The sequence below is a fragment of the Asterias rubens genome, chromosome 4, assembly GCF_902459465.1.
Source record: "Asterias rubens chromosome 4, eAstRub1.3, whole genome shotgun sequence".
Classification (NCBI taxonomy): domain Eukaryota; kingdom Metazoa; phylum Echinodermata; class Asteroidea; order Forcipulatida; family Asteriidae; genus Asterias; species Asterias rubens.
In genome coordinates, this window is record NC_047065.1 from 18,343,032 (window position 1) to 18,402,175 (window position 59,144).

Here is a 59,144-nt window from a genome sequence, read left to right on the forward strand (position 1 = left end):
ACACAATAGCTTTTCAAGGTTTTTATCTGACTCAATGCTCAAACTAATTAAATGCGAAGGCGTTAGTTTTCGACAATATCAATATTAATGATGAATAAATACAGTTTCCTTTGTGTTTACTAATTGGTATGAGCTAAATTATTTCATCGTCATTAGCTTCGATGAAATAATTTAGCTCATACCAATTAGTAAACACAACGGAAACTGTATTTATTCATCATTAATGATGATATTGTCGAAAACTAACGCCTTCGCATTTAATTAGTATGAGCATTGAGCTTGAAAAGCTATTGTGTCCAAATATTCGAGAGCCGATTATTGTTCCCAATGGGGCTTGTACTTTTATACAAACATTACCGAAATGGTAAAAAATTGTGCATAAATATTAAGCTATCTTTTAAAAATTTAACTACGATTCCAGTTGTTTACTGCAAGAATCTTGAAAAATTGGTTTTCAGAAACTCGGGCGGTGCAGGGACTAGAGGGTTAAGTCTAGTGGGAAGGTTACGCCCGGTTTCCCCGACATAAACCTTACCACATTCGCATGGAATGCGATAGACTCCGGCACGGGTGGGGGGGGGGGGGGTCCTTCTTGTCCTTGTGCGATTGGAGAGAGCCATGGAGTTTCTTCGGGGCGGAGTGATATACCTTGATTCCTGCTTGCTTGAAGATGCGTTGGAGGCGATGAGAGGGGGGACGTAGGTATGGTAAACCAATTCTACCTCCATGGGTAAACTAACTGTGGGTGTGTGTGTTTGACCTTGAGTATAGGAGACCCTTTGGTCGGGGGGGGGACGGGCTTGCTTGTCTTGACTTGCTTGCCAACTCATTTAGAGATTGTTATTACATGGTGTTACCGCAAACTCTTCTGTATCTTATTCATAATTATTTTCCATACAAATGTGTTCAATCATACTTGTTTACAGTACAGTTTTACATTTACTCGGTAACGATGCTGTGTATATACAAACAAATAATTCCGTTAGGCCGTCAGCACAAACCAAACATTAGTCTTGGTTCCAAGACCATTGGTGTTGCGCGGTCACACACAACCAACGTTCCGATCTATGCACGGCAAAATCTCAGATCATGGTGAGAGATCCGGAAATCAGAGAAACAGAGCGCCCGCTAGCGTTCGTTAATTACAAGCGTGTACAGTTTTTGCCGTGCATAGATCGGAATGTTGGTTGTGTGTGACTGCGCAACACCAATGGTCTTGGAACCAAGACTAACCAAACATTGCCTTGGGATCCTCAAACAGCGCCCTCTTTTGATTAATTCAAAGCTTTTTTGTGTTGTTATCCTGACCCGAACATCTGAGGTCACATGGCCTTGAGTCGACGTCAATGAGTTGACGGTCACGTGGTATGGATGTACCGTTGACATTGCATTCATTTTGCAGCATGTACAAATATCACTGTATGGATGTACATGTAGATAAACTGTATGTATATCCATTGATATCGCTGGTTCTGTAATACCAATTCCTGCAAGGACAGGGGACCAGTCTATTTGTCGTGTACAGACATACATCAAGACGAACAAAACACGAGAGTAATCAACCCATTGTAATTATCACCACACCATGATTAATCAATGGGTAGTCGCTATAATATATGGCTGCTTACTGCTGTCGCCATGACATTACAAATGATTGTTATTCCCTTTGAGTCCGATCTTCTGCGGCCCATAGAGGGGGCTATACTTTTCACGTCGTAAAAGGCTTTGCTCCTCCCTTAGAAATGATGACAATTCAAACGAGTATTTTGTAGAAAGCTGAAAGACCATTGTTGCTGTCGAAGGTTGTTTGCGTTCAATAAAAAACCATGATAAATACACCACATGTCGTGCATATAGAATTTTCAACCTTCCAGTACTTTTTGTTTATAAATCAATTTATAGACAGATTGCCCGAGGATCGTGTTGTCTGAATTACTCGGTCCTCGTGGATAAATTAAGTCTGCCTCAAGTTGACAAAGACACGTTCAAAACCATCATTAGCTGCAATAATGGTAATTTGTACACCCCCCCCCCCCCCCGTTATGCACCAATCGTAGATTGTTGAAATTTACTCATCGGAAATTAATATGAAGTCAGTGACACAGCATAATATTTCTTACACAAAATATACGATATTAAACCTTGCATTTCCAATCGATTTCCGTTACCATAACAACCAATGAGTTAATGAATTTTCCAATCACTAGAAAACGATTATGCAGAATACTATTAAGAAATCAATTTCTACGAGCCAATTGGTATACCTGCAAAAGTCTTCTATACTATAATCTATACTATAGACCTTTCTTTTGTTGATAAACAAACCGCCTTGGTTGGCATGGTCGGCCGAATGTTAGTAAAACACTAAATCTTAAAAACAGATGTTTTAACCAAATTCAGCATTTTCTGCAAACTTTCAATTAAATAAAATACCTCTCATAATTATTTGTTTTGTTTTTAACAAAATCAACAAATTTGGTTACATTGTTACAAAAAATAGCGATCTTTTCTTAATTTGCACTTACGGCTTTTTTTGGCAAAAACTCGGGCTGTGACGTTGCAAAAGAAAGGTCTATAATAGCGCTTAAATCGCATGGGCGCCGCCATTGTTTTCACGTCAAGTGGTACCCGCACCCTGCCGAATTGATGCGTCCCGGGGTCAATTTCGGGGTACCCGTGGGTTGGGGGGTTTGTGTTGTTTGTGACGTCACAGTCGAAGAGCGAGCGTGTCGTGACGTTGGGGTTGAGAACACCCTCGGGTTGTCAGGGGGTCTCCGTTGTTTCAAACCAGTCAGGCGCCCTTTGTGATGTCACAGTCATCATAGCGCGAGCGTCCAGTAACTTTGCGCATACAGGGGAAGCAAATAACATTGTTATACCTCTGTGCAAATTGTGAAGTTTGATTGGTCGAGAACCAATCATGTGACGCGCAACAAAAACGCATGTTTACATGGCTCGACATGGCTTAACATGAAAAGTGATGTACACCGGGTGTACATCACCTTGATCGTTCCCAGCGTTGGTCGATTTCGCGCTGTGTACGAAACAACCGCGGGTTCGAGGAAGTTGTTTCTCGTTCGTCTGCTTATTAAACAATGAATAGTCCGTCGTAATAATGTTTGAAGATGACAACAGAACTTCGAGAAGAGGAATAACAATTATACAAAGGTATAACAAAACAATTGTTGCACGTTGTGACTGGGGTCCATGGGTTTTGTACACCCTCGAGGGAAAATGGCACCCTCGGCTTCGCCTCGGGTTCCATTTTCCCCCTCGGGTGTACAAAACGCCATGGACCCCGTCACAACGTGCAACAATTGTATAATGCACGGGATCACAACGAGATCACAACGGATGCACGACGGGTGTGTGGGAAGAGCACGGGGGACGTACAGGGAGGGAGAGGGTGGCACACAGTGGAACGTCTTTGGAACGGGGGACGGGGAACGGAAAAATTGACTGATAAAATGAACAAGGCTGGGGTAGGGAAATTAACAAAATGAAAAGGGACTATGAAGATATGGAATTTGACCCGCGCAAAACTGGAAAACACGATGGAAAATGATGGAATTTAACAAGCTATTTACAGTAAATTACCACAAGTTAATTATAACAATGCCCCACGTCAAAACCAGACTCTTTCATACTCAAAACTGGGTTTGTGTGCTTAAGAATAAACGAAACTGTGAGCTTCCAACTAATACCACCTCTCACAACAAAACAAATTCTTCGTACCTGATGTTTCAGTTTTCTTCATTTTGTGAAAATTGTTTTGTGGCAACACCGGCATGGTGTTAGTTATCAACATCACATTATCAACGGTGAAACAAACAGTATTGCAGCGTTGTCACATGTAGATACCAATACAATCTATTCAACACTATTTCCCTTACAGGTTGTAACCATCCCCCCCCCCCCCAAAAAAAAAAAAAAAAAAAAAAAAAAAAACACCACTAAATTTTCTAAAGAACTTACGGGATTCTAAATACGCAAAGAGGACATGTAAAAGGGGTTGGGTACCACCGCGACTATGAGCACCAACATGTACATGATTATGGTATGGTGCATTACAAATACTGCATACAGCATGACCTTTCGTTAGCGATATTCACTTCTTCAGTGGGAATGATTTTTTTTGTTCAAACATTAAGTCTAATTACAATCTGACAATGAGTAAAGTGCATATTTCCATTCATCTTTATCAGGCTCTTGTATCCCACCAGATGAATAGGTACAAAGAACTCAATACAAGTCAAGTATGATACTGTAGGCATAAGTGATGAATTAGCTATGACGCAGTCCAAATCGTTATTTCCTTCTTCTCGGCGATGGTCACAGGGAATGTAACGTTTTGTAATCACTCCTAAAATGAATCACAATAATCTCTCTTGTCGAGACGTACGATAGCTTTGGATGATAACCAACATGTTGAGAATGATTTCACTTTAATGTATGGCGGTTATGGAAAAATAAGACAGTTGTTACCCCAACATTTGAATTTAAGACACGTTACGTTTAAACAAGGTTTCTTAGTTGTGTATTCCAATCACGTAACAATCTTCCTAAAGGTGTAACACTAAAGGTATAACATTTCTGTGATATTTTGTTGACAGGACTCGGGAAAGTACTGAGTATACAGTGCTAACACACATCGGTGTATGGGTAAAAATCAAAAATGAATAAAATCTGTATCCCGATGCAAATTTAACACCTCTTATACTAAAGGTATACTTCAACAGTGAAGGAAGTGTCAACAGTGAATGAATGTTGTGCTTCCCTTCACTCGCTGTGTATCGCTGCTGCTTTTATCGAACATTGTCATGATGGACATTATTTTATTTAAGGATACCCTCCAGTATACAAACATTTCCCCTTTCCCTTTGAATAGAATGCATGCATGTTTTATACACATAAACAGTTGCTAGCTTCACACGCTCTACTTTTGAAAGCAATCCCCGTTGAGTAAAGTGATATAAAACAAATAAGTCGGTGTGACACAGCCCCTTAAATATAAACCTGTCATATTTGTAAAACAAATAAGTCGTTGCAGAATTGGTAAGAAACAAACATCGTGAAGATCACAGGTTTAAATCAAGACGGTCTATGAATGACGATAGTAGCAAATATCGCTTGAAATATATCTGTCTGAAATAATTCAGATTTGGTGAGGAATAAATAATCTAGTTCCGCGTTTGGAGTAATCTAATTTAATTTCACTCAATGAGCGTTTTATTAATTTTTGTTTTGGCATCGATGCAATGCAAATTTGTAATCGTATTTTTTTTTATTTTTTTTTTTTACTATTTTCTCGTGACCCAGATGGCCGATCAATCTCGAACAGTTTATGTACATGGTGGATAACATAAAGTGCTTACACTGCCAGCAACTTTATTTTGCTAGCAAAACCAATTCTGTTATGTTCCTTTAATGTGTAGTGAGTACCTTTCATGAAGAACAAATAAATTGGTGTCATACACCCCCTTTAATGTTTACCTTTCGGTTGAAACACACTCATACAGTGCGACACACCTTAATAAAGATTAATCCCATACCTTATACGTGTAGTCTGGTGCGAATATTAATACGAGTCTTGAATCATGAATTCGACAGGTAGTTTGTTGGTTCATTCCATTTTGCTTACGGCGATGTTCTTTTCTGTGAATTATTACAGGACATGACCCAGTTTTGAAAATGAATTTACTTTGAAGTATGTGGTTATGGTAAAAGACAATAATACCCCAACATTCAACATTTGAATTTAAGACACGTTACTGTCTGCATGGTTCATTTCATTTCATTTTGCTTACAGCGATGTTCTTCTATGTAAATGATGACAGGACACGGCTTTCCCCTCATTACCTTACGCTGTGAGTTAATATTTGTTTAACAAAGTGAACAGATTTATTGTTTATTACTTGACAAAGATCAAAATTAACAAATCAACTTTAACCATTAGATGCTTGTGACATATACATGCAAATAATCACTCCTGCGTATTTTTAACAAAGTCATTATCTAGGATTTGAGGCATTGCATGGTGAGGTATCAATGTATATTTGGTTTGCGGTAACACCATGTGTGTATCTACTTGCCAGGTAAGTTTTAAAATTGTATTTGCTTTATTTATTTTAGATCTGCTGTAACGTAATGTAAGCCACGACGATGTTTACATGAAGATGTTTGCTACACAGTGTATTTTTGTTTAAGATAAAAACCATTAAATATATACAAGTACACCACATTTGCCTTTGACAGTTCCACCAGCAAGTTAAACCAAAACACTTTAATTGAGACGTAAACACAAAGTGATGCCGGTTGGTAGCACATATAGCAGTAACTGCGCAATCTCCAGTAGGCGTATTAGGCTTGAATAATAAGGAAGTACCGATATTATACAACCTGTGCGTTGACACATTTCAAGTAGTTGGGCCACCATGTACCGACTGCAACCGATGTGGTTGCTGCACCTCATCGTGTATGGAACCACCTTGGTGCACCTCTCGTTCACACTGACCCTCACCCCGGGTAAAGAAGGGCGAGATTCGGTTACAGAAGCCTTAGAGTACGTCGAGGAAATCGCTGGGCAGGAGGGTAACTGCTCTTTTGGACCCACACTCGACTTGGAGTACAATAAGGAACGATGGACAACGGAGGCAACGGTAGCCGTCAGGGCAGCCAACTTGTTAACACTCCTCTCCCGCACTGGTGGTCATATTCAAGGTGATCATATAGGGGATGAAGAGCTTCTTTATCGAATCGTAGTCGCAAATGTTGACAGCAATCCGTCGGTCTTTGGCTCAGCTATAGCGTTTGAAAACTCACTATTTAGGAACTATACCATATTCTGCCCGTATGCATTCCGGACTCCGGACGGTCCTACTGATGTTAAAGATCTCTCCATAGGCTACAACTACCGGAGTAATGTTACTGATTGGTTTTATATTCCATTGTTAAACTTCCAGAATGAGTCTGTGGACTCGAACTTTTCGTTTATAAGACCTAGAGATGTGAATGAAATAGCTGAGTCGAGACTGCAGTTAAACGATGGTTATTGGACTAAACCTTATTTTGACTGTGGTGGTGGAGATGTTTGGATGGTCACGTTCTCAATGCCATTCTTTCTTCCGATTCGGCAACTCTCAACAGATTCGATTTCTGATAATCTAGCTTTTGCGTAAGTATACGATTTACTAGATACAAGTATCCATCGAATTAAAGAATATTCATTTTGATTTTCCTTAAACACCGCTGTGCTCATATCGGTTTGGGTCAAACCAAAATTGTTATACGATTTACTTTAAGTTCCTAGAAACAATAATATTCTGTTTTTAGCGTATAACAGTTTTTAGCGTGTTGAACAGTGAAGTGATTTTTATCCATACATCGAACGCAAGTAAAATCACGCAAACAAAAAAGAAACGTCGCAAAAAGAAAGGTTCTTGATTTTGTAATTACTTGTCCCGTTCCTCTGACAACACAGGTGGGTGTTAATAGACTTATTCAAGCGAATAAATGACCCACGTTTAAATCGAATACATCCAGGCGCGAAATCGAGTTATATGGCAGTTTGATTACACTTATCAATTAATGCGTTATAACGTCTTTGGATTGGAACTGAAACCTAAGTCCCAAAATTAATCCTAAGTTGGGAAGAGTTTGGTGAAATCGTCGACTGATCTATGGCGTAATACACCAACCACAAATTGTGACGTCAGATATTCAGGCTGACACACACGAACCATGCTATGAGGCAGAGCTATACGATGTGCTTTTGATAACGGCCGCTGCCTTGACGTAGTGCATTATATTTGACTCTTTAAAACATTGTCCATCACTAGAAGAGCCCTTGTTGCAACGATAGTAATCAATTCTAACACTTCTACCCCAGTTCAACCTTGGGCTGCAAACCGAATATTTTAATTAAAGGTCAGTTTTTACATTGTTGGTTTGACTCATGGATGACAGAAAAGATGACATTTTGTGTAGTTCGTAAAAGAACTCGGAGACCTTAAACGTGTAGTGTAGATTGAAAGATTAAGGATACAAATGAATCAATTACTTGCCGGTCTCGCTTGATCTCGAAGCCAGAAATAGAGCAAAAGACTAAAAACATCGACCTTGGATTCTAGTCACTCCGTTGTGGTCATCACTTTGAAGAGATTGCGTGAATACTGTTATAGTGAAGTCCAAAGAGCAAAGGTCTTCCCGGGTAAAAGTCAAATAGATGACAATGACTCTACCACCAACGTTCATTTACAAACTTACACTTACAAACAAATTACTTATCTCTCCTATAAAATATTACTTTCACTTGAAAATTAAACGATTACAATACTTTTATTTTTAAGACAATATTTATTCAACCAGTTTGGATATTACTTATTTAGACTATGTTGGCGTCAACACGTCGGGTCACGTTTTGCAAATTTGATCCTTTTGGTGGTTATCAGTTTCCAAAAGCTTATTATATTTTCTAAATTTGATAAGTGTTAGAAAAATGTTTAGAAGTATAAACTAAAATACAGGACAGAAGTACACTTAATCGACAGAATATCTGAGACAACGTGAAGGAATGAAAGTCCCTCACTATTAATGTTCATAGAAAGGGGTTTCTATGGAAGTGTCACACTCTATTTGGGAAGGTACGTTTGGAAATCACACTTGAATTAATGGCTATCAAAGTACAGCAGCTTTCGAAAGTGTAAAGCATTTTGAGAATCATTTCAGTCCAGAGTAAATGTGGATATGGAAAAATATATAAATGTTTATTGCCCCAAAGTTTGAACCGTTAAAGCGTTACTTACAGTAACGTCCCTCAGATTGTGCACTGTTACGTTTTTTTTTCTCCAATTTTTCCAGCGTTGACACAACCGTACTGCGATTAATCAGGTGAAAAAAATAACATAAAAAATGGTTTTGATGTGTACATCTACGTTTTAGGGCCTATAGGATTAAAACAATCGAATGGTTTCTCAAACTAAACGTTTACTTTCCTATCAAAGGAAGTGGACACTATTGGTAATTACTCAAGATAATTATTAGCATAAAACCTTACTTGGCAACGAGTAAATGGGGAGATGCTGATGGTATAAAGCATTGTGAGAAACGGCCCCCTGAATTAATATAGTTTTCGAGAAAGAAGCAATTTTTCCACGAATTTGATTTCGAGACCTCAGACTTAGATTTTGAGGTCTCGAAATCAAGCATCTCCGCACAAAATTTCGTGTGACAAGTGTGTTTTTTCTTTCATTGTTATCTCGCACTTTTGACGACACATTGAGCTCAAATTTTCACAGTACAGGTTTGTTATTTTATGCATAATATGTGAGATACACCAAGTGAGTAGACTGGTCTTTGACAATTACTAATAGTGTCCAGTGTCTTTAAAGGACAAAAATAACTATGAAGTTGGGACTTGACTAAAACTTTGAAGGTATTGCTGTGGGTTTCATTTACTCAAATTAACATAATCAACCCTGGCATATTATCCGTGGAGTACCAGTAGATATTCAAACCTGTAGATCCCCACTCTCAGACATTAATACTGCATACGACCTTAATCAATGCTGACAGAGATCACATAAACCCATCATTCTGAAGGGTTTAATCTTTAACATGGCGTCTGAACTTTCTGCCTCGACCATCTACCATCTTTATTGTCATTTCATTCCGCTCTAATTATTCATTGTTTCTGATAATTATGATGCGATGAGCTGCCATAGCAGATAGCTCAAGTCAACTATTCGGACACCGGTCACGTGCTTTAAAACGAGAGACACTCAATGTCAGCAGCCATATTGCTTATCTTAGGCCACTGCTCTAGAATTGCAAAGGTCTGATGGGTTCGAATGCCACCCGAGTGAATGCCTGTGATTTTTTTTCCACAGAACTCTGCATGGTATTACTGAGTATACTGTGCTAACACACATCGGTGTTTATTGGTAAAAACCAGAATGAATATTCTTTATTCCCGAAGTAAATTTATCATCTAATACTATATCTTCATGCCACGTGGGTGGCTGCGACTGCGGCTGTGGCTAGCGGATTAATCAATGTGTTGCTAGGGTCCTATACCCATCTTCCACATACGTTGACGTGATAAACCCGTAGCCGTAGTTGTAGCCGTTGAAACTTTACAGATACAGTCTTTAAATTTGGTTAATGAACGATTTTATTCAGGCCTTTTTTAATAACGTGTGTAACTGAAAGACGTTATTCAACTTTTACCAGCGTTATTCGTGACGTAGGTCTGGCTCGCCCAATACACACTGGCGTGACGAGTGACACGTGCACGTATCAGAACGTAAATATTGCTCACTATAATCGTATGGTAAATCCGATAACGGTTCCTTAAACACAAACTGCAACTTTGCGAGAAAGTTGTCTTTTGTTACAAACACGCTTTCGTTTCAAGACGTGCTCCTGACACACGCTTTCGTTTCAAGACGTGCTCCTGACACACGCCTTCGTTTTAAGACGTTCTCCTGACAACTATTGGGTTAAATAACAAATAACTCATTATTTCAGATCATGTTGACAATGAAGAGCGTGTTGTTTGGTCATAGAAGCATGTTTGCATTGAGACGTCACCAATTAAACGGCTCGACTATTGTTTCCACCTCACACCCAAACAGCCTATATAAACGTGTGTTTCTTTTGCTACAAAAGAGATGACAGCGCATTTAAAATATATAAAATAATAGTTAATGGCCTGACGTTTCGACCCTATCCAAGTCTTACTCGAAGGCTAAAATGACAACAAAACACACACAAACGTAGTGTATGGTCCTCAATATATAGATTCTTTCCATTTATTATTTAGCATAAGTTAATAATAGAATAAAAGATTCATCTACCCGTAAGGTCTGTCCAACCTGAAAGTAAAAGCTTTACTGCAGCTGAGAGAAAGAAAAGCACTCTGCTGTCTCAGATACTATTTTTGCACAGACTTCTTTCCAAATTATCGTCTATTATTTTTGTATACCTTCTCCTTTTCCCACCATTAGATTATCCTTTTTAATTTTCTTCTTCTGCCCATCTTGTTGTTTGTGTTTCAAATTTCCTCTTGTCAAACCCGGCTTCCCCCCCCCCCCCCATTTTCATTGTCTACCCCGTTGCTTTTGTCTGCTTTCCGCCTGGCTGTCTATCTTGCTCCCTCTTAAGCTATTTGCAGTTGACTGTTCATGTCATACTTATTATTATACATGCTTGTACATTGTGTTGCTAATTGCCTTCGAGAACGACTCTGCTAGGGTCGAAACGTCAGGTAATGTTTGTGTGCATAATACGCATATATCATAAGTCCTTTTTTGGTAAGCAGTTTGCATTAGCTGATACTTGATTCTTAGTTATTTTAGTATTTCCCAATTGCATTATAAGCTTGATACATTCTCGGGTTTTGTTATGAGTAAGAAGGAAAAAAAAATATAAAAAAAATGAACATGTGAGATAATAAGAACGTGAAATTATCACACACAGGAAAAAAAATACAGGCCTGAATGTGTTCCTCAAACATGTAAGCTAGTCCGGAGACTTGCACGGGCAAAAGAATAAAGTAAAATAGCTTGTGTTGGTACAAAGAAAAAAGTGGGGGAAAAAACATGCAAAAGTTTACCTTGTTAACACAATGTACCTAAATTTGGTTGCTACAACCGACAACCAGATGTTTCGGTTTTTTTAAAGGTTTTCAGATACAGTTTTCTCGAAACCTACTTCATTTCATAGGGAAATATGTCACGGAAATAAATTGTTCTAACATGAACTTGATATTCCGTTATCAACTAAAAACTAAATTATGTTTTTTCATCCTTTAAATGCTGTTTAGTAAAGGTTCATTAGTTAACAAAACAGTAATAGGAGTAACAAGCGCTAAATAAATGTTCTTCTTGAAAATAGTGTACCTAAATACTCCGCCAGATCCAGATTCGAACCCTTGCTCGGACCACGAGGGGTTGTTTGAATCCCATCTCGAACCGGACCCTCGCATGGGTGATTGTGATTTTGTTAATACCTTCAAGTAACTCCAGGCATATACAATGCAGCAACTCTATTGTTAAATTGGTTCTTTTTATTGATACGGACACACTGCTGCTCAGAACACAAGCCTGGATTGACCCTCAATTATTGTCAAGTTAAATTAACTACTAACAGTGTTAAATGTCACTGGCACACCCATCTTAGTTTACGAGTTGAAATAAATCAAAATAAAACTTGTTAATTAGCACGGTTCTGCTGTTCTCATGGTTAGGTAATTTAATATGGTTTATTATGATTTATGTATCGCAGTCGAATGCCGACTTGCACATAATTTGAAGTACAAACGCCATAGACCCATCCCACCCCCCCCCCCCCCAAATAAAACACGACGAAATGCAACAAAATATAGAAACCGAAAAAATAATTTACGACCAGAGCTAACGCAGAGTTTAGGCTACCCACAGTTGGCAGTAGATGCTTTGGGGGATCTTGTTTCACTGCAAGATGAATTCTAGTACAAATACTTGTTGAAGTTGAGTGCATGGTCGTTGCATATACCAACGAGGTTAATTCTAGGCTATGTAGATGCTTTGGGGGATCTTGTTTCACTGCAAGATGAATTCTAGTACAAATACTTGTTGAAGTTGAGTGCATGGTCGTTGCATATACCAACGAGGTTAATTCTATAGGCTATTTACCGACCGCGTGAAGAGGAAAACCTGGATTGCACCAAGGGATTCAATTCTGTGATAAAGCATGGATGAAATGCATCCAATATTTGTTTTATATAACTCACGCATAAGTCTTTACTTGAAACTGTTCTTCACAATAAGCACAACATACATAACAAAAACTCGTTAAATCGTACTCTGAAAAAATCAACCCCAAAACAAGCAAACAAACAAACACCTCCACAAACAAACACAAGCTCATAAGCAACGTGGACGATTCTATGTAAGCACCAGCCTTGTCTGTCGTAAACCAAGAGTTGCCCGTTTGGACAAACCGAAGGGGAACAATTTTTTTGTATAAACGGCACTTATCGAAAAACGGGCAATGACTGTGATGTTAAATCCTGGAGCTTCGCAGCAGTGTACATGGCAAACAAAAGGATGACACCTGACGCATGTTCAACCAATCAAATGACAACAATCTGTGCGTGTGTGTGTGGTATAACTTAATAGTATAATCCACGAAGGATACGAGTCATCAAGTTGCCACAATAGCTTTTAGAACACCTCTTTTTTTAATTACGAAGCAGGGTCATTTAAAAAGCATTAATAAAGATCGCGGTGGTTTTTATGTTCTGTTTTCATTCTAGATCAGTCGTCAAGTTTAATAAAAGCTCAAATGTCATTGTCCAGCTTTTTAATTTTTATTGTGTCGTAATGGCACCCTTTTGTTTTGAATAACAATGCGATTTTGTTTTATAAGACCGACAACTTATACACACGCCATAGAAGGTGCACAAGAAAGGACAAGGATGCAATTCTAAAAACACGAATCAAAAAAATTAAATTGGATATTTCAATCAGTGGAAATTGAATAGAAACAAATTCATGCTCCAAATATAGCCTGAAAATATAAAAAGATCTGACAGGAATTATTTAAGTGATTGCATGTGTTCTATTATAAATATCCGGAAATTTTGTAATAGCGAAAACCTAATTGAGTTTGTTTGCCCCAACCTTCAAATTCGAACCACAAAGGTGGTACAATTTAATGCTTTGTGCGAGAAACTTTGCGCTGGGGTCGACAAAATCAAGTAAGAATAGCTGAGAATGGCTAAATAAAACAGTGAAAACCGTTGAATTCTATTTTTGAAAAAACTAAGCAGTTATCTAATAAATTTTAAAACTATAATTTTTGTATTGGTATTCCGGGTAATTTTTGGCAGAAAGGTTTTCTGTGTATATAGAAATCTATTTTAAATTGAGGGTATTCTGTGATGAAGTCATGCGAGACCGGCCTTCAGTTTGGCACTCTAGTTTACAGGCACAGACAACTTTTGTAAACAAAATAATGTTTTTGTTCTAAAGCTACGGCTCTCTCATAAAAGCAAACATTTATCATAGCCAAGAACCCAATGTGGATTAGACAAGGAAGTTTGGTCTTAGATATGGGAAAATTGTTCAAGGCGAAACTAAAACGCAGTCCTGTGGGTAGGGACTGGAAACCCAATCCACATAGTGCTCCCGTTTGGATTAGAACCGGGGTCTTAGATGCGGTAGACGAGGCAAGATACCACTCACCAACCTGACAATATCATTGTTCTATGCACGGATCTGTTGTTCTATATTGAACTTTTTAAAAAGGTATATGTTGTCGTTGTGCCAGACAACTGGCCATGTAAGTTTGGTTGTGCTTTAATATACCACTTTGGTCTTCTTCATTGTTCAGTTTGTTAAAGTAAATTTATGTCGAGAAACATCAGGTAAGTTATTCTTATGCAATAAGTGAAGCATTGGCAGATATTTTAAAATGTAAAGGAGAGGACACAGCACGAACCTTTAGCTACAATTTAACTGCACAATAATTATTCCAACAAATGAATTTTGAATAAACAAATAATATACGCTGCACAAATCTGCTGCTAATTTAAATGCTGTATGTTATAGAATTGCATAAAACTAAAGTTTTGACACACACCGTTTCAGTATGTGATAGAAATGAACACATCTCAAACATTGTTCCTATGATTTTAACACTTCTTGATTTTGTGTCAACCGACGAAAACACCTCCCGAAATATCCAGGAGTATACCAACTTGCCTACCAGGAAATTAATGGATGAACAAGGTCACTTATATTGGCAACATCGTGACCAGATACGTTGGTTTAATAATACACTGACAGGACTTATTAGTTCCTCCAAGGAAACGATAGCCATGTTTGTTTTCTCAACAAACGCTGCTCTCTACCGCAGTTTCCTTAATCAAAACCTCTTTGTAGATTGAATTTGCTCTCGAGATACAATTGTGTAATTAAAACCAACAAGCAGAAGGACCACTAGGGTCCGACCAACCTCAAGAACCTCAAATTAAAAATATTTTAAGTTGGGTTTGGAGTCTAGGCATGAAGCTATACCGTTTGTAGTTTATTGTTTAATTTATTAAGTTTTATTGATGAAAATGGACAAAAATCTAGAGATTATAAAATATCCATAAATAGTATAGGTACAATGGTTTACAATAAGCATACTAAAACACGTTACGATTGAAATAGAAATGTTTTCAAGACGGTTTAGAATTGTTCCTTTGTCGGAGCTTCCTCTGTGATTGTATTCCAGAGTGTATGGGCGCTGCATATTCGAAAAGATTGACGATTCCCTGCTGTCGAATAACTGCAAGGAAGTAAGAGGCTTACTAGAATATGAACTGTAATAAGATGTAAGAAGATGTACGTAAATGAGGTTGCTAAGTGCGTTCTTTGCTTGTGATCTTTGTGATGTTTAAGGGCAGTGCCATTTATGCAGAGTCCCTCGCGGCGTGATTTCATTGGTGTTATACGTGCGCTTACTCCTTACAAATGACTGTTACTAAAATAAAGGACTAAGGACTTTCAGCAGAATGTGGGTTCGAATTCCGGTCGTGACACCTGTGTCCTTCAGCAAGACAACCAAGATACTTCGTCCTCTGGATGGGACGTAAAGCCGTCGGTCTCGTGTGTTGTGCAACGCACGTAAAATAACCCAGAGTATTTATCATCGTGGGGTTCGCCCCGATATTCCCGGTTTGATTGGCTGCATATTCAACTGTGTTAAAATGAGTAGGTCTTACACTTCAAACATAGTCATCCCTTGCAGGAAACACTGATTAAAACCGCCGTAATAAGTTGTGTGTTATTATTATTTGTTTTATTATTAATATTATTATTTCAAATTTGTTTATAATTTTGAAAGGTAACTCATTCCTTTACGAGGAGTCGGTCAGTGCACGTATAAAATCGAAGACATTTCAAGAATAACTCTTTCAGATCCGATGGTTACTACATTCAACTTTGCGTTCAATCAGTCAGATATACTTATTATGCCCTCAATAATGACAACTTTAAGGTAACCTTTGAACACAGGCTTCCTGTTGTGTGTTTGGTGGTCATTATTGCGGGCACCAGCAGTTATTTTATGTCAACAGAATTATATATTAGATAATGAGAGGAATGATTACAAACACTAATAAATAGAACCGCGCAGTTACAAAAATGCAATACAAAAATTACATCTATGAGTGCTCTCACTGGACCGTATCTAAATAATTTAGCCAATAATCCAGCTAAACATGTAGGTCATTGTTCAAAAACAGAGTTTTCAGAGCCCATTATTAAAAATCATCCACGTTAGGGGAGCAGCAGATGCACGGTGGAAGCTTATTCCAGAGTCAATGTGCATGTGCCTGGATCGCATAGACCCTTTTCGCAAATACCCTTTTCGCAAATACCCGAAGAGAGCTAATAATGGGATGTCCACCCGATATTTTGTTTTACTACTTTCGTAGTTGTGCATGATTCAGAGAAGGGGAATTCATTATTGACAATGTGTGCCGCGTTTTAAATCACTTGCGATAGTCGCGTGTGTACAAAAAGCCGTATCCGAATTTGCAGATACTGATGAGGCTATACGAGTACGACTGTCTATGGGTGTTGCTAAGGACGTCCTCTATTTCAACGCTTGATGGTGCAGCCATTTAAAGATTTCAAGAGTTTTACCCCAAAATGAAACGAAAACGGCAATCCCCTATATTGACACCTTGCGAGTGACCTTGGTAATCGCTTGTATCAACCCGGCATAAACCCATTGCAACTTAATTATTACACTCCTTATATACGTTGAGAGTGTTGATTTTTCTTTTGAATAGGTTTGGTGTTCCCTTATATACGTCAACAAGTTAAATCAATATTCTTAAATACTACCATTTCATAGCTGTAGGGGCGTTGTGTTGAGAGAAATCATTGAACAATTAAAATTGTTGCATTTATTTTACTTTTTGACCAAAAAGTGATGATGTTTTTGACCGAAAAGGTATTTATGAATGGGAATCAAAGTGTGTCGAATCAGTTTTCAACTAGTGGTTTAAACCCGCCGAGGCATGGTTCTTTATAATTTACCTCGACTTCGTCTCGGTAAAATTATCAAGTCCAGGCCTCGGCGCGGGTTTAAACCTAGTTGAAAACCTCTTGACCACACATTGATTCCCTTATTAATTTGGGTCTTACCAATAGATATACCTAGTGTCTTAGCTTTGTCCCAGTGCTTTCTGTGGAAAAATTACAGGCATGTTGGATCGAGTGGGATGAAGTTAAATTGACTCATGGAAAGACAATCAAATGGAAACCCGCTCATCAAGCCAGTGCTTTTATTTACGTACACATAAATTATAATCGATAATAAAAGCCGTCTTCAAGATGGAGACGTAACCTTCATGCATCGTGACACAATAAGAACGTCAAGTGCCATTCGGTTCAGACATCTTGTTATGTTGTTGATCATTCCATCAGAAGGTGGCCACTCGGAGAGATTTATTAGATCTTTGACAAATTACCTGGATCTAAGAAACGACCGTTCATGTTCGCGCATATATTGACATCAAATAGATTGGTTGTAGGCAGAGAGAAACACAGGAAAACTGAAGATGTGATAGAAAGATACTGTATGTTCGTAACGTGTGGAAAGTCACATTACAGCTTGAAATATCGATTTTAGGTAAATTTGAAGATTCACGTTTTGCGTAATGTTTTGAACTTGTTCCTTATCTTCCCACTTTTGTTTTAAACTTGAAAACATGCATGCAGATCCCTGGAGACGGGAAAAACACATTCAATTCACTGAGTTAGGCAACATACAAAATAACACAGACTGCAAAATAAACTAAAAAAATAGCAATCATCAAGAAGCATCGTAACTTGTTGCTTTGTATTCCATTATAACAATACTGTCAGCTTAATATCAAACCTGTTTGGATTCGTGACAACATTCCAGGTTCCCAACCTCAAAGAAAACAAATAATGCAAATAAAAAATAACTGATGACCGACTATTTATGGTTTCGATTGCACAATGTGTTTTGATAGAAATCTATTATTTCTGTAATGTTCATCAAACACTAGAAGTGACATGTTTTTGATGCTTTGTTTATATTCAAGTATTGTGTTTACAATGTCAGATGAGAGTTCCACGTGTTTCACATTTCAATTTATGTCTGTGTTGATAGAGTATTGGAGAACTCTGTATATGCAGTATGGATAAAGTGATATGAAGTCATGATACGCAGTTAATCAATGCGACGGTCTCATGGTTGCCTATAAAACAGACATAAATTATCAATCAATGTATTGCTTAACGAAACTAAGCAGGGCACCAGTCATAGTTAGCACATTTTGACGTGGTGTTTTGGCTGGTTCCTTTTGGCAGCCTGTTGGAATATAGTAACCAGACAGGATCGGGATATTATGCAGAGTTTAAATTGTCTTGACTTTCTGTGTTAATTGTGATTTGATTTGTTTGGTTTTCGCCTTTACGTTGAGAGAGTGTATTACGGTGATCTAGTTAGTAAGGCACTGCTCTATACATGCAAAGGTCGTGGTTCGAATCCTTCCCAAGTTCTGTGCCGGTGTTTTTCTTTCAAAGAGCTCGGGAAATAATAATTTAGTATTCAGTGCTAACACATAAACGGTAAAACCAGAAATACTACTCGAAGTTCCCCGATGCAAATTGTGTAATAGTTTTGCACACAATAATTGATACACATTAGTATCACGGAGGCCCATATCGAGCACCCAATAGTGTTACCCAAGGACATCTTTTTATTTCATGCCCAAATACACCCTGTGTAAGATGCGAAGTAAAATGTTGGTATTGACCATGGGAAAAGCATTCAGTACAGGCATAGCTCATGGATTCCATTGAAAGGGACAGAGATAGAGCGTTCTATCTACAAGCTAAAGTGATTCAGGAAAAGTAGATAATTTAATAAGAGAATATTTCATTCAGTTGCATTTCAGTGGTTGACCTAGTTGGGTTCAGTTACTTGAGGTGTCAGTTTGATCACAGTATGATAGCGGTAACACGAGACAATCACTCACCTACAAAGGGTGAACCGACACCCACAGTGTCCTAAGCAATGGTGGTGTAGTGGGAAGGGGTTGGGGGTACTGGCAGACGGGGTTGCTGGTCCAACCCTCAAACAAATAAATCATTTAATTTTTATATACGGATTGGGCTATTATACATAAATTTCTCAGAGTTAACAAATCACCAATTATAACACAAACCAAAAATTTATCAACCAGTACTGTCTTTTATTTTAAAGCAACCTCGGTTTGTTTGTTGGGTGATTGCTTGTACAAGAAAGACATCATAATTTGTATATGATTTTTTTTGTTAACAATGATGACCAAAGAAACTCTTCGGATGGAACATTTAGATTTTGTCATCCGTTGTTTTTAACGAAACAAGTTGCATTAAGATATTTCACGGTGCTTTCAACAAACCTTTTTAGATTAAGTTGACTCTCTCCTATAAATCAACGGTCTAGCTGAAGGCACGAATTTCATTTTGTTAATGGTTCAGATAGTTCCAATGCCCAGTACTTTGAGTAAAATAAATTGGACGTTCCACAGTTTGTCTTCATTATTTATTTTCCTGGTGTCAAGCGAAGTTTATAACAGTCCCGGTGCTTTTTTTGATTTAGGATTGTTTAAAATCATTGTGTGTTTAATATCTCATATTAAAAAAAAAAAAAAACGTTGTTTAGACAAAATATTTGAACACATTATTCGACATATTTGCCGTTAGTGTTACGCAATTAACATCTCATACTAATAGCAGCATCTTGTTACGGGAACATTATTCGCCAAGCAAGGTTTGGCTTTTGGCGTATAGTTTTGCGCTGAAATTTAAGTGATAATAAGTTGTTCCCATTTTACTTTGTTAACCAGTTGTTTACCTTTCGTTGTGAATCGAGACTAAGAACACAAGAGCAATCTTAAAATACAAACTGACATTTCAGCTCGTCTTCTTGATTGTTGATTTAGCATTTTTAGTTTCAGAAATAATCTCAGCACAGTTCGACATCCGAAAGGTCGGACTAATAGTTAAAAAAACAATCACCATTGTCAACGATGGTATAGAAAGCTCTTAACCCCATTTGTCAACCTTTTCAACAGGGGTGTGACGACTATCGATGTTGAACTGAGTAGTTTGGATATTAACCAGTGTTCTGGGGGCGAGGATAGTAACGACGTTTTTGATCCGTTTGTTGACACACATCTTTGTAAAAACACAACACAGGTGAGGCATATTGTTATATTTACTGTTTTGTTATCTTACACAGACGAAGAACACCAAAAACGCATCAAGAGATTATCTAAACAGTGACCTAAATCAATGTTGGTTTTACAGGCAGTGGACACTGTTGGTAATTACAAAAAATAACTGTAAGCGTAAAAACTGACTTGGTAACAAGCAATGGAGAGCTGTTGTAAAAAAAAGCAGTTTTCCACTGAAGTATTTGAATATGATTTCGAGACCTCATAACTAGATTTTGAGGTCCCGAAATCAAGCATATGAAAGCACACAACTTCTTCCATTACTATAGCTTTCATCGTCGACAACCAATTGAGTTTAAATGTTCACATGTTTGTTTTGTTGTTGCATGAGATACGCCAAGTGAGAAGACTGGTCTTTAACAATTACCAAAGATGTTTAGCGTGTCTTTAAAAGTTACCGTGGTCCAGTGGTTAGACTGCAGGAATTGCATCACCCAATTCGAATCCCAAAGCTAACCGCTGATTAACAATGACTAGAATAAATAATTGTCGTCTAGTTACTGAATCTAGATTTCTTGATTTGTGTAATTCATAATCATAGACGTTAAACCAATGTTTGCACGAGGGAAAGATTGGCCGTTGCCAGCTTGGTGTTTATATCCCTTTTTGGGAGTTTGCCTAGTTCCCTTGATGGGAAGAGCATTCAAATAAATAAATAAACAAACAAACTAACTCGAAATCTACGTAAATTTGACCCATTTCTGCAATGATTTTGTCACAGTGTCCTTGTCACACTGACCCAGAAATGGGAACCCAGAAACGGAACCAAAATCCGGGTCAATTGCAAGGTTTAAAATTGTATTTATTGAAAACTACGGGTCGGATGATCAAACCTTTAAGGAACACGTTGCCTTGGATCGGACGAGTTGGTCTATAAAAAGCGTTTGTAACCGTTTTTTATAAAACGCATATGGTTGGAAAGATGTTTTAAAAGTAGAATACAATGATCCACACAAGTTAGCCTCAAAATTGCACGGTTTTCCTTTTACCTCGTCGACTAAACACGGTCGGCCATTTATGGGAGTCAAATTTTTGACTCCCATAAATGGCCGAACGTGTAAGTTCGCACAGTCAAAGGAAAACCACGCAATTTCGAGGCAAACTTGTGTGGATCATTTTATTCTACTTTTAAAACATATTTCGAACCATATGCATTTTATAAAAAACGGTTACAAACGCTTTTTATAGACCAACTCGTCCGATCCAAGGCAACGTGTTCCTTTAACGACAGCCTGAAGTGATGCTCAAACAATAAGAAGTGAATTCTGATTATAAGACTTCTTAAGTGGTTTTTATCAGCGATGCAAATCCTTTAGAGTATAATTTGTTTTGTTACAAACTGGAGCAACCCGTATTGAAATACGTCTGCTTTTTAATTCAGTTCCCTCACAATAACAAATGTATAATCAAATCAAGGAATTATGTAACCATGGGAAACAAGTCAATAATATTAAAATGGGGTTCTGTCAAGATTAATTCACTAGGTCAGTTAGTCGAATACTTACAGAAGCGTATTCCCGCAACAACAAAAATCTATCTTATCATAAGTTGCGATTTGTCGTGTACGTCAAGTTTTTCCTTCTCTTCTCTCCATTTGGGTTCTTTGCGAATAAAGTGATTAAGTTTGCTAGTACAGTCAAGTACACTTTACCAAGAGTTCATGTTCGCTTCAGTACCAACATAAATAAATCAACAGGTTTTTCCCCAGTGTAATACTCACATTCAACTAAAAATAACAAATAATAATTTGGTTTTACCCGTACACCGATGTGTGTTAGCACTGTATACTCAGTACTTTCCCCTTACACCGATGTGTGTTAGCACTGTATACTAAGTACTTTCCCCTTACACCGATGTGTGTTAGCACTGTATACTAAGTACTTTCCCGAGGCCTGTGAAAAAATATCACAGGCATGGAATTTTTTACATTGAAATCTCGAGCGAAGTGCAATTGTAAAAAGGAAAAGAAACAAAAAAGAATGTAATGAGTGTTTTTATGATTATAATTAGTGGACACTCGGATAACCGGCACAGTGCTAATTTCTCGTTAATACTGCAATTAGTTGTTGATGAGTCTGGTAGCGCAATCTTGAACATGGTCATTAGTAATACCACGCTACCTCAGTTGCGCTAACGTTTTGAACATTATCGGGATTGGCAATTAAATGAGATAGTTTGTGCAACGACTATCTTAATTAGACAGAGCAGGGAATAAGTGGTGACCATGCTTCATTAAAACTTTTATCCCTGTGTGTGATGTCATTAATGAGCACTGCGGTAGGGAACCAAAATGGCTTCCAACTAATAAACAACTACAACAACGTCAATTACTAACATTGGTTTTTGTCAATATCTGTGTTCGGCCATTCCACCTGATGCAACGACCCTAAGAAATATTTCATAGAAAGGAATATTAAAATATATTTGCAGAAAAAAAATCCAACGAACAATCCTTTGAACAATGTTCTCGTCCCAGAAGCTTAAAGTTATATCTAACATTTTTATTGTTTCTTATGTTTATTTTTAACACAGTGCATTCCCATATCAAGCCTTATATATTTACAGAAAACATCTAGTGAGCAATCCTTTGAACATTCTTCTCGTCCCAGCAAGTATATTAGTTTATTAGTTTTATATCTGACATTCTGATTGTTTCTTTTGTTTATTTGTAACACAGTGCATTCCCATATCAGGTCTTGGTTTTCAGCGAGGGGCTTATATATGCCAATGTTTGAAAGGTTACTACTTCCCTGATACGACAGCCAGTAGTCCAGCATTCAATGGCACTACACTTGAAGATGAGTACAGCAAGAGTGTACGTGGGTTACCTAATACATACGACAGGTTGGTCAATATTTGGTTTTTCAAATTTTGTTTGACGAAACGCCTCGAATATGACGAGTCAGGGGAAATAATGTTAGGGATCGTGCTTTTGATATAAGTTTAATATTGTCACTAGGGTATGTCACAAGAAAGACGTACCGTTATAATGGCACAACAATCCAGCTCGATCCAACTATCTGTCATATTGAACTCCACTAATCGCATATTTGAACAACACAGGAACAGCAAAATTTCAAAATGTTCAAAATGGCTGCCTTTGCATGTTTTTATTTTACCTATATTTTCAAAGGACAAATCTGCGATGGCCATACAGCCATCTTCATTATGACATACTCTTGACTGTAAACCCAATTCCACGTGTGCGTCATCAATCAAAGGGACAATTCAACAACAACCTCCAATATAAACTTTAGCTGTATTCCCCAAAACACACATGATGCCTCATTTTTTCGGAGGGTATTATTTAACACGCATGAATAAATGGGGCAGCATTTTTTCCGAATTCAGCAAACACTATTCCCCTCGCGGAAGATAGCACATGGAGTCAGTCCCAATGATGCCTTCATATTTAGGAGTTTGGCTTTGGGCTTTCGTGCTGGGAAAAAAATCTCATGGCTCAATTAATCAAAGAACTAAGATTGGTTTTATAAAATGTGTATCAATCTTAATTGAAGCAAAGTGTGATGTCCTATAACAAAACACAAGCTGGTATTCAATTAACTTTTGTGTGAAATCGAGCCCCGAAGACACCCAAAATATGAAAACCTTAAGCCACTGAGCAACCCTACTTGTCAATCAATTTGTATGTCATGTAATTTTTAACATGTTTTCTTTGTCTTCTTCTTAATTTACAGCAATTTGTTCGACTGCTTACAATGCGCAGAGAAATGTGATGAATGCGTGGACGACTCGCCTTGTTTCTTAAATCCATCTCCAATCTTAAAGATAGTTTCTCTATCTGTGACTGGCTTCTGTATTTTCATGCTGTTTCTCTTCACTATTTACACCTGGGTGCATCGAAATAATAAGGTGGGATTCCAAAGAAAATTCAATTTGAGTTTTGTGTCGGTTTATTTCCTCTGTAATTGAATGTTTTGATGTATTTTGCTGTGACCTTCGGATGGGACGTAAAGCCGTTGGCCCGTGCGTTGAGTAATGCACGTATAAAATAACCCAATGCTATTTTCGTTAAAACGGAATTTGCCCCGGTATTCCTGGTTTGATTTGCTGCTTACCAGTATGTAAACCATTACATTGTGGTATGTAGAAAATGTTTCATACTTCAAGAACGTAGCTCCCACCTTGAAGGAAAGTATTGAATGTTTGAGCGCCTTGAGCATCACTGATTTTGTGCGCCATCTAACTAAGAAGCCACTTTTATTATTGTTTTGTCATTATATTAAAGTCACTTGGAAGTGGTATTTTTTCAAAATAAAGCTTTTGTCACTAATATATGTGTTTTGATGAGTGGAATGTGAATAAACAGTTAACTAAGGTTTAAAAAAATCAGTTCTTATGTTATTTACAAATTTAAGAGTAGACCCCGACCCGAGAGGGCGCTGTTCGTGACGTAAATCGAGGCAGACTTTGCCTGTAATGCGTAGAGTAAACACAATTGCAAAGTACATGTACGGACCAAGTCGTGAGTTTGTACGTTTCAAAATGGCAATGCCGACCAGGTGTATTGCTGCTGAATGCAGAAAAACACTTTTTGAAATGTACCAACTCACGACTTGGACGTCAGGTACTTTGCACGTGTGTTTACTATACGCATTGCAGGCAAAGTCTGCCTCGATTGACGTCACAAAAGGGGTAGGCGGAGTCAGCCCCCCAAACAACTTATTGTTTTATTGTTCGTGAGCATATACTCTTATGTTTGAAAGAAAAAAAATCTATCTCCAGGTGACTTTTAAACATCTCAGTTTTGTTTATTCACATCTTTATGCAGGTTTTCAAAGCAGCAAGCCCAGGTCTTCTTTATGTTTTTCTACTTGGTTCAGCAATAATGTACTCAGAGGTTTGTATAATTAACTCACACAACTGGAAGCAATTATCTTCTGTTAGGAACGTCACCATTTGGATTGAGTTTTAATTGCTATGGTAATTAATGTTACGAGTACAAAGCAGACAGCTGTACCCCTACGGCATTGTGATATGGTTAAATTGATTGAAAACATTAATTCAAATTAGCGGATCGAATTGTGTGATTATGGCATGGCCCTTAATTATCACTTCTAATTACCGAACAATGATTTAAACAATGATTTGACATACGCCTTTACACCTTTATCGCGATGCAGCCATCTTGAATTTCTCCCATTGATATCAATGCTACCAAACCGAGGGTGGAAGAACAAACAAGTCTGGTTCCTAATTGCAAAATGATTATTAGCATTCATTACTGTCATTCGATACGAGTAAATCATGACCAAGATGAAGAAGCAAGGGTCTATTGAGTTAAGGGTGGGATATACTTTTGGTATGTTGTCAACCAGTATCCTCACGTATGAATATTAAATACGAAACTTAAGGAAGTTTGGGTTAAATTGGGCAATAAAGTTGCATGGAAATAATGAAAGAAAACACCCTTGTCGTATAGGGTATTGTGTGCTTTCAGATGCATGAGAAAGAGTTTGTAATAATGGTATGTGATGTGCTGGGATTGTGGCTTTGATGGTACAAGCTTTGAATTTGGCAAACAGTCAGAGTTTGTCGTCGCAAAGATATTTAGCTGCAAGGTCTTCGTAGAATTTACCTTTAAAAAAAAAACTCAGACAAAAAAATAAGAAGCAATTTTATAAATTTGAAAATTACCGTTCGAAGGTTATTTACGTTCAATGGACAGATACTCGATGACTTTGTCCAAAAACATCTTTTGCAAAAATCTATGCCTGACCTACTAAATTATCCTCTTTTCTTAAACAGGTTATTCTACGTGCAGTGTTTACAGGCACTTTGCCTTGTATTCTACAACCTTGGATACGCTATATCGGTATTGCTTTATCTTACGGTGCCCTGCTGTTTAAAACATGGAGGTAATTATTATTATGATTGTTTTTTATTTATAATAATGAAAAAAGAGAGATGATAACATGCCGATATCATGCTCCAGGGTCGTGGCCAAGCGGTCTAGTAGGGTGGTGGACCCAAGTGCTGTTATCTACAGGGTTTGAATCCTGTCCTGGTAAGTCGCGACGACACTTGTGTCTTTGAGCATCGCACTTGATTATAAATGCTTCTCTCCGTCCAGGAGTGCAAATGGGCACCGGTAGAAACTGGGTAATGACTTGCGATGGACAACCATCCTGTCCTGGGGGAATACAACAATTCCCAGTCGTTTTAAAGCCAAGTGAATCGGATATAAACACCGGTCTGATGAGCCTCATTGGCTTCGGACAGACTTTTATTTACTTTTTGTAAACGGTGGTCCTACCTGTAATCAACACCGTAGGTGCACGGCCATTTTATAGCCAATGTGTGTGTCGTGCCCAGCGGTCTAGAGCAAGGTTTCCCGGACCCGAGCTCCGGTGTTGTCTGCAGTGTGGGTTCGAAACCCGTTCATGAACCACGAGCAAGGCACTTAACCATAATGGCTTTGTACAATGTTGGGAATATAGTGCATTGTGCTCTACTAGCCAGACTTCTAAGTATACGCCGCTCCAAATCTTTTGAACAATATCCCTCCTTGCATTAGACAGTTTTCTTCACATCTAAGTTAAAAACCCATTTGCAATACTTCACCCATTTAATTCATTTTTGCTCTGTTTGTTTTTGTCTTTTACATTTTTTTTCTCGGCATGTTTTGTATTCCTTGTAATGCGCAGTAGTATACTCACTTATATAGATCACTGCGCAATATAAATGTCTGTATTATTATTATTATTATTTAACCTAGCCTTTAGTCAAGGCGCACGCGGCAGCCCCATGTAATGCACGAAAGAAAAAAAGACGGTTTCGGCTCTCGCTGGTCTTTTTTCGGGCTTGACATCCGGGGGTGCCGCCGTCGCGTTGGGTTTGATAAAAGGCTAGGGGTAGCCCCGTTTCAGCCCAAGGAGTAGGTGGCATATTGTGCCCCTGGTGACAGATGATTAACTTGATAGCCCAATCAGTTAAGTGTAGCCCTCACCTTCACGTGGCTGTCCGGCCTTGTGGTCTTAGACTATTTTTCATTTTAAAGGAATAACAAAAAGTAATTATCTGAAAAGGTCAAATTTTTGGTACGTTAATCAGTGATTCTGATTATAGTGTAAAGGTATGTAATAGAGATATCAAATCTGCCGCCCCGTGGCCTTCTAACACGGCTGACAATAGTAATTTATCATAGGACCAATTTCATTGAGTTGCTTCAGCGAACACCTTACTGGAAAAGAGACTTCTGGCTATTGTTTCATTATAATGTTTATGACAGGCCCTCATCATACAGAAACTTTTCTCAGATGTAAATACTTTTGAATCTCTCTCTTTAAAACCACTTTCCTTTGTTGAAAGGAATTTTTTTCTGAAAATTGTCATACGTCATCAATAGCGACCGTGTTTCTCGCCAAATATTTCCACCCCCCCCCCCCACCCCCAACGAACCGAACTCGTTCTCACTCCGTTCTGACAATGTAGTCTTGTTTAAAGACGATAGTTACCACAGTACGCCTCATGTGTGCGGCGAGGAGGGTTTAGGGTCTCGCGATAGTTGAGTGTGTTATGTGGATAGCAACGTCTTGCACCCAGACTACATTTCTCAGAACGTAGTGAGAACGAGTTTGGTGTGATGTTTCTTTTTTTTGCTGTAACAATTATGGCCATTAATTATTTTAATATTTACCGAATAATGCGTATCGTCCCTTTTAACAGAATCACCGTAGTGTTTACTGTCCGGAGCGCCAAGCCTGTCCGTATAAAGGACACCAGACTCTACGTCCGTATAGCAATACTAGTCTTATTGATGGTTATATTCCTGACCGTCGGAACCATCGTTGAGCAACCTACACTAGAGATTCGAGAAACATCAGCCAAGATGAAATATGAGATATGTACAATAACACTTTGGAGTTACATCGGTGAAGGAAGTGAGTAAAATAGTTCATGGGATTTATTTGTATACCATGCTCTCAAACACTTTGGAATACAAGAGAGTTGCTGTTGCAATAAATTAAATAATAATGTGAATTAGGTTATTGATCCATTAATGACATCACTTTGAGACAAATTATTGAATTACTAAAAATCAATTATTAATTACATCTACATTTTAGTTTATCTGATTAAAATGAGTTCCCTGGTTATTGTGTAGGCCCTAAAAAGCACTTAGCAAGTTCAGGCTGCAACACATAGTAAATCGTCTCATTACCAAATAGTTGAAAAGAAATGAACTAGTAATTTACCTGAACCAGACGTAATTTGTTTTATTACATTCATATTTTTTCAAATTAGGTTTTGACTGTTTGTTGTTGTCCCCCCCCCTCTCTCTCTTATCATCTTCCTATTTTCTTTCCCCTTTGTATTTATCTTCCTGTTCCACTTCCTCCTCATCATCATCCCCCTCTTTTCTTCTTCCTCTTACCCTTCCCCTTCCTCCCATTTTCCTCTTCTTCTCCTCCTTCTTGTTATTCTTCCCCATCTTCTTCCTCTTCCTTCATCTTCCTGTTCACCTTGCTCCTCCTGCTCATCCTCTAGTTCTTTTTTCTTCATCTTATAACTGTACACTTCCTCCATCTTTCCTCTTTTTCTTCTCCTCCTTCCTCTCCCTTCGTTTCTCATTCCTCATCTTCAACCTTCTGCTCTTTTCATCCATCTCTTCCTCTTCCTACAATTTTTATCTTGTTTCTCCTTCTCCACATCTTGTTCTTCTTCTTCTTATAATTATTAATAATCATTTTAATTTCCTAATCTAGTTACGCTTCTGCTCTTGTCATGGGGCATTTATCTGTGTGTGAAAGTGCGGAAAGCACCGTCTGCCTTCAACGAGAGTCAATTCATCAGTATTTGTATATACAACGAAACATTAATGGCGATCTTCAGCATCCTAATGAAAACAGTGTAAGTAAAATCAAAATGATATTTATTTTGGTTTTATCCTTTTACACCGATTAGTTTTTGTTTTTTTCAATTCTGGAGCAGTGTATAGGGCACTTCTCTAGATTTGCAACGGTCGTGGTCACTTCTCTAGATTTGGAACGGTCGTTGTCACTTCTCTAGATTTGCAACGGTCGTGGTCACTTCTCTAGATTTGCAACGGTCGTGGTCACTTCTCTAGATTTGCAACGGTCGTGGTCACTTCTCTAGATTTGCAACGGTCGTGGTCACTTCTCTAGATTTGCAACGTTCGTGGTCACTTCTCTAGATTTGCAACGGTGGTGGTCACTTCTCTAGATTTGCAACGGTCGTGGTCACTTCTCTAGATTTGCAACGGTCGTGGTCACTTCTCTAGATTTGCAACGGTCGTGGTCACTTCTCTAGATTTGCAACGGTCGTGGTCACTTCTCTAGATTTGCAACGGTGGTGGTCACTTCTCTAGATTTGCAACGGTCGTGGTCACTTCTCTAGATTTGCAACGGTGGTGGTCACTTCTCTAGATTTGCAACGGTCGTGGTCACTTCTCTAGATTTGCAACGGTCGTGGTCACTTCTCTAGATTTGCAACGGTCGTGGTCACTTCTCTAGATTTGCAACGGTCGTGGTCACTTCTCTAGATTTGCAACGGTCGTGGTCACTTCTCTAGATTTGCAACGGTCGTGGTCACTTCTCTAGATTTGCAACGGTCGTGGTCACTTCTCTAGATTTGCAACGGTCGTGGTCACTTCTCTAGATTTGCAACGGTCGTGGTCACTTCTCTAGATTTGCAACGGTCGTGGTCACTTCTCTAGATTTGCAAAGGTCGTGGTCACTTCTCTAAAATTGCAACGGTCGTGGTCACTTCTCTAGATTTGCAAAGGTCGTGGTCACTTCTCTAAAATTGCAAAGGTTGTGGGTTCGAGTCCCACCCGGTAGTTTACAGGTTGATTTCTTAGAGTTCGGGAAAGTACTGAGTATACAGTGCTAACAAACATCGCTGTTTGGGTAAAACCAAAATTAATATTATTTAACCCCGATGCAAATTAAGGTCGATCTGTTAAATAATATAGAATCAAATCTCTCTGCTTCGCCGAACTAAGTTGCGCTCTACTCTGCGCTTCTTTCGTCTATGCAATTTCTTTAAATTCTTGTCCATCTATCTGCTTTTATGTTTGCCTCACTGACCTGAGCTTTCTGCATCCAATCAGTCTACCCATCTTGCTCATCAACTCGTCCTATTTGTTCCTAAATCTCAATCCAAACATTGCAGTCGAGAAACCATGTCATTTAAATTAAAAAGCCAATGTTTTTGACTTAATTTTTAAATCTACGTCAACGAGTAAAACTAGCGTCAGGAACTGGCACAATTATCAGGGAAAATTTAATCACTTTTATTCAAATGTCACATTCATATGTTTATTAGAAAGAAAAAATCATACGAAAACCACATTTCTTAAATAAATTGACATAACAAGTTTCGAGAAACTATGCGCTATACATATTGAATTCTACCCGAGTGATCTGCCTGGGCTGTTTTCATCGAACTCGGGACTGTATCCCCCCTACTGAGTTTACATTACCCAGTGCACATCAGTGGAAGGGCAATCAATTCTTCTGCTTTTTTTAAACAAAAGCCGAGGTTAGGACACTGACTATAGCCCGGTTCATACTTCCTGCGAATGCGAATGCGAAGCGAATTTGACGTGAATTTGACGTCACACCCTCCTTTTGCAGCAATTATTCGCAAGGGAGTAGAGGAGAGTTCAACTGCTGCGAATTGTTCGTTGCGAATTTGTGACGTCAAGATTCGCTTCGCATTCGCATTCGCAGGAAGTACGAACCGGGCTTAACCATGGCCCAAACGGTAAACAGTGACGCACAAAACTCTGTTATTTACGTTGAAGCGAAATAAAAATTCTACTAAATTTCAGGATAATAAAAAATAAAATAAAAACTCTGATCCCCCATATTTATTTATCCAGCGATTGCTTGTTGAGTGATGCAGCAATCGCAATTTAAATCTCCAAGGCCAGGAAAGTTTAACAATTCAAAGTAGATTTACCGGGATGCTTTTAAGGGTCTAGATCATGTAAAGTAAGACGGACTGTTCCATTAGGATTGATACACAAAGCATCTTGTGAACAATTTAAGTGTAGTAACGGTGTGACATAAACCCATAAAATATTGTTCCATTAACCATTCAAGGTCACATCGGTGACTTAATTAGAAACTCCGCACAAGCGCTCGAAACTCTTAACAATTCACAAGAAGAAGATGACAAAAGGCAGCAAATCTTCCCTTTATCTTCTCCTGATGCGTGACCTTTTATTTTTAATCCTGAAATGAAAGCTTTAGGGAAATGGAACAAAAACATCGAGCTGCAGTAGATGTTTTAATCAAATTGACAACTCGTACAAAAAAATGTTCTATCGAATTAGCGGCTACGGCTGTGCCTTGGACCGCTTGCCATCATGTGATGAAACACGGACGTCCTAAGCAACACCCTTAGCAACAATTGTATCCCTAAGCCGCAGACGCAAGTTTGAATCCTGACCTGTACAAACTGCAATTTACCATACAGCTAAAGATGTCATCTGGCAAAAGTCATCCTCGACACAAACATAGGCCTTTTTGGAAACCCTGATCAGATTCAAGTTTCTGACGTTGTTCACATATTGAAACAATTTGCGAATGAACCTTATTTTGGATTTTAAACACTTTCGTTGATTTGTTGTATATAAAAATAATTATTATTTTATTATACGACTAGCAGGCATGGTGGCACTTCGCTTCAGTACAAAGCAAACCGGATGATACAACACCCTGTGAAACTTGCATGCCTGATCAACCCAGCCCCCCGATTTCACGAAACTCATCGCAAGTAGCGACGCATCGTTCACCAAACACGTCGTAAGCGCGACGAGTCGCAACACAAACTATTTTCACTCTTAATAAAAACAACCCTTTGGACGACGATGAACTGCTAAAGTTCTGCGGCTGTTTTATGTTGTGTACAACTTGGTCATGAAACAGTCGTGTATTATAGTTCATTCAAGATGGCAGACACTCAACCGTTTCGGACTAGTTGTTTAGGTTTTTGTTTTGTTTTTTGGTTTATAATTATTTATTTGTTTAGTTGTTTTAGTTTGTGTGTGTTCGTTTGTTATGCGTGTGTTTGTTTTCTTTTCTTTTACCCGTCCTTTTTTTTTTGGGGGGGGGGGGGGGGGTAAATTTCCATTTGTTGTCTAGTGTCTTCCCGATTGGTTCACGGAAAGTACGTGTGGTAATTGTTATGTCCTTTCATGCATTTTGTGCGTAAACAAATGAAACATAGCATTCTTACGACGACAACTTACGACGTGTTCTTCCTCGTTGTCAAGGAACTTGCGACGTATCCAACGCATCGTAACTTTGATGAAATCGATTTATACGCATCGCAACTTACGACGTGTAACCGGTCGCAACTTGTACTTGCGACGCGTCGCAGCGCTTCGTGAAATCGGGGGATTTTACTACGTGGCGTTAAAAACGCCTGCAATGAAAACATACGAATGTGAAGTTGCTCAGACCACTAATGTGAGGGAACACTTTACGCGTTATTTCATTAACCCATTTCCGCGACTAAGTTTAAAGACACTGGACACTATTGGTAATTGTCAAAGACCAGTCTTCTCACTTGGTGTATCTCACCATAGGCATAAAATAACCAACCTGTGAACATTTCAGCTCAATTGGTCGTCGATGTTTCGAGATAACTATGAACGAAAAAAAAACACCCTAGTCACACGAAGTTGTGTGCTTTCAGATGCTTGATTTCGAGACCTCATTACCAAGTAAGGTTTTATGCTTATAATTATTTGGAGTAATTACCAATAGTGCCCACTGCCTTTAAAAGTAAATATAACTTGATTGCACACATTTTTATTAGACAGGTTGGCGTTTACAAATGGTGTACGAAAGACACAATGTTTCAAGGTCCGGTACGAACTTGTCACGCTAAAAAAGCTTGTCAATACTTATTACATTTACTGTGATTTTCTTTTAGCGATACTGTACTGTGTTTATTCCTAGTTGAACCAGAAGGCACCAATGTCCAAAATACCGAGTTGTAAAGAGTGCTTAAACTCTGCTGAGATGTATAGACATGCGTAACTGAAAAACAAAATACAACTGTTATTGCAGTTAGACTGAGGACGCTGAACTCTTGTAAATGAGTTACTACCAGTTATGGTTTGCACTGGGGACTGCACTGTAGATAAACTGACCATTACATGTGGGCGCTTTCCCTAATGGGTTTAAATCGAAGCATGAATAAGCTATTTGTCAAGGTCTTCGTGTTAGCTAAGCTTTGTAGAGCCACGGTCAAAAGCGACTGGTAAGGGGAGACACAAAAATAAAATATTAGGGTGTTATAATATTCTGTATTTGTCGCGAGTCATGACCCCATGAAACTGTTCAAATTTGTGTTTTATTGGTTGCAGTATTTTGGAGTCGATAGAGGAGCTTGCAGCCGACAAAGAGTTATTGGTTGAAGTTTGCCGTGTACACCTTACTGTTACAATCATGGTTGCCTTATTGTATGGGTCAAAGGTCAGTAATATTACTGAGGCTATTGGGGTTGGTTGGGTCACTTCAGCAAGGAAAATTGAGAGTTTAACTTTTTCTCCCAGAATATCACATTTATAAAAACAAATATGAAGTTTATGGTTATTAACCTTCTTTTTGAGAATTGCAAAGGGTCATGTGGTCTTCGGGTTGGGTGTTTTGTGTTTTTAATAAATGGCGTTTGTAAGTATAAAATGTTTACACTTTGAAAGAGTTGGATCCAGCGTTTTATTTGTTAAATCTAGCATTTAAAATTTTCTATCCAACGCAAAAAGGGGCAATTCAACAATTTAAGTGTTATTTAAACATTTCTAAAAAATATTCCTTGGAATTGTTGGATCGGCTTTTTAAACGTTAAACTGGCAGTTAAATTGTTGACTGAATGCTTTAAAATGCTGGATTTAACATATAGAATGATGGATTCAACACTTTCAAAGAGTAGTCACTCACCGAACTCATGCAAGTGTTGGATTCAACTCTTAGTTTTTAGAGTGTATACTGTGCCGAACCTCCGGAGATATTCGCACAATGTTTGGTTGGAAGGATATTTTTTAAAAGAAAATTGTAACTATTTCTTGTAATATTCCTTGGTAGGCCCTTTTTTAGACCTGTGACGCACATACCACGATGAAGCACCAAATGTTTTTACTCATAAACACTGTGGACCCAATGATCCGCTAGTTAATTGTATAATATTCGAATTCCAGAGGTTATCTCAACACACTTGAGATGTTTTAGTTATTGAACAATAATATAAAGGATAAGGCTAAATGCGAATAGCACCATTTAACAAAATTTTAAGGCATTGTGCCGCTTTAAACTACTCTTGTGTAGCAGCCACATTCAAGTCGTGGATGTAATAAAAAGATGAATTAGATATATTACCTCCAACCTCTTCAGAATAATGGAATGCGCCAGTCCCGGCCTTGTGGCGAGATATTGATAATTAAAATCGAACAGATTTCTTGTTTTTGTCCTTTAAGGTGAATCTCAGGGCTGACAACATGATTAAAAAGCCTGTCAGATATTTTGTGAAGTTTGATTTTATGTGACCTCGCACTCAATAAGTGTCATAATTCCTTCGACCCTAGATATACCACGTGGTGCATTTCAAGGAGACCGGGGGTTCTCAATTTGAAATGAAGTCAAAAGACAGAAAGGCACGAGGTGGGCAGAGTGCGTCGACAGGGCTGACCACATTGGATTCAATATCACCAACTATTGATTTCTGCTACACAAACCCTGACGTTAAAGTGAGTTTCGATCGCTCTTTATTCTGATATGTCGGTTTTTTAAACTGATAAGAGCCATTAGTGTGTCATTAAAACCCCGAGTACGAGGTTGTTTAATAATGGGAGACTTTGGAAGGCTATGTGGCCTGCGACTGCGACTGTGAAGCGATTTGTGATGCCACAGGGCTGTTTTCGCAGCGAATGTTTGTAGGAGTTGAACACAAGTCAACATTGGAGTGCATGTGACCCAGAATGATTGATCTAGCCACGAAGTATAAAAGGGGCAAACGAAGACAATTTAAAAAAAGAACATGATACGTTTTCTGCTCTCTAGGCTTCAATGTTCTTAATGTCACGTTTTGAAAATGTTACCCACAAAATACAATTTTTAATAATTATATTAAATATCTCTTTCCTAAAGGCCGAAGTGACGAGAATGGAACAAGTTCTTAACTCAATCAAAGAGGCAATGACGCTCCGTGATGATGAAGTATCGGTGAAGACGTCTATTTTAAGCCTCGTGAAAGAACATAAACTGCGTCTTGAGAAAGAGAAGCAGAGGGCCTTGAGGGGGGAAGAGGAGTGTCCAGGGCCATCAGGAATTACACGTGGTACTGTTACACTTAGTGTTACACCTCCAGATGGCGTTACACCTGTTGTTACATCTACTGGTGGTGTTTCACCCGATGTTACATCTGTTGATGGCGTTACACCTGTTGTTACATTTACTGGTGGTGTTTCACCCGGTGTTACATCTGTTGATACACCTGGTTTTGCACATCTTGATAATGTTACACCTGGTGTTACAAAAACTGATGGTGTTACACATGGTGTTACATCTGATGATGGTGTTACCCCTGGTATTACAAATGTGGATGATGTTACGCCTGGTATTACACGTGATGGTGATGTTACGCCTGGTATTACAAATGTGGATAATGTTACGCCTGGTGCTACATCTGATGATGGTGTCACACCTGGCGTTGCAAAAAAGGATGATGTTACGCCGGGTGTTGTAAATGCTGATTATGTTGTACATGGTGCCACATCTGATAATTGTGTTACGCATGGTGTTACACATGTTGATGCTGTGACACTTGTTGTGACACATGATAATTATGTTACACTTGGTGTTACACCCGCTGATAGTGTAACACCCGCTGATAGTGTTACACCAGCTGATAGTGTTACACCAGCTGATAGTGTTACACCCGTTGATACATATGTTGATGATGCTAAACCCGGTGATACATCTGCAGATGGTGTTACACCAACTATTACATCTGTTGGTGATGTTAGACTTGGTGTTACACCTGCTGATGTTGTTATATCTGGTGTTACGCCTTCTGATTGTGTTACACTTAGTGTTATGACTGTTGATGATGTTCCACCTGGTGTTGCACATCTCGATGATGTAAGACTTGGTGTTACACCTGCTGATGGTGTTACAGCTGATAACAATAACAATATGTTTTCATAAAGCGTCTTTGTTAAAAAAACAAGATCAAAGCGCTCTACAAAACAGGACGAGAAAGGGATAATATTGAGAGTTTCACATTTTGGCACAAGCTAAAAAAAAGGATCTGTCCTAGAGAGATTTTAAATCAGTAAGAAGTTTTCATCAGAAGATCGAAGTCCCGCTCTGCCTGTTTGATGGTGTTACACCTGGTGTTATTTCTGATGATGATGTTACACCTGGTGTTATTTCTGCTGATGGTTTTACACCTGTTTTTACATCTGCTGATGATGTTACACCTGATGTAACATCTGCTGATGGTGTTACACTTGGTGTTACATCTGTTGATGGTGTAACACCTGATGTAACATCTGCTGATGGTGTTACACTTGGTGTTATATCTGCTGAGGGTAATGCACCTAGTCACGAGATACTTACACAGAATAAGATTGATTTCAATATAAACCTACATGCCTTTCAGGATTACGAACACGACGCTGACAACAATCACGACGACGACAATGGACGAATATCAAAATATTATAATCAACATTATTATTAATTTTGGTAACTTTTCAACAAAATAAAATTATGCAACTTTAAAAGGTTTTGTATTTTATTGAAAAACAGTTGTAGATCGACATAATTATTTTCTCCGAAATGTATTGCTGACAAACGAAGTAACTTAGACAAAGTGCGCAAAGCAATTCCCAACAATTTGGTAATACTGTAGTATGATATGCAAGTCGGGACAACAAAGCAACTTTTGCACAAACTATGACTACTACAATGGTTTCTCAAAATGACATGAATATTCACTATTATGCAAATGAAGATCACGAGACTCGGACACAATTTCTAATAAAAACCAGCACCACTCAAAGCACGACAACGACGTCATTAAAGTAATGCAATAGACAAATCACTTACAACCTCAACCCCACGCGTAGCCAGATTATCTGACGTCACACTTCGAGGCTCGTGAACCAGAGAGTGGCCGCTGACCCATAGGTCAATCCCCATCCATAACCACCTTTCACCTATATATTCATTTTACAAGGAGATACGCACTCAACTCATTCACCTCCTTATGTACTATACACATGCATGCAGACGACAGGAAGTTAGCTTTCCATTGTTTTGCATGATTGGTCCGGAAATGTTTGTAATCTGCATCAACATCACCTCAGACTCATCAAAACAAAATGATGTGTAAAGCTTACATCACTGCTGCACGCTTGTATCCAATGGCATCAATGTAGCCAATGAAATCACTAGTTCTGAAAAGTACCTGTCTTATAAGGGGACCAGTCTATACCCCACGCCACGTGTGGAGATGCAAACAAGAGAGGGCGGTTGTTATCAAACGCAGTTTTGACTACGTAGCCGACGTAGAACAAGAAAGAGCAGACGATAGACGCCACGTCGCCTGGCTGGCTTCTGTATCACATAAAATGACATAGTAGAACCGGACCAAATTTCAAACAGCCAATGTTGTGCTTACTGTGCCATTTCCATTTCATAGCGCTGCTCACCATAAACACAAGAAAAGGCGTTCTATTATCCGGTGCTTACATATGAAAATGAAAACAAAACAAATCAAAGATAACCGCCTTATGTTCTGGCTTATCTGTGAATACACTCATGATGAGCACATTGTTATGCTATCCTGGTGTCATGTGTTTTCAGTATGATAACAGGAAAATTGTTCACAATCAAAAACTGATTTTTTCAAATCATCTATCCAATTTTTTTAACAATATTACTTACACTTCATGGTGTGTTGGAATTTTTTAAGTTTTGGTTTTACGTTGCGAGAGACAGTCCGCCATAACAGTGCTTATGCATGCAAGACATTGGAGCAACGTCATATGTTTTCACACCTTTCATTGGTTGGTATTTTATTGAATATTCCGAAGCTAGTATGGCGTGCAAAATAATCAAAAATGTTATTGAATTACTACTTAACAAATTTAATTACATTTTTGTCCCAAGGTTTTATGGCTACTATATTAGAATCGAGAGATATCATAAGGCAAGGTAGTAAAACACCCCACCCCCCTTAAAACACACACACTTCATAACAATCCGTTTCCCCCCCATTTTAGACCAGTAATGTATTGTTTTAGGAGATAAGAAACCAATCTATGATATATTCTCTTTAATATAGATGTAATATTTTTTACGCTTATAGGAATTTATTACAGTATGCAGTTAATCAACAATTTGTTTTTTGTAATTTTCACGTAAAATATTTTAATTATTTCCTCATATTTGCACACCATAGAATTACAAATAGTAACCACCTCACGTGATCCATCTAGTGACTAAAACAGAATGAAACTCAATCTTGCAGATAGTAATTTTGTTTTGAACTTTCGAGGTTGGATGATGTTTCTTTGACTCATTTGAATGTTGCCATAATATTGCACTAGTGATTTGTACCAAAAAACAATCATTTTATTAATATTTGATCATAACCAACGTCAGGAAACTTTATTCTCAGCATGATTAAGCCTGATAAAAATACAGACCGTGAGTAAACTGCATAGCTTCTGCAACCGGTGCAGCTTGCACAATCTTGCGGTAAACGGTAATCAGAGTTGGGGTTCGAAAACATATGAGGGTCGATATCGTATGACGCTACGATACTGTTAACATGACATTTTGCTTATACCGTTAAGCAGCTCTTTGTTTTTGGGCCTTGCTCACACGCTGTGGCTGTGGTGGCTGAGTTACTCGTTCTAACTTAGGACTAGCCACACGTGTTGTATATCCCCTAGGACTAGTCCTAGTCCTAACTTTTTGTGAAATCGACTCAAGGGCAGAGATGAGTATCACATGACGGCTAACTGAACGCTCTTGTTTAGTTTTTCTAACACGCGAAGGCTAATCACGCACCCATAGTAAACTGACACACGGGTAAGCATTTGCTACAAAAAGGACAGATAACTTTTATATTTTTCCACTACGTCTAATTAACTTAAGTTCTATTTTTGTGTAAACAATTACAGTATAAATTATTTAGTTCAGCAAATAAACATGTGTTAACTATTGTAAAGTGCACTGGGCTACAGTATCCTCATTATTTTATTATCTTGTTGACTATTAAATTTGAAAATGTATGACTTGCCTAAAGGTATTTTAAATAATAAAAGGGGATAGAAGATTACCTATTTTGTGATCATATTAATATCCAATTAATATGCATGCCCATCGATTATCGTAGATGGTTGATAATTGTTTTTTTTGTAAACACAGTGACATTTTTTTGTAAACCATAATGAATGAACATCACAAAAAGAAGAAATAAAACAATAATTGAGTTTTATCAAACGAGAGTTCATTCTCTACCCGATTTCGAGTCCTTCTTTTCCCGCCCATTTAACATTTCTTTGTCTGAGATTAATTCAAGAGTCACTCACTCAGATTTCATTGTGTTCAATCCCGTGTGAACTGAGCAAGTCTCGCGAGTTTGCTGAAAGCTGGTTCTGTGGTTTCACATTATATACCTCTCCAAGGTCAAATTGAGTTTTGTTATGCACTCGACATGTGAGCCAACCTTACCTCAACATAAAAGATGGGGGGGATTTCTTACTTTCAGAGCAAATTCGTAAACATGACGCTATCGGATAACAGCAAATAATGGGTCTGTACATTCAAAGAGAATTTTTAAAAAAAATAATAAAAAATAAAGAAATTGTCTGAACGAAAAAGACAATACATTTGCATGTGACGTCACGGTTTTAGGGACTATGGCAAAGTTTGCACTTAAAATGTATGAAACACAGTTGCATTTTACACCATTATAACGTGCGGTTGGAGATTTGAAAAATGAGCGGATAAACTGAACTCGAAAGCTACATGAAAGTGTCTATAAGTGTGCAGTTAGCGGCTACGTGTTTCCGACACCGCAACAACAGAGGGCGCCCTGCAGCTAAACACGCTGCCAGTGATTGTTTTGCATTTTTATACAAAACAAACTATAAATAATAATAATATCGAAATCTTACTAACCAAAATAGTTGTAAAGTTACCTATAGGCCTATTGCCCTGGCAGCTCAACACAGAACCACCACGTTTTTTATTCAAAGAGTCCACGTATAATAATTTTATCTCACACCATGCAAGCACCGTCTAATCATACACTTGAATGTGCACACGGAGACTGTCAACAGTAATGTATATATTATTATAGCCCGAGAATAACAAACTAAACAAAAAGCATATTAATGAAAATAAATCCCCAACGCCTTTGTCAAGGCTAACGGGCAGGTTGATTGTGACGAGTGGCTGGCACATCTCGCTCGTTGTAAATGAAACAAATACTTGTTATTTGTAGACAATCAGGTACTTTTATGAAACAGCAGTTTATGGTTGCACTTTAGAAGCACAACGTTGTTGCAATAACAACATTGTTTAGCTCCAAGTGCAAACACTGATTTATGATATTTTCAACTTACAACTTCCTCTTGCGCAAAAACCTTTTGTTTTGTCAAGCATTGAATCAAAAACCTACCCAAACAAAGGTTGTTTAAAACTATTGCCTTAAAATGTTATCTTATCTACTATAAAGGCAAGTTTCTAGACAGTGTAGCGAACAGGACTGAATAAACTCGGTATTAATCTTAAGTTACCATTAATAGGCTTCATTTTGTCAAACTCTAGTAAAGTGATAAGTGAATCTAATTTTACATGTTATTATTGTGTTTATATAAGTTTAGAAATAACACAAGAAAAAAAGCAATCTTGAAAAACCAACTACGAAATGCAATTAATTCTTTTGAAGTTTTAAAGAAGAGAAAACAAACTTGATTATACATTCATAAAAACAAAACAGCAATTCTACAGTTTTGACAAGGCGTTCAAGGCGTGGGGGGGGGCTTGGTGGGGTGGGGGGTTGGTGGGCGGGACAAATCTATTAAAGATGGAGCCTGCTATGAAGCAGAGGGCGGTGTCTTTTACGGCATGGGGTCCGGGCCCGCCGCAGGGCCCGGGAAAATTTTGCATTCCAGATGCAGGCTGTGCTGCAATGTTATCATTAGGCCAATAAGAGGCGAAAAATGGAACAGAACATTTTGAAATGTGAGCAGCAGTCGAACCTTTTGGGTTAACAGCGTCAAGTTCAGGTGCGGATCTATGACACAAATTTTAGGGGGCAATTCTGTCAATTTGAGTTAGCATGAGAGTGTGAAGCCTTCACAGCATCCGGGCCCGCTTAAGGGCCCGGGAAAATTTTGCATTCTAGATGCTCTGTGGTGCAATCTTAGGCCATTAATAGAGACCCAATGGCAAACGAAACCGAACAAAAAGTTTTCAAAATTTGAGCAATAGAATTTTTGCCTTTTTGGATTTTTGAAAATACTTTGACTTTCATTATTAATGAAAAAGATGGGTATGTGTAGAGGGGATTGTTCGCAATGCTTGTACGCAAGGTTTGCGGGAAAAGCAAACAATCTCAGACACGTTTCAGTTGAATGTTGTGTCAAATGGAACAGAGAAATGACAACCTTGCATGGGTGCGGAGTTATCGGTTATAGTGTGTTATCTTACCGTCCATCCACCACCGTCTGTCTCCATATCACAATACACATTGACAGCCCCACCGGAGCCTAAAGGTTGAACCGTGTACACGCCACTAAATGATGCACCACTTGCAAAAATCTGGGAACAATCCTTTGGAAAGGCAGCTGTACACATTGATGAAAACCCAAACATTCTTTGGTTATTCATGTATACGTGCAACGACTTAATTAGTTCCATTTAATATTCAAAACTCAGTGCAAGGAAAAAACAAAGTACTTGAATTATTTCACTATTAATTTATGCGGGATGTGAACCTGCGACTTCAGGTTTTACGCTAAGTATTTTTAACCCCAAGCTTTCAAACGCATGTATTCACATCTTTAAAGCCACAATTGGGCCGCATTCATAAAACTTAGCAATTGCTTTTTCTAGGATTTTGCTTACATTATACATCTGTATAAAGATGTAATCAAAAGCCTAGAAAGGCCATTGCTGTTATTTTTATGAATACGGCCCATTAATAACTGGCTCTCATCGATGTGGTTCTCTTTGCTATTTCGACTGTAATGTGAGCCTGGTTCAAACAAATTTAAGAAATTAAACTACTTGTCGGTATTGACGGGATGAACCAACTTGTTCAGCAGATTTCTTTATAAAGTTAACCTAATTTTCTTTAACTGAATTTAATGACCCTTTGGAAGTATCCATATGTTACTCCGAGGATGAGAGAATAATTACTTCTTAGGGCAAATAGGAAAACAAACAAAGCTCAAAAATGTGTGATTTCATCCAAATTAATGTTCGGTATTGTAAAGGGGGAAACAGTCTTCAATTTACAGGAAAATTTTTAGTAAGTTTTAGCTGATTAGTCGAACATTGTCAAAAAATAATATAATAAACTTACCATAAATGACTTTGACTAGGGTAGATACTGCATCTTGCAGCTCCTCCAGCTGTCGTTTGAGACCTTGTATCTCAGAAGAAGCCGTTTGATTTGCGGAGCGTCTGCAAACGGGCGGATTGACTGTGATGTGTGGCTGACACACACATCGTTCATCAGTCTCACTTGTCGAAGCCCCAATGCTTTGCTGAGTTTGAGATCTTGCTCTCATAGCAAAATAAGCTATGAAGACTAGTATGGTAAGTTTTACACATGCTGGTGCCATTTTTATGCAGACTGAAACCTATTATTTTTCAGCAATATCCTACTTTTTGACCAAACGGCTTATGTTTTTTTAATTTCAGAGGCACAGAATACCAAGAACTGGCTCACAGTGTAGAGACGTCGACTTATTTTATTTTCAACTTACCACTTCCTCTTGCGCACAAACTTGTTTTGGTCAAGCACTGATCGAAAAACCAACCTAAATAAATTACCTCATAATGTTGTCAAATCTATTACTGACAATTATGACGGTATACCAAAGTTGACATAAGGAATTTGAATACAGCGGTAAACTTGGCCCCTCCCTCCTCCCTTCCCGAATGCTCCCCTAAAACATGGGCTGGATTCAAAAGAGGGCGCTACACAAAAAACAAGAATTTCTCCGGAGGCAGAATCTCCTATCAATTCTACAAAACTGGATTTTGATCAAGGCATGCTGATGTTTTTGTGAGACAGATGTCTCTTTTTCAGTCACTCGTGCTACGATATTGGCTAACAAAGTGAACTTAACCAATAAAGACTGCTGTCTCTCCTGTCGTATCATCATTGCGAACGTGCAAGCATGGATGAAAAATCCTTCCTCCATGGTGCAAGACACCATTTTTGACAGGGAGGTAGAATCATGGAGGTATAATTAAAGGGTGTAATAATTATGTACTTTTTCCTAACAAAAAACACACAGTGTCCACAGATTTACATTAAACTTACACAGTTTGAAGATTATGATAGTAGAAAGCTTCCCTTGAAATTGTAAGTACTGAGGTGCTGTAGTTTTTGAGAAATGAGTAAAAGTAATAAGTTTCGTCTCAGTTTTAGCATGTAAAAACGTATTAACCAGTTATGCTATGGTTTTGGTATAACTACATGCTAAAATAATTTTGGTTTCATGAGACCAAAACTATTTTGTTACTTGTTTTACTCATTTCTCAAAACTACACAACCTTAGTAATAATGTAAATCTGTGGACATTTTGAAAAAGTACCCGGGTGATCCTTTAAACGGGCCTGCTTTAAAAAAAAAATTATCATGGTTTGTGGAATGGAGGAGCTTAAGGAAATAGCTTGAGGGTAATACTTAGCTAATTTTACTTTATGAAACTCCGAGTTTCCAGAAACTAAATATTTTTTTATTTCCTAGGTTGATAGGAGAATCCCCCCCCCTTTCTTGGTCCTGTCCCCGCCTAGCCCCTGCTTCCCTCTATGTTATTTTACGTACTTTTCTCGCTGGTCCCATACAACGACTACACTGTTGTTCTAGCCATACCGCGTGCGAACCATGGAATGCAGATTGTTTTTCTTTCAGAATAATATTACCCAGAATGCAATAGTACTTCACTGCGCCATTTTTGATGGCATTCATCATTCAGTCGTCAAACCATCGGTGCAAATTTCATCCAACATCATCTCTTGGTTGAGTCGGCAAGGCTCAATTTTCATCATGACTGACGGTGGACCGTATATCGGGAGTACAATTAGCCTGATTTCACAATCAGAGATTCGTTATGAGGGGTGTTTATACTCAATTGACACAGTGAAGTCCACGGTAACTTTGTCCCAAGGTGAGAAATTACATTGACCACCGTTCATTGTTGTTGTGTATAGTGTTTACTTGTAATTGCAATGTACATTGGACCGTACAGTTTCAGGGCACTCCAATTTGTACATGCACAGTTGATTTCAAATCATTGTACAACTTATTTTATCTTGAACTAGTAGGAGTAGGCCTATCCAGCACAGACAACGTAAATGCATTGAAAATGTATTGACGAGACACACACAGAAGAAGCAGGTGACCCAACATTCAATCATCATGATCAAGATTCTAGCACAATTAAGTGCAAAACATCATACATGAGAGTGAAAAGTGTTTTTTTTTGTAAAATGAAAGTTTATAACCATTGCTCGATGATTTGCATTGGCAAGCAATGGCTGTTCTGGCAGTAATTTCATTTTCTCACAATAATTTATTTGGAAAATTACATTTACAGTTATAAAATATAATGCATTTGACACGATCCTTGCCAATAAAATAGTTAACAACAGGCCTCAAATTTCCCGATTTTTAGGGCAAGGCCACTTTGGCCTTGAATTTGTCAAATTTTGAAAGGGCACCAAGGCCATGGGGTAGGGCACCAAGGCCAACTTAAAATTTCAAAAAGGGCATCAAGGCCATAACAAATAAAGATCATGAAACAATTTCTGTTCAGGTCCATGAAGGCTATTTTAATGAACCATTTCATTACTTTTGCTTTCCTTTAACAAAAAAACATCAAGTATTTTTAAATGTATTTAATTTTATTGATTAATGGGAAGTAAAAGTATGCATCCATTTTTTGTTGCGATGGCCAGACGTAAACAATGAACTGCCACTTAACTGTGTGCAGCGGAGATTTTGTTGCGACGGCCGGACGTAAACAATGAGCTGTCACTTGACTGTGTGCAGAGCGGAGATTTATTCAACGGACATACATGTACCATACATGTACATGTACCTTCATGTACATGTACATGATGCGTGATTTACGTAACATGGCCCACGTGCACAAACATGTACGAGTACCAGTGAACAAGCACAATACCAGTGGAATAGGCGGACGCCCAACCTCGAATGGAACCGAAATTGTGATTAGCTGGTACCCATCATGGACAACCTTGCGTGGGTACGCGTGTTGCAAGATGAGTACCAGTGCGATTGTTCTCAAATGGTCGTTGCAAGTACATCCGGCTCGTGTATAAACTTCGAGTACACAATGTCTATGGATGCACGTCTGTCGTTCGTTCTGCATCGTGCACACATATGCACTGCATGGATATATGCTGCCGTCCGTTTAAATTCCGTGTGATGAGCATTCAACCGACCGCGCTCTGTGTGCGTGTATTAATATAGAATGTACATGTAAGTGTTTGATTTTATGTGCACACAGACGGATGGTGGTGTATCAAAACATAAATTTTGATCTCAAAAAGGGCACGGCGGCCATCGGAGAAAAAGGGCACGGCCTTTTTGGCCGCGAAAATGTCCGATTTTCTCGGGGCACCACGGCCAGTAAGCAGGGCACCGGCGGCCATGGCCGTCGTGGCCGCCGGGAAATTTGAGGCCTGTAACAAAAGTAAAGGAGATGACAAATAATATAATACAAAGGAAAATTATCAGCTTCGTTGTGTAATTTTTGTAACTATTTTTTATAATGTTTGAGGAAAACCCTCGTAATGTAGATGGGGAAAATCCATGCAATCGGGAAGAACTGAAATTAAAAAACCCACCCATGCACATACATACATGCAAGGTCTGCGGTGGGATTTGCACCACACCAAGATTCACAGAGGTGAATGAATTGAAAGGCAGGCAAAGAAACCTCTCGTCAAACTGATCCCTTGATTCAATACAAGGATATCTTTCAGTATGTTCAGTATCCTGCCACCACTTTTTCACTAAAAAGGGATATACCTCCCCCGTACCCCTCCCCTACCGCCACGAATAAATCTTTGAGACCCGTTTTGTTATCACACGAGTGCTTTTTCGAGGGGCAACCCAAAACCCTTTTCTGGCTTTCAGAAGAACCTTCTTTGTAATTCCCGCTCCTCAAGTACTTTATTACGTGATATCCACTTGCGAGCTGCGTGGAGTCTGGCGGCGCAGAAGTTGGGCAACCAGCAGTTCGCGCGCAGAGAGCACCTCTGCAACTCGACTATCTCAACGTGTGGGACCATAAACGACTTGTCCAAAAGTCTACTACAAGAGTGTACTCGGCACGGCACAAAAATCGACTACTTTCGCTTGGTGTGCACAGGCACGGCATGACGTAATACTACCGTATTTGGTAATCTGGAGCTCTGAGTACGCCGGAGCTCCGAGATCGCCACACCAGCTCCAATGCAGCAAAACTTTGGTCTGGCGGTTGATACTGGTATAAAGAATATTGTTATTGGTCATTTCAACTTGGTTTCAGGTGGTTCCACCGATGTTTAACGTAGGGGGTGGGTGTGGGGGTGTCGTCCGTCGGGCCCAATGCAGCAAAACCTTTGTCTGGCGGTTGATACTTTAAATTAAGAATATTGTTATTGGTCATTTCAACTTGACCCAGGTGGTTCCTCTGATGTTTAACCCGGGGGAGGGGAGGTGTCTGCCAGGCCCAATGCAGCAAAACTTTTCTCTGGCAGCTGATACTGGTATTAAGAATAGTGTTATTGGTCATTTCAACCTGAAATGAAACATGGTTCCTCCGATGTTTAATTAACTCGGGGAGTGGAGGTGTCTGCCGGTGTGGCGGTTTCAACTTTCCGTCGTATTCAGTTTTCCGAATGACCAAATACGGTAACATGATGTCATGCGATGCCTGCGCACAGCAAGCGAAAGTAGTCAATCTTTAGTGCCGTATTGAGTCATAGGTGTTACTCTCCGGTAGCTGTCATGGCGGCGTCCACGAGTACAACGAGCGGCGAACGCGTGGATCATATGAGAGAATTTGGTGTGAAGACCAAGCATCTTGTATTTAAAGGAACACGTTGCCTTGGATCGGACAAGTTTGTCTATAAAAAGCGTTTGTAAACTTTTTTTTATTAAATGCATATGGTTGGAAAAATGTTTTAAAAGTAGAATAGAATGAGCCACACAAGTTTGCCTCGAAATTGCGTGGTTTTCCTTTTACTGTGCGAACTAACACGGTCGGCCATTTATGGGAGTCAAAATTTTGACTCCCATAAATGGCCGACCGTGTTAGTCGACGAGGTAAAAGGAAAACCGTGCAATTTCGAGACATGTTTGTGTGGATCATTGTATTCTACTTTTACAACATCTTTCTACCCATATGCATTTTATAAAAAACGTTTACAAACGCTTTTCAAAGACCAACCCGACCGATCCAAGGCAACGTGTTCCTTTAACCAGTTGTACAAGCAGTGCAACCTGCTTAAAGTTGTACGCATGAATACGTGTAAAGATTGGGCAAGAGAATGTGACTAAACAGAAAAGAAACGTAATAGAAACAATTTGGGGTCACTGAGAGCACTACAGTAGTTGCCAGGGTACTCGCGGCGGTATTTTTGTCTGACTACGTAATCCGGAAAACTGAACACGCCCGGAAAAATAAAACCGTTCAAACACGTGCTGAAATGTCCGGCTACGTCATCCGGAAAACTGAACACGGCGGAAAACTGAAACCGCCACACCGGGCCCAATGCAACAAAACTTTTGTCTGGCGGTTGATACTCTCTTGTATAAAGAATAGTGCATAGGATTGGTCATTTCTACTTGGTTTTAGGTCGTTCCTCCGATGTTTGACCCTGGGGGTGTTGGGGGGGGGGGGGGGTTGTCTGGCAGGCCTAATGCAACCAAACTATGAATCCAGGGCCACAACCTAAACAGCATACACCTTTTCAGCCCTACAGCTGATGTCGTTTTTAAACTGATGGGCTTTTAAAGTTTGAAAAAAATATCACGACGACGCGCAGAGTCGGTCGGAGGTTTTAGCATATTATTTTAAGAGGCTGTTTCTCGGAAACGATATGGAGTATAGATTTAGTTTTTGGTGTGTGTTCATTTTAGCCACAGTTAGACAAAGTTTCATGTAAATCTGAGCTGATTTGGCAACTGGTTAATTTCAACCCATAGGTTTGTACAGTAAATATTTGGGGGAGGGGGTGTCTGGCAGGCCTAATGCAGCAGACAATTTTGTCTGGTGGAGACAATTTTGTCTGGTGGTTGATATTTTTTACTAAGCATCATCTTAATGACCATTTCCACTTGGTTTCATGTGGTACATGTACCTACAATGTTTGATTCAGCCCATTATTTTGCCTCTTCATTGGGGGTCCATGCGCCAAATGCAGCGGGGGGTCCCCGGCAGACATCCATATCTGACTATGTGAGGTTATCCACTAAATTTTCCTGTACTCAAATATTGGTACCTCGTTCCTTTAACCAAAGTGCTGTGGGTTGCTGGTCTAATATATTTCATATCGAATGAAAAAGTGGTGGAGTGATACGGAAATTTTTCCCAATACATTCACAATGAACAAGACATCCAAAGTTCCAACAAAAAACATGTGACGTCCAAGGAAGGTGAATTTTCAAAAATGTCAGTGAGTGAAATACAAATTATAGCAAAATGTGCTAGCAGTGTACTGTCCCGTTGGACTGTAGTAATGCTCTACAGCTCTAGGATACTACAAAGGTTATAGTTTCACTGTCAGTAACGTTTTTTGAACTTAAGATAAGATGCAGTATTTGTAACTCTATTCGAATCCTATTCCTACATCCTCTCAACATTTGGAGACCGGAAGGTCACAGTTCAGGATTACGAATCACCAATGTGCCCTTTCAACCAGATTTGTAAAAAGAATTACCGCTTTTCAAAAGTCATGACGCACATTCTTCTGATTCTACCAACATGGATTTAATCTCCAAGTCCAAAGTGTAAATGAATGAAGGATCTACTAAATCAGTGATGTGTTTTTTATTTCTGCGTCTTGCACATCAGCGAATCAGTGGTTGACTGTGATTACAAAATTGCATCATAATCACAGGGGAACTCCCAGGCAAAGCAATACAGGCCTGGAATTACACGCAGGCCATGGCCCCATTGCCCCTGGTCTTGGCCTTGTTGCCCAGTTAAAGTTTCCTTTGACTTTTAGATTTTTAAATGGAAGTTCCCTTTGCAAAATGAATATGGTCCAACCTGTCAAAGAGGGGATTCTAGGCCTGATGTACAGCCCCACTATGGTACAACAGCTTCAGGGAATGATTTCATCCCGGCAATTGGGCAATTGCAAAACACTAAGATTAAACATGTTTTTATGTAAACACAGTTCATTTTGGTTGGTAAGCATGTCTGCAATTAGCTAACGATATTTTCTCAAACTTAAAAAAAAAAAATGGTGGGAGGTTTTTAAAAGTATTTTTGGACTCTGGGTTGAAGGTCACATTGGTCCAATTGATCTTGCAAATATACAACCTGCCAGGCCAGATACAATTGTCTCCATGCCTCCTGGTCTGTGCCTTGATGTCCTTGAAACGTTACAGTAGAAACTTACAATTTCCTCAAAGGGTGCCCTTTACCAATAAACAAAGCTTACTGGCCTGAACTGGGCTTGAACTTTGGCGAACCTTTGAGCGTTATTTGTTATCCCTACCAGCCCAAATTAACAATTTGCAATCTTATTTTCAGTTCGGTCATTTGGGACAGAGGGACGAGAAGCTCCAAGGACTGTAGTAGCAGGAGATGAGGTGTACAGTTTAATCATCTTCAAAGGGAGTGATATTAAAGAGCTTCATGTTTGTGAACCACCTAAACCTCAGAGTAACATCGCCCAAGATCCTGCCATTCTACAGGTAACAACTTTGTTTCAACAATTCAGAGGAAACTGAAAAACACATGGTGTGCTTACAATCATGTATCTGTTTTCTCCCATTACCAATGGGTTTAAATGGGTACCTGTGGGGGTAGAGGTTGATATCGTGTTTGAAAAAACCTTTGGAGGGCCATGGCAGCCCAGGCTGTATACTCCCCAGGGAGCTTACAGGAGTACAAGAATGTTATTGGCCTAATGAACAGGGCACTAATGTAAAGCTCATTGGAGAGCTTAAGATCAAGTTGGCAAAAAAGCATTTAAAAACATAAGCCCTGACCACCGCAACCCTTCAAAAATCCAACTTGGTGTTTTGTTTAGTTTTTGTACTCAGTAATTTGATCATTGTTTACATTGTGTGTTCAGGCAGAGTACTCTAATCATTTTAGCAGTTTTGGGTGTTGAAATGCCTTAAGCCTAGTTTGTGTTAAAATGGCGTAAGCCTGGTTTATACAAAGCAAAAGCGAAGTGAATTCTGACGTCACACGGCTGCTTTTGCACCAAACGTTTCGCAGGAATTGAACACAGTTTAAACTGTTGTGAATTAGTTGTTGCAAATATGTCAAGTCAAAATTCTTTTAGCACTCACATTCACAGGAAGTACAGTTTATGAACAGGGCTTCATAGTGTTTGATTTTGTTGAAGTGATGAAGGATCCTCAGTTAATAACTCCAGGGAGATGGGGTCAAATTTATTGGAGCTCCTCCCCCTCCCCCCTTGATCATGAGTACCCCCTTTAACTTACTATAACACCATTGTTTTACTTCACAGCATTCTGCTGCTATTCCTAGTTCACATAGCACTGCTCCGGGATATCATCGAGGGCCTTCATTCAATAATGCTCAAGGACAGTATAGCTCGTATAATAGGATGCCTTACAATCAGTATGGCCATATCGGAGGAGTCATGCCTGGATTCTTTGGGGGTCAACCAAGCCACCCTCCTGGATTATCTGGTAAAGAAAATGATTGATTTTCAAGTTTCTTGTTCCTTTATTTTCCTTAATCTAATAATTTTGAGCAAGAATGAAACCTAAAAAGAAGAAATAAGTGAAACAAATTTATTGCTGAAGTTTGTATGGATTTGCATGGTTTGTAAATTGTCAGCATGACCATGAGTTATTGTAGACCTAATACCAATGGGAATGTCTTACCAACCAACCTGTTTACAATCAACTCTCGTTATAACAAGATCCCTTGGGACTGGCCGGACTCCATGTACCTCTCTATTAAGAGGATAGTTGTTACAAGAAGACAACGAAGACAGAAACACAAAGCAGAAATGAGATATGATACTTAAAAATATACTCTTTATAAGCAGAACCTGTTTATAACTGCTCTTTAAACTAGAGGGTGGACTTTATAGCATGTTGTTATAAGAAGACAGCCATAGAAAGAAACACAAAGCATACAACGTAAATGAGGTTTGATATTACGAATGTACTTTTTGTACTTTGCTCATGAACACAAGCCTTGTATGGAAGCCATCTCATTGATATCAACCCATTACAGGTCACACTACCCCACCACCGACAATGACACGCCGCTCACCGACCATGGAACAAGGTGTACAGGCTTCCGGTCCAATCAGTCCCCAGAAAGACACCAAGGCGTCTACTAAGGTCTCCGCAGCTGATAAGCACCAATCCAAAGACAGAGAGGAACAAGGTCTTCCTCAGCGAAGCCAGCAGCAGCGACGAAGAGGCTCCAAGGAGGAGAAACCAAACCAGAAGAAGGAGATCCATCGACAGGAGGGGAAGGATAAGAAACCTGAGAACAAGGTTGAGAGACCAGAGAGGGGTGAGAGAATCGAGAGAGGGGAACGAGGAGAAAGAGGAGAGCGAACAGACAACAGAGGAGAAAGAGGTGATCGGGATAATAGAGGGCGGTCTTCACAGGGTCAAAGACAGAACTGGCAAGGTGAGTTTTAAGGCTTGAAGTGTTTACTTTGTACGGGTTCCTCTTGATCTTAAGAAATTAGTCTAATGATTACTGACAGTTGGAACGATTCCGTTCTGCGGTTTTGCATAGCACAAACTGAACTTATTTTGCACACTGAATATTCATTCTTTCTTTCTTTTATCAGTTCTCGATCTGTCCGTTAGTTTATTGTTCTAAATTCTAGTGTTTTTGTCTGTATTGTTTGAGTGGGGGCCAGTTTTAATATCCCCAGTGTCAGGGAATACAGTCTTTATAATATATTATCTTATCCTATCTTGTCTGTCCACCAGGCATCTCACTGTAGGCCTCGGCTTCGAGATTATTCCTACGTACTTGACAACATTTTCTGCTCAGTAAAAAGAGCTTTTTCTCTTGGTAACTTCTTTAAATATTAATGTTTTGCCATGTACTGTGTGGGAAATTTTATGAAGATTGGAAATAAATGCAAGTTTGAATCTCATCTCATCTCATCTGTAGGTTACAATCAAAACAGAAGAGGAAGAGGGCGTGGCCCTCGATCGCCAGGTGTCAAGGAAAAGGTCGGCAGTGATTTTGATTTCTCCAATGCCCAGTTTGAGAAGAAGACACTAGAAGAAGAGTTTACTGAGAAGCTGAAATTAGATGGATGTAAGTACAAAACGAAATTGTTTCTGTTGGTAGAACGGTGGCCTGTTAATTCGGAGGTCATTGGTACGAGTCCCACTCTTTTCTTTGTTCAACCCCAAAATCAGTTAAAAATGTACCCAGTCAGTTTTCCTTGAATGTTAATATTGATATAATCTGTAACCTTTTCCTGGCAATTTTTTCCAAAGTCGACTGCACTTGTACTCTCTTCTTTTGTTATTTTGCTCTATTCATGGTGATATTAGAGTGTTTAAAATTGGCCTCTGAACTCGGCAGAGCTGTTATATTTAAGTAAGATATCGGGCTTTGTGTTAGAGTGGTCAACCAATTCGGTCACCATTGGTTAGCAATAATGTTGAAAGTATTAGTAACAAGACAGTTAACTGGCCTGGAGGCAATTCCATTTGTTGCCCTGGTCTTGGCCTTGATCATGTTGATGCCCCTTCAAGTATCTACGATAGACTTTGAGATTTGCCAATGGAAGTGCCCTTTGCAAAATGAAATTGGCCTTGCTCCTCTCAAAGATGGAATTTTAGGCCTGAGTTTTAGAACAAGTCTTATTTTTGTTCTACACTGTGGTTATAAATGACGTCAAAGTCTTGCAAAGTATTGAGAAATTTTCTTTAATCTGTGATTTTTTCATGAAGGTCATTGCTTATTCTTTATTAAATTTTTCTTATCAAACAGCTATTTATCTCTTCTAATTTAAATTGTCTTTGATTTGATGTTGATACTGTGGAAATAAACTGCTTGATTGATTTTGTTTGCAGCATCTACAGTGAATGGTGACGTAGTGAAGGGTACTGAGGATTCTGGGAATGAGACCCAGCCTAGTGATGCTCCTGAGGAAGAGGAACCTTACTACGATTCTTCCAAGTCCTTCTTTGATAATATCTCTAGTGACTTAAAGGGGTAAGTCATCAATCAATTAATTATAGGGCCAAATGTCATGGCTCTGCTTACCATAAGCAAATAATCTGTGCTTTTTGAAGGTGCAGAATGAACTGGGGATGTCTGAGCAACAAGATCTGGGGCCAATTTCATAGCGCTGGCAAGCCAATCTTCCTGTGCTCATGAAAATGGGTGATGAAACTGCCAAATCATAGTAGCTCGAAAATTTGATTACCAACAGCGCTGTAAAATTGGCACCTGAGAGTCTAATGAGATAAGCTTGAAAATTAACTCCTTTAATGTCATTTCAAGTAAATGCATTCCTAATAAAATATCGCTGGCCCAGTAGATATCTCCACAATTTAGTTTTTCTTTCACTTTAATTTGTCTCAGTTGCTTGATTTTTACATAAATTTGTATATTGTTCATCAATGTCTTGTCAAGTCGCTGATGTGTTTTTAACCAATCATTTTTGAACTACACAAAGTACTATTTCCTATTAAATTAAGTCAATGTTCTATTTCCGTCCTATTTCAACAGGCAGCGACAAAATTGGAAGGAAGAACGCAAGATGAACTGCGAGACCTTTGGCATTGCCTACGCCCGTAACCGTGGTCGTGGAGGTTACTACCGTGGGTACTATCGTGGGGGTTATCGTGGCAACTATCAAGGAGGTCGAGGTCAGAGTCGAGGTGGGCGTTCATATAGAAGCAACCGAGGAAGAGGAGGCTGGAGAAATCAAGGAGGATGGAATGACCATGCTAACGACACAAACCAGCAAAGTGAGGTAATATCATGTATGCAACTTTCCTCTGATCACCTGATTTTCATTTGTGCCATAAAAATTCGAAAAAACACTGTACAAAACCATTTGAATTTTCTATGATATTTTATTTTATTGCAAGCCTGTTAATATGGAGACGTCTTGAAAACGTTTGAATCTTAGAACTGATTCATGCATGAATAATTTTTCAGATTCCTAAGGGTTGTTGTCATTTGAAGACTGCTGAAACCAGATATGCAGTTCATACCTGGGTATTTTGTATTTCACGGGTTAGGGGCGAATTTTGACTTGCGCGTGCATACTCCACGTTACTAGGTATTCTACGCTTACAAGGCTAGTGCAGAATTTCGGTGGTATTATGTCAAGGGGGGAATCGTGGTTGTAAGCACAGAATTCGGCGGTAAGCAGAGCCATCAAATTGGGCCCTGCTGTGACCTCGCTAAACATTCGATTAATTGAACATTCTTGTAAAAATACAGAGAGAGTTTTTTGCCGTTTGCCTGAACAAGTAGACACTGTCTTTTGAAAATTCCATAAGTGATATCAGTTGTTTCATTGTTTTTTTGTTTGTAAATCAGCATGACAAAAACATAATGATGACCTTGTTACTTTAACCTTAAGATTGGCGTTAATTTTCAGTAATGAACAGTGAAGGTATAAGGCGAGTACGTGTTTGAAGATTTTGCAGAACAGTCTTTTATTAAACGTGTGCACCACTTATATTAATACCTAATTGGTTGTATTCATTTACAGATCACAGTTAAGACTGAACAAGCAACAGAGGCCACATCATAAGACACTAACTGAAGTCTGCTTAGCAAGGATTTATACCAAAGGATAGATGAGGCACTCCAACCCACCCGCCAGGAATGCAAGAAGCTTCCCCTGGTCTTTACTTTCATCTCTCTCTAGTTCTCTTTCTATCCAATGAGCCAGTTGGGAGTTAAGCCGGCCTCAGGTTGACCTACGATTTTCTTATGCCCGCACAAACTGTCGGCAATGCGCAGATAAAATATGCTCAGGTCACAACAACTGAGAAATCATGCGCCTGCTATTTGTTCCCGACCGTTGGGATCACGCTGACAAGTTGAAATTGTTCTACTCTTGCAATTGTTAATTTTTTTGAGTGGCGACTGTTTCAGATCGCCTTAAAATCATCGCAGTTACGCTCAGGTCGTAAATAATCGTGATGATCTTAGCTGATGATCTTAGCTGAGGCGCAGTGTGATCATGAAAAGTCAGTCGTCGACTGTTTTTTTGTTTACGCAAGGTCAACCTGAGGCCGGCTTTAGATTTGAATAAAGTCTTGTACAATGACTTGCTTAGTAACAAGTTACTGCTTAAATTGGAATACCTCAGACTGTAGAAAGTTGCTGTGTCAAATGGTTTGGCATGCTTTTGTATTCCAGATGAGCAAACCCTTGAACCATACACATTCATTCACAGTTGTGTGTGAGTTTTGCCATCTTGTAGTTAAATATGCATAAGCTTGCCTGAATCATGTTGCATAGCAACTATATCTATAGTTACTTACAATCAAGTATTTTATTGTGCTTGACAAGATTCAAACCTAACAGTTATGGCTGATTCTTCTTCTGTTTTTGACTAATTTATTACCCTGTGTAACAATGAGAGTTTGTGTGTACGATATACACCGTCTAGTTTTGCTGGATCTCGTTCTTGAGATTTTTCAAGATCAACTTCTTGATCTGATGGCACTTCTTTAAGTGTTGATTTGGAATGCCTTATTATGTCAACATGTCTCCTATTTTGTTTATTTTTGTTTTGGAATTATAATAATTGACTCTGAGGTACTTGTTTTGATAAAGGAATTTGATAAAAAAAGAAAGAGTTCTTTAAAAAGCCAATTCGCACAAATGAATTGCTTAAAAGCCAATTTGCTTCACAAAATACTTTGTTCAATGCCAATTAATTTATTTATAAAGTTTGGATGATGTAGTTGCCTTTAAATACAATAGAGTGGTATATAGTGGGTTGTTAAAGTTGCTTTTGCCCGTTAAGAATGGACAATTTGTTTGATAACTTTTTGTTGACAACACTGGACATGAAGAAAAGCTGTTTTAGACAAAAATATCCTCTGAAATAATTTGAGACAAAAGTCTGGTTGCAAGGTGCAAATTTAAGATTGGAATATTTGCCTGGTAGTGTCACTGCTTAGCCTGCTAGCAATCTAGTCTGGGTAAAGAAAGCCTTATCGTGTGCTCTTTTGTTATGATATACAAATTTGAGGGCCCTGGAATTTGGTTAGTATGCTTAAATGGCACCAAGGGTATTGTCACTCCGGGTAATTTGTACAGGCAGCCTAGAAGCAACTCTACTGCATAAAGAAATAACCAACTGTAATAGCCCAAGGGCCATGTGTTGTCACAGCAGTGAATTTTCAGGCAACCAGTTCCAGGCAGTCTCCAAGAAGAAAAAGCATTTGAATGTACACATATGTGTTGCAGGTTGTCTGTAAAATTGATTTGTGTGACATGAACATTGATGGGCACCACTTAAAAAACAGAAATAATGATCAAGAACTGTTTGAGTGTAAGACCGCCCGGTTGATGGGTTATATTTTGACACGGTTTATTTAGGGTAGCTTACAGATAACAAATGAGGAATCTTTAGTGTTGCATGTAAGGTGAGTTTAACAAACCTATTGATGATGTACTGGACTAGTGTTGGAGTTGTTGTATTTGACAAACAATCCACCAACAAACCCAGTGTTATCGCATTAAAATCCTGAATTTAACTACTGTTGTAAAACACTCCAAAATCTTCTTGTTATTCATGCGTAATCCTCCACACATTCAACATCAAGTGAAGCCAATTTTAGATGCATGTAAAAAGTCCTGAAACCATGTCAACATTATAAAGCTACATCTGGGTTGCTGTTCCATCAGGAACTAAGTATAGGACGTCTTAGCAACAGACGTAGCTGTAGCCACAGTCTGTGTTGCCGCAAACAGGCTAGCTGCCATTAGTCAATGAAATTTGCAAAAGAAGACCATGTAAACTACCAAGGCTTTATCTTATTCCGCGATACTACTTAAATACTGTAATTAGACGATTATTTTTATCAATTTTCATATTATTTGCTGCTATGAAAAAAAAGAGGATTTTTTTGAGTAATATTGTGAGCACAATTGAATAATTCCCTGCATGCCAAGTAGGCATGTGATATTTTATTTGATCTTTAAACAAGTGATGATGATTGTCTCTCCAAAGTGTGTGTAATTGTAAACTCTTTAGTTTGTCTCTGTGGGTGGTGTTAACATTGGAAACATATTCATTATCAGAGAAAGTCAAAGCTTTGTTTTTAATGTGATGTTACAAAACAGATCACAGGTTGAAAGGAGCTTTAGATTTGATACATCAAGTCCATTTTATGATAAATTTGTTGTATTCTTGTCACTTGTTAAGTCAAACTGATTTACAACCAAGTGTGTACAGGTAAAGCTACTCCATGTATAAAACAATACATGTAAAAAGTACCTATCCAATAAGAAATTGTTACTCGGGCATTAAGTGTTGGAGGTAAAGGCATCATCAGTGGCTATGGATAGTTGCTTGTAGCCCCTGCCAACAGCTCCAGATAAAGTCAATAGATTTGTCACTGGCTTTTATTTCTAGATTTAAAAATATTTGGTACACGTATTTGTTAATTAAAATATATATAAAACAACATCGGTTGTCTAACAGATTTTGTTTTAAATCAATAAATTTTCTGTCTTGTATGAAATTGTTTATATCTTTTTGCCTTTGCTGTTGACATGGGTGTTATAGGCCCATTGAAACAAATTGTAAATTATTAGGATTTCCAAAGGAAAATGAGGTCCATATTTACATTTTCAAGTTAATAAATTGATTGTGAATTAACTTGATTTGATTAATGACTTTGGATACATGGTTTTGTTTCTTATACTTTTTGAAAATATGAAGTTAATTTGTAAAGCAACTGAGAGATAAACTAGACAATGTGGACATTTTTGACAGGTTTGTGAACCATGATCCCATGTATGTATGAAAGCAGTAAGTCTTAATAATATGAGACCAACTTCAGCTTGCGCCTATCCATACAAAGATAAAACAGTAGCTGCCAGCTTGTGGTGTAGATATAACTATGCGCAGGCCAAATAATTTATTTTGCGTTTCCTTTTGTTTATGACAATTTGTCCTTCTAAACTGGAAGGGGTGGGAGTGGGGAAGAACTCGATAATCTGATGGCCTGACCAACCTAACTGAACAAAACAAGTGGATTTCTACTTTTGGTCCACATGGACATACAGGGTGCTATCGATAAGTTTCCCTGGGTCAACCATGCAGTGCTCACTCGGGTGAGCCCATGACAAGAGCTAATCACCCATGACAAGAGCTAATCGCCC

At 38.7% G+C, this 59,144-nt stretch overlaps 2 protein-coding genes across 2 annotated transcripts; both read left to right on the forward strand.

Annotated features, from left to right (window-relative positions):
* The first annotated feature begins 6,434 nt into the window (after positions 1–6,434).
* On the forward strand, positions 6,435–38,183 carry LOC117289149 (probable G-protein coupled receptor 158). The gene is made up of 11 exons (XM_033770144.1): positions 6,435–7,174; positions 20,135–20,258; positions 22,974–23,140; positions 23,995–24,169; positions 25,089–25,157; positions 26,066–26,175; positions 27,986–28,200; positions 29,026–29,170; positions 33,666–33,774; positions 34,881–35,042; positions 35,443–38,183. Exons 1-11 carry the CDS (start codon positions 6,435–6,437, stop codon positions 36,499–36,501), a joined length of 3,075 nt encoding a protein of 1,024 aa, XP_033626035.1. The 3' UTR covers positions 36,502–38,183.
* A 6,304-nt stretch (positions 38,184–44,487) lies between these two features.
* On the forward strand, positions 44,488–58,668 carry LOC117288965 (protein LSM14 homolog A-like). Its single transcript, XM_033769845.1, has 8 exons — positions 44,488–44,726; positions 50,334–50,497; positions 51,286–51,469; positions 52,026–52,433; positions 52,932–53,081; positions 53,849–53,990; positions 54,510–54,756; positions 55,507–58,668. The coding sequence occupies exons 1-8, from the start codon at positions 44,606–44,608 to the stop codon at positions 55,546–55,548; spliced, it is 1,458 nt and encodes a 485-aa protein (XP_033625736.1). The 5' UTR covers positions 44,488–44,605; the 3' UTR covers positions 55,549–58,668.
* The last annotated feature ends 476 nt before the right edge of the window (positions 58,669–59,144 follow it).

Excerpts from the sequence above, each read along its gene's own strand:
- LOC117288965 (XM_033769845.1), top strand. The coding sequence starts at position 44,606 with ATGACTGACGGTGGACCGTATATCGGGAGTACAATTAGCCTGATTTCA. Across the intron at positions 53,082-53,848 it reads GAAGCTGAAATTAGATGGAT|CATCTACAGTGAATGGTGAC; the intron begins GTAAGTACAAAA and ends TTTTGTTTGCAG. Across the intron at positions 54,757-55,506 it reads ACACAAACCAGCAAAGTGAG|ATCACAGTTAAGACTGAACA; the intron begins GTAATATCATGT and ends ATTCATTTACAG.
- LOC117289149 (XM_033770144.1), top strand. The coding sequence starts at position 6,435 with ATGTACCGACTGCAACCGATGTGGTTGCTGCACCTCATCGTGTATGGA. Across the intron at positions 28,201-29,025 it reads GAGTTACATCGGTGAAGGAA|TTACGCTTCTGCTCTTGTCA; the intron begins GTGAGTAAAATA and ends TTCCTAATCTAG. Across the intron at positions 35,043-35,442 it reads ACACAAACCCTGACGTTAAA|GCCGAAGTGACGAGAATGGA; the intron begins GTGAGTTTCGAT and ends TCTTTCCTAAAG.